This window comes from Euprymna scolopes, chromosome 27 (assembly GCF_053919585.1).
Source record: "Euprymna scolopes isolate OS-2025 chromosome 27, ASM5391958v1, whole genome shotgun sequence".
NCBI classification, from domain to species: Eukaryota; Metazoa; Mollusca; class Cephalopoda; order Sepiida; family Sepiolidae; genus Euprymna; species Euprymna scolopes.
In genome coordinates, this window is record NC_136508.1 from 105550086 (window position 1) to 105615066 (window position 64981).

General features: G+C 31.1%; 1 long non-coding RNA gene across 1 annotated transcript; it reads right to left on the bottom strand.

Annotated features, from left to right (window-relative positions):
• Positions 1 to 18382: 18382 nt before the first annotated feature.
• LOC145249039 (uncharacterized) lies at positions 18383 to 58686 on the bottom strand. Its single transcript, XR_013863451.1, has 2 exons — positions 58409 to 58686; positions 18383 to 19016 (listed from the first exon to the last, which is right to left on the bottom strand). It is a non-coding gene; the product is annotated as an uncharacterized LOC145249039 (long non-coding RNA).
• Between the last annotated feature and the right edge of the window lie 6295 nt (positions 58687 to 64981).

Here is a 64981-nt window from a genome sequence, read left to right on the forward strand (position 1 = left end):
CTTCATTCTCCCATACTCCCTGGTCTTCATTCTCCCATACTCCCTCGCCTTCATTCTCCCATACTTCTGTAAATAAACAGTACAATGAATGCGCTGTTTAAATACGTTTGCAACACGATACTAAACTTCTAAAGATCGATGCCTCAAAAATACCTATATTTATTCTTTATCGCTTGCGTATTTTTTCCTTTCTTACCACATTTTATTCTATTAATTTCATGTTGAAAATTAATTCCTGCGTATTTTTTTTCATTTCATGTTTTATTTATTCCATGTTTACATTTGTTGCTCATGTGTTTATATTTATTTATTTCCCCCTTTTAATTGTGATTTTACAATAAAGAAAAGAAAAAAGTAACTGATAAATATCTTTTGTAATTCTCTCTCTTCTCTCTGTTTCTATGGTTGTATGAACATGCAGAAATATAAATGTGATTTGAACAAACTATTGTTGCTCGTATGACCATTAATACATAATGTTTACTTAGGTGTAACAAGCCCCAGGACTGATATGCCTAATCGTCCAAAACCTAATAACTTGTTTAATCTGTCTGCTCTTTGTAGTTGTTGGCAGTTTATTTGTGTTCTTCATAAATTTGCTGTTCAGGTAATTCGCCATACTACTTTATACGGATCATTTTTAACTTATTTTATGTTTTATTTATTCCATGTTTTAATTTTTTGCTCTTGTGTTTATATGTATTATTTATTTCCCCCTTTTTATTGTGAACATGCAGAAATATAAATGTGATTTGAACAAACTATTGTTGCTTTGTTCGTATAACCATTAATACATAATGTTTACTTATGTTTCAATCTGCCTTGTTTGGGGTGAATACGAATGTTTTTTATTAAACAAATGCATAAATACTGAAAACAGCCAAACTCGCTTTTTATTAAATAAAAAAGTTACCATAAAATCTAGAGGATGTTTAGTCTATAAAAAAACATTTGAACAGTTGTAATTCTATCAAATTTGCCTAATCCACTGCTATATAAACCACACGCAAATTGTTAGCAGCAGATAAAAAAATGTCTCAATACAATGCACATGGTTTGTAAGGTATAACAAGCCTCAGGACTGATATGCCTAATCGTCCAAAACTGCTCTTTGTGGTTGTTGGCTGTTGCTGGTTGAAAGCATCAAAACTCCATCCAAACTACACACACAAGTTTATTTGTGTTCTTTATAAATTTGCTGTTCAGGTAATTCGCCATAATACGTCATTGTTAATATCAAGATTCGTGTATGTATGTATGTATGTATGTATGTATGTATGTAATTCACAATTTATTGTCAGATCATGTCATATGCTACTGGTACCATGTAATCCATTACTACCTGCCTCATAGTCGGGTCACCGGCGACTAAACTGGTTCCCCCACCAGACTTGTTTGGTGAGGAGGGTGGCTAGTCTCCCTGAAGAATTAAAAACAAGACCTTCCAAAAAGCGAATGAACCCTTTTTTGGGGTCAATGGCCAAATATCACCGTGTATATTTGTGTGTATGCATGTGTATGTTGGGGTGGAGAGGGCTCCGCTAGGCCGTGGTGAAGGTAACCTTTCTATGAGAAGCAAATCACTGATTTAAAAAACCATAAAGGGGGAGACCAGTACCCGCGTTAAGCTGGTCTGCAGTTTAACTTGTTGCTGGCAATCTTGCTCTTGCTTGTTGCTGGATCTCAACATTTTGAACCGAGAGAGAGACTTAGCTGTCGTACAAAGCTAAGACTCTGTAACATCATCTGTGTATAGATACTCCCTCAGGCATTTGTCTATAAAAATGGTCCTGTAGTGATGGAAAAGTTGTGACACGTGCAGGCTTGAAATGCTGGAAGTATGTAATAATTGATCTCAATGACTGTCTTCAGTATCATGCCTACTTGAGCGTGTGAATTCACCAGTAGGACTAAAAAAAAAAAGTCATTTTTGGGCTCATAGTGTCTGAGGGAGGGGCACTCGTCTGACAAGACGTTGCAATCATCATGTATTTCACCATAATACATCATCATCATCATCATATTTTAAGAAACTGTTGATATTTGTCTTAATTTTATTTATTCATCTATCAACAATACGTAAATGTGCATGCTCCAGGAAGGCAGAAACAAGTTCTATTATTATAACAATGGTTAATATTAAGATTTGTATGTATGTATGTATGTATGTATGTATGTATGTATGTATGTATGTATGTAGAAGTGACAAGCGTTTTAACTGCCTACAATTATTTTTTGACTATTGTATCGACTGATTCAAGTAAAAAAGTTTTGGTTATTTTTCTCATATGATTTTTATCATAAATTATCAAGAGATTATGAGTTCAATCCAATAATATTGACAAAAATAAACAAAATACAAAAAATAATCCGATGCAACAACTAAAAATATTGACTTTCATTTATTACAGATGTTCCTGTTTGAATCCTTCTAGTGAAAGTAAATGGATCAACGTTTCCTTTTAAAATTATTAGACGGAAAATCTGTGGGAAAATTTATTTTACTGGATAATCTTTAATGTTTTTAATGTAAAAAGAAATCAAACGGTGTTAAAAAATGAAAAAAAACTATTTTTACAAGACAAGAAATCATGGCAGCAAGAAATATCTTTTAGAGAATGAACACCAGATAAATGCTATCCCCCTGTGAAGTGGACGGCGTTTCTTTTTTAAATCAAATTCGTTCAACAGCTAAAAATTAAGACTCAAAAGCGAGGATAAAAATCATATTTTATAACTATGTTGATAATCTTGTTCTAAGATAAATTATATTAAAAAATGCAGGAACAGAGTGAAAAAAAGACACATTCTTGTGAAGTGTGTGGATATTCTTGTGCTCAAGAATCAACATTAGTGAGACATATTAGAACTCACACTGGGGAAAAGCCACATTCTTGTAAAGTGTGTGGATTTACCTTTTCACGAAAATCATCGTTAGTGACACATATGAGAACTCACACTGGAGAAAAGCCACATTCTTGTGAAGTGTGTGGATATTCTAGTTCTGTAAAATCAGCGTTAGTAATACATATGAGAACTCACACTGGAGAAAGGCCTTATTCTTGTGAAATGTGTGGGTATTCTTGTTATGAAAAATCTAACTTATTGAGACATAGGAGAACTCACACTAGGGAAAAGCTTTATTCTTGTGGAGTGTGTGGATATTCTTGTTTTAAAAAGTCACATTTAGTGCAACATATAAAAATTCACACTGGAAAATAGCTTCATACCTTTGATGTTTGCGGATATTCTCCATCTGAAAAATCAAAGTTAGTGAAACATATGAGCAATCACACGAGCAGAACAGGAAAAGATAACAAAATATCAGGACCTAAAAAATGATCTAAAAACAGCATGATCTCTGAAAAAAAATAAACATTAAACCAGTGGTGACAGGAGCAACTGACCTAATAAAAAAGACCTTCAGAAATACTTAGAAGCAATCCCTGGAAAACCAAGATGCAAGGAAATACAGATAGCAGCCATAAATGGAACAGTGTCTATTCTTAAAAGAGCTATTGGATATAAATTTAAACTGTAATAGAATCAAGTGTTAGCCTCATGAAGGAGCCCTTGATCTCTTCAAACTAACAAAAGTAAAATAAAAAAGGGACAACTTGAATGCCTACAATACACTATTGTCGAGTGTCTAAGATTTCTCTGTAAAAGGATTCGTTTCACTAGAAGTAAACCTTGACAAAATATTTCCAAAAAGAAGTACACTTTGACCAAATATACAAAATCAAATGGTATCACAACCCTAATAGAAGTAAACCCTAACCAAATATACCAAATCACATGATATCGAAGCCCTAATAGAAGTAAACCCTGACCAAATATACAAAATCACATGATACCGCAACTCTAATAGAAGTAAACCCTGACCAAATAGTCAAAACCACATAGTATTTGTTGCCTAAGAAAGATCTCACTATGGCTAACCCACATGAGCTTTGACGTTTTCTCAATAATAGCATAGATGAGATGAATTTTTGTCCTGGAATCCAGTAAAACCAAAAGACTAAAACGAAAGGTATAATATAACATTAAAATGGTTAATTGGTGACAGGAAAATGATGTTCTCAATTTCTTAACTAACTCAGTGTTTAGGAGATAAAGAACTTTAATGGAACATGGAAATATCTATGTATCTCATATAGAGTTCAAGTGTTTGTGGATGGGGATCCTTGATTATTGAAAACTTCCATTACTATCGATTACTATATTTTCATGTTGACTACTGTACACTCTTTAACCTTTATCCTTGAGTGGCCTCCCGGCCTTGATAAGTGGTGACGCCTATGTAAAAAAAACTTCGTCTCAAGAATAGAAAAGTAAAGTGTGTGGTTAAAATGAGAGAGGGGACATTCTTTAATAACTGAGAGTTTAGAACTTTAATGGAACATTTGAATGTCTATGTATCTCATATAGAGTTCAAGCGTTTTTCTTTTCTGTGAAATTCGTATGAACAAAATAAAACAATAAAGAAAAGTATAAAAAGTGTAATTATTCTTATTCTGAAAAATCAAGGTAATTGAGACATGTAAGAATTTGCACTAGGAAAGAAAACAAGGCTGGGACCAACATACGAGAACGTGAAAGTTTCTATAAGTTTTTAGACAAGGATGCCTCACTTCAAAACAAATCGCTAATGCAAGTTCTGTTGAACAGCGATTGAAAGTTCGAGCTACTTAATGTCTTGATGGTAAATCGTATTGACCAATGGCGTACACTGTCAACCACGGCAAAGTATGTAAACATCTGCATTGTAAAATGTGTGGAGAAATGCAAGTTGGAAGACAGTCAAATATTTAAAAGCATGAAGCATCACAGATAACATAAAACAGAAAAGTGACAGCGTTTTATGACAAAAATACATAAAAACATGTAAATTCCCTCCCTCTAAACACTGATAGTAGCAATACACATGAAAAAATTGAAAAAGCTTAAAATATTTCAATATTGGTATCTGTTGTGGTATACAAATCACCCCTATGTCAGAACTAAGTGGAATCAACCAGTCCTATGAATACCTCTGGTCTAAGAGACTAAATGGAGACATTCATACCATGTTTAACCGCATGCTACGCACACGTCCCTCTCATACCACTTCAGTGGCTCCTGCATTCTTTACAATAAATACATATTATATTTTATATACTTTACACTACAAACATAAAAACATGAAACCTGAAAAAACTGCGCTCATTATTCATGTTATCCTCCCAAATAAATGACTATGGCCTTAATAGATTTGAACGGGAAAAGATAACAACATATAATGACCTAAAGAATGATTTAAAAACGATATTGTCCCTTAAATCAATATTAGACCAGTTGTGATAGGATCAACTGGCATAATGAAAATAATCTCAAGATATACTTGGAGGCAATCGCTGGACGACCAAACAAAGATATACTTGGAGGCAATCGCTGGACGACCAAACAAAGTAATACTTGGAGGCAATCGCTGGAAACAAAACAAAACAAAGATATATTTGGATATATCTGGAAGACCAAACAAATATATAATTGGAGGTAATCGCCAGAAGACTAAACATATACGCTGGAAATAAAACAAAGATATACTTTGAGGCAATCGTTGGAAGACCAAATAAATGATATACTTTGAAGCAATCGCTGAAAGACCAAAGATATACTTTGAGGCAATCGTTGGAAGACCAAACAAAGTAATACTTGGAGGCAATCGCTTGAAGACCAAACAATGATATACTTTGAAGTAATCGCTGAAAGACCAAAGATATACTTGGAGGCAATCGCTGGAAGACTAAACAAAGATATACTTTGAGGCAATCGCTGGAAAATTAAACACTTGGTGGCAATCTCTGGAAGACCAAACAAAGAAATACTTGGAGGCAATCGCTGGAAGACCAAAGAAATATATACTTGAAGGCAATTCCTGGAAGACCAAACAAGCACAAAATACAGATAGCATCAAAAATAGCTTTAATTACCAAAATACAAATGGTAGTAGGCCACACTTGTGTCTTCTAAGATGTCTTGAATTATTCATCCGATAATCAGAAATCCTGTTTATATAAAACACTATGTAATTAAACAACACTAATTAAAAATAATCCGTCATTTTAACATCACAAAATGAATTTTCAAATAGATAGCTTATTTTCTGTATTGTTTCTCTTATCTAATAAGGGTACGTGTTGTGTGATCGTCTAAATGTTCTATTTGTGATATATTCATATGTAATTGTTCATATGCTTTCGTGTGTGTGTGTGTGTGTGTGTGTGTGGTACATGTACATATGCTTTCGTGTGTGTGTGTGTATGTGTGTGTATTTTGGACATACCTTCATGCGTAGTTGATGTTGGTCCACCTGGAATTCATATTGTGTCTTGGAGGGGAGACTGGAAACCTGTTTTGGACGAAGATTCGTTCACTCCAAGACGATGAATTGGTTTTATAGTTTTTATTCACCTTCCAGGTCGATCGCAGAAGAAGGGAAAGTGAATTCTTTGCTTGCGTGGTCAAGGTCTTATTTTTACACACGTCAGATCGCCCCACAATGAAGGGGTGGAGACGACCTGTTTAGCCGTCTACTCTTATCTACGTCCCAAATCCAACTTCCTGATTCCAGCTCACCTGATCACGTGACTCACACACAAATCCGATCAGCTGACCCTCACTTCTGGTAAAACGTGTCTACAATATAATTTACATACCTCCCACTATTTCTCGATCCATTTTCTAACATTATTTTCTGTACTATTTTTCTGCCGATATTTTTCTGCTACTAAATAAATGGAATAGTGCAAACAACTTGAGTCAAGACTGCCAACAGGATCATAAAAAGAGTCAACCACCTGCTCTCTTTAATACATAGAAGATAATGCTGTTTGTAAATACTTTAGATTAAAGGAGAATACAATGTTTAAGCAAAGGATGATGAGAGATAAAACTAAACTAAAATGATAAAAATACCAGGAAATGAAATGATTAAAAAAAACAAAGTAAACTTTTCAATAAAATGATATGATTGTTGTGATAGGCTCAACTAACCCAACATTAATAAATAAAATGATATGATTGTTGTGATAGGCTCAACTAACCCAACATTAATAAATAAAATGATATGATTGTTGTGATAGGCTCAACTAACCCAACATTAATAAATAAAATGATATGATTGTTGTGATAGGCTCAACTAACCCAACATTAATAAATAAAATGATATGATTGTTGTGATAGGCTCAACTAACCCAACATTAATAAATAAAATGATATGATTGTTGTGATAGGCTCAACTAACCCAATAAAAATATGTAAAAACAAACAGAATCTTTGCAAAACTGTAATAAAACGATTTGAAGAGTAAATTATTTATGTATTGTATCTTTATCTTTGCAGTTTATTAATTTTACTTATCCACATAACACATTGGATAAAAACGTTTTTTACAAAGGAGTCACCACTTATCAAGCCCAGAGGTCATGCGAGGATAAAGGTTTATAAGTGTACAGTGGTCAATGGTACAATGTCGTAGTAATTGTTTGTAGTGGAAATTTGGTAATTCGGATTACTTAAAAGGGTACAGCACGAACTTGTTTACATTCATCTTTAAGACAAATTATATTATAGTCAGGCGCAAAGCAGGGAAATGGAAGGAAGTTACATAGGTTGTGCAGTTCTAAGAAAGAAGCTTTGTTTATGGAATCTACGTTTAGGTTTAGGCACAAATAAGGAGTGTTTCTCGTGCAAGTTTGGCGAAGGGGAGCCATAGATTGAAGCTCAGATGAACACTTGCCATGAAAATAACGATAAAGCAAAGACAGGCTCGCAACGTCTCTTCTGTGAAAAAGAGGTTGCAGGGAATAGAAACGGGCATCCCCCACTAGGCTACGAAGTCTATTGTGAACTCTGTATAGGTAGAAAATTGTATCAACAGTGAGATATCTACTGGCTCGATAGAAGGATCCCATCATTTTCCCAGCGACCTTGGCAACAAATTTGATGTACATGTTCCATTTCAGATCAGGAGTAATGGTCAACCGAAGGAGCTTGTCAAAACATGGAGCCTTCCCAAGATGAAAGCCATTCATTTCAATTGATGCCAGATGGGGATCAGATCGTTGATGATGTAAAGACAGAAGCTTGGTTTTCGATGTATTAAAAGTAACCAGAGAATCAGACAGAACTTGGTCGTTTATGTGTGCCATTGATGGTAGTGTCATCAGCATAAATGTCTACGAATGATCTAAGGATGTGATGTGGAAGATCATTGATGTGGATTAGGAAGAGTGTGGTGCCAAGGATGGATCCCTGAGGCATTCCAGAATTAATATTAATATCAGGGAGAAATGATTTAATAACTGAGAAGACATTTCCAGCTATACTGTAACTGGATATCTTGTGGAGTAGACCTTTATATCATACCCTATCAAAGGCATTTTATATGTCAAGAGCGCTTGGCCTAGAAATGGAGCTTTCATCAAAAGATTCGCTAATCTTATGAGATATAACCGTAAGCACATCTGATGTAGATCTAGAAGAACAGAAACCATATTGCATGTCAGAAAGCAGGTTAATTTTGCTGAGGTGGTTGACTACTTCTCTATTTAACACAGATTCAAGTAACTTACTCATGACGCACAGGAGACATAGGTCGGTACTGAGAGGGAGATAACCTATCACCTGAATTCTTAAATACACGGCATACCGATGAGCTTTTCCAGGGTGTTGTGAAGTAATTCTCCTTAAGAAAATGCTTAAACAGCTTTGTAAGTATGCGAACTAGTTCTGGTTGAAGCTTTATTAGCATTATAATGGTAATGCCGTCTGGACCAGTTGCTTTACTGTGGTTTGAGTTGTCCCCCTTTGCAAATTGGCTGTTTGGAGAAATGGAAAACTAGATGGCTCTGGTTGATAGTCAATTTGCATAAGTGCAGAAATGGGCAGCATATAAACAGTACTTTTTTTAAGCAGGGGCGAAGAGCGCAGAGAGTGAAACGACGGTTGGAAGAAGTGACGGCAAATTCTTTTTGTGACGGTGAATTATTTTTGGACGTTGAAGAGCTTGACCTTTTGGAAGGAACAGCTGTGTCTTATATTTTTTTTTAATTTCTTTTTTTCTACTTCACTACAAGCTATTTCGGCGGGAACTATGGAAGCAAAGAGGATCAGCAGTGAAATGCTTGACGTTCTCTGGAGAGGGTGATGTTATAACCTGGCTGACCAAAGTTAAACTTGTCGCTAAGTTGTGGGACATCTCTGCTCTGGCCCTATATCTGGATATGCGGGAGGAGGATCGACTGTCTGTTGACGCCATTGAGGAAAAGTTGAAAGAAGCATTTACCGAAGGACCGTTTGTGGCATATGGCAAACTAAGCTGTATGGTGTGGACCGGAGAACCTGTCGATGTTTACGCCAACAATATCAGGAGGTTGACGGGACTGGCAGGATTCAATGGAGGAGGCCATCGACAGATGGTTAAGATGGCCTTTATCGATGGCTTCCCGGACCATATTTCTATAGCTCTGCAGCAACTGCCCAGTGTAAATACTATGGAGGTGGCGGATTTGATTATACAGGCTAGGGTGCTGGCCAGGAAAAAAGAGAGTGAGCAGGGAATCGCAGCTGTCGCTCAATGAAGCAAACTGCAGCAGGAAATTGTGAAGGACAAAAAGCAGAGAGGACTGTGGCAGAGAACCAGGTTCTCTGGCAGATGCTACCGATGCCAAGGCCCCCATATGGTGAGGGAGTGCAGGAAGCCAAAGCCAGAAGTCACGTGTTACCGCTGTGGGGAAGTTGGCCACATCAGCAGATTCTGCTCCCCAGGGAAACGAACAGGGGGAAGCCACTGCGCCGGTGGCTACTCCACTTATTCGATGAAGGCGCTTCAGGGTATGTCACCACAAGTAGAGGTGACCCTAAATGGACGAAGTGCAACAGCCCTTGTCGACATGGGTTATACGTCAACAATTGTCACCAAAGACATGATTGACACATGCAATGGAACCAGCAGCATTACGGCAGTTGACAGCAGTGAGGTGAAGTTCAATGGCACAAGTATCATTTGGTTGATGGTACGTGGGATGTCACTAACAATCCAGGCGATTGTTATTAACAAAATTGTCACGGGTGTCGATGTTGTGCTAGGGATGGACGCAATTACTCGACTAGGGGGCGTTACGGTATATAGGAACTCCGTGAGATTTGGAGGACATCAAGGGGCTGCAGGTGTGCAATTCGAAAAAGGTGTCACAGGAACGGCCGGGTTAGACAAAAGTTGCACGATAGAGGACCAAGATTTCTCTGCACACTTTGATGGTGAGAAATGGACAGTCAAGTGGGCATGGAAGGGAGAACCTCCCATACTGAACAACAGAGTGGAATGCTACAAGCATACGTTGCGAGGAGGCACAAGAGTTGAATTTGAGAAGGAGGTGGACCGATGGATCTCAGAGAGGATTTTAAGACCATGGACGGAGAAGGTGGAAGGTGTGCTGCGGTTAATGGCGGTTGTTCAGCCCACAAAACAAAAAGTTCGGCCAGTACTGGACTTCAGGGAGCTGAACGTACACGTTGCATGTCACACGGAGGCGATGTGATGGACGTGTGCGGAGAGACCATGCGAGAGTGGAGGCAGATTCAGAAGGCTGCGACGATTGTGGATTTAAAATCTGCATACCTACAGATCCACATTTAACAGGAATTCTGGAAATACCAGCTGGTCAGATACAAGGGCCGAAGGTACTGCCTGACTAGGTTGGGTTTTGGCCTGAATTCTGCACCAAAAATCATGGCAGCGATCCTTAAAACGGTGCTAAGCAAGGAGGACGCAGTCAGAAGAACCACCAGTTCCTAAATTGATGATATTTTGGTGGATGAGACGGTAACAACTGCGGAGAACGTAGTAAAACACCTCAACAGCTTTGGGCTAATTGCAAAACGCCCGGAATCGTTGGAGGGAGGAGTGGTGTTAGGGCTCCAACTAAGAAAGGACCGGATAGGACGGTTAGTGTTCCAGAGGGGAAATGAGATCCCGGAGGTGTCGGAAAAATTGAGCAGGCGAGAACTCTTCTCAATATGCGGAAGACTGGTGGGCCATTACCCTATTGCAGGATGGCTACGGACTGCATGTAGCTATATCAAAAGGCGAGCTAGTGCAGCGAAGTGGGAGGATGGAGTTGATAAAGAGACTGTGGACATTATGAGAGAGATTATTGAAGAGGTGAAGAGGGAGGATCCAGTGAGAGGTGTTTGGCATGTACCCAACAGTGCAGAAGGTGTTGTGTGGTGTGATGCAAGCTGTATAGCAGTGGGGGTCACCTTGGAGATAGGTGGTGTTACTGCAGAAGATGCTGCTTGGTTGCGGAAAAAGGACGACGTGGCTCACATAAATGTGGCGGAACGATGCGGTTATGAAGGGCATCAACTTAGACTTGAAATGGGGGCTACAGAATGTTGAGTTGAGGACCGACTCAGCCACTGTGTTCTCTTGGATCCAGTCCGAAGCTACAGGAGAAAGGAGGGTGAAGATGAAAGGCGCTGCCGAGATGCTAGTAAAGCGTCGATTGATGATGTTAAGGGAGCTGATTAGGGAATTTGATCTTCAACTTAGGGTCACTATCGTTCCTTCAGCGAAGAACAGAGCAGATGTGATGACGAGGGTGTGGAAGACCTGGCTAAAGGCGCCGAATGAGGCGGCTTGTTGCAATATGTTGCTTGAATGAATACACTCTGAAGAATTTGCATGACATGCACCATTTTGGAGTGGATAGAACCTTGTTCTTGGCCAGGAAGGTGGACCCGAGAATCACAAAGGAGGCCGTTAGGACAGTGGTTGAGAGATGCAGCCGGTGTCAATCAATCGACCCTGCGCCGAGTAGACACGAAACTGGTGAGGTTCAGGTGGCAGAGAACTGGAGCAGGTTGGCGATAGACGTAACGCACTATCGACAGAGGCCGTATCTGTCAATGGTCGACTGTGGACCAGGAAGAGTAGCCATTTGGAGGAAAATCAAGGCGGAAAATGCAGGTGAAATTGCAAAGGTCTTGGAAGAGGTGTTTTTGGAGAAGGGTCCAGTGATGGAAGTGCTAATGGACAATGGAACTCTCTTTCGCTCAGCTGCCATGGAGAATGTGTTGGATAAGTGGGGAGTGCGGCGCTATTTCAGGGCTGCATATAGACTAGGCGGAAACGGAATTGTGGAGCGGCATCACAGGACCATTAAGGCTATAGCTGAAAGGGGCCAGATTTTGCCGCCAGAAGCTGTCTTCTGGTATAATATGACTCCAAAGCCAGGGCAAAAAGTGGAGTCAGTGCCGCAGAAGGCAGTCTTCAAGTACGAGTGGTGGCATCCCCAAACTGCACAGGTACCCGCGGAGGAAGGCGAGAAGCGAGCGACTGTGCGAGTGGGAGAGGAAGTGTGGATCAAACCGCCTGATGCTCGCTGTACCACACGCTGGGGGAGGGGCATTGTGACAAGTGTCCAGTCCCCGAACAATGTATCTATTGATGGCTTTCCTTCGATACATCCTTGATGTGCGGCCGGTAGTGGTGTCATCAGAGGAAGACAGCAATGTTGAGCCAAGTAGCGACGTTCACGAAGAGGCTCCGCGGAGATCGCAGCGAGAGAGACGGCCGCCATGTTGGTCGAGCAACTACGTGATGGGTTGACATGTGATGATCGTGTAGATCAAGGGGGCGTGTGGTTTCAGTTGTCCCCCTTTGCAAATTGGCTGTTTGGAGAAATGGAAAACTAGATAGCTCTGTGTGGTTTGAGTTGTCCCCCTTTGCAAATTGGCTGTTTGGAGAAATGGAAAACTAGATGGCTCTGGTTGATAGTCAATTTGCATAAGTGGAGAAATGGGCAGCATATAAACGGTACTTTTTTTAAGCAGGGGAAGAGCGCAGAGAGTGAAACAACGGTTGGAAGAAGTGACGGCAAATTCTTTTTGTGACGGTGAATTATTTTTGGACGTTGAAGAGCTCGACCTTTTGGAAGGAACAGCTGTGTCTTATATATATTTTTTTTTAATTTCTTTTTTTCTACTTCACTACATTTACTGGAATCAAGGTTGGCAAAGAGTTTGGCTTTGTCTGATGCTGACAAGATTACCTCAGGTCCATCGATGATAGTTGGGATAGAGTACAGGCTTTTGTTCAAAATCCTGTTTGCTATTTGCCAAAACTGGTAAGAAGCAAGCCCCTTTTGTGGTACTAGTATGAGATAACACAAGAAAGTGCTTATGCAGAGAAATGCCGTGCTATTTTTAAAAATAGAATTTTTATTTTTTTTCCAGAATATTTGCATGAATTTTCAAAGAATGTACCGTAATAACAAGAATGAAGGAGAATGGTGCGGCATTCCATGAAAAGCAAAAAACAAAAGAAAAGGAAACAAACAAGAATAAAGGCTTCTATAGCCGAAATGGCCGAAACGAATATCGAAAATCATACTGAAATCGAAAATGTTGATATTACTAACATTTATACTGCTGATGTAGGTTTTACGAATTGGTGGAAATTAAAGTCAAAAGTATATGACAATGAAGCACATCTCATGCTCAAGTGTTTCGCAACTGCAATTATCAAGAGGTCAGACTTGCTGAAGGAAGCTGACAAAATGGAACAACATTTTATGGAGAAGGAAAGGAAGTTGACAAAGTAGAGCAACATTTTATTGAGAAGGAAACTTAGAAGTGGCAGAAAATTCAAGCTAGATTGCTGGACATGATCAGGTTTCTTGCCAAGCGGAATCTAACACCACTAGGTCACTGGGAAGACATCCATAATGATGAAAGAGATGAAGGAAACAAATTTTTTACAATTGGTAAATGTATTGGCCAAGTATTACCCTGTGCTCCGTGAACATTTGGTGAAAGTTAACCTGGGAAAGAAAATCGCTACTTCTTATCTGTCACCAGAAATTCAAAATAAATTTGTGAGCATTTTGACAAAGCAGGTAAGAAAGAAAATCATCGATCAGATCAAGGAAAGATGAGTGAAGTGTTGCGCTACGTAAAAATTGACGAAAATAAAGTGACAGTGGGGGGGGGGAGTCATTTCTCTGCTTCATCGAGACAAAAGGTAAAAGCGCTGAGGACATTTCTAAACTGATTTTGAGAGAACATGAGGAGGGTGGGATTCAGATTGGTGAGTGTCCTGGCCAGCCATTTGACAATGCTGCTATTAGGACAAACCACCGAACTGATATGCAGAAACTAATCTCCGAAATCAAACCTAAAGCTCTGTGTCATGCACTAACAATTCATTAGATCTATCTTGTGTACATTCGGTTTCTGTAGAGGTTCACCCTGTTACATTTTTTGGCTTACTAGACCGGTTATTCTCGTTCTTTTCTGCAGAAAACATACATATCAGCGGGACGTCTTGATTCAGTTGACCCGTATAAGTATCAAGCAGACTGTAAAAAATAGATGGAATAGTCGATCAGATGGTGTAAATGTTGTAAAAACATTGTTGGAAGTCGATCAGATGCTGTAAATGTTGTAAAAACATTCTTGGAAGTCGATCAGATGCTGTAAATGTTGTAAAAACATTCTTGGAAGTCATCATTGCCCTAGAACAGCTTATAGAAGAAAATGCAACAACAAAATCAGATCATCTTTAATTCTCAACTCGGGATTTTTGTTTCGTTTCTTTTATTTCTGAGTCTTTGGAAAACTATTTTGAATCTGCAACAAAGTTCTGTCAGGCTTACAGCGTTGAGAGATTACCATCTTCAGAATAGAGAAAAGATGGTGAACACTGCAATAAACGAGTCAAAAAATCCTCTGCTCTGAAATGGGGATAAACATGGAGCATTCTATCCGTAAAACGATGGTGGTGAAGGATTGACTGACGCAGCACTGGGGTTTGATACTGAGTTGAGACAGGGAATGCTGTCCGTCATAGACTCGTTGATTGAAGAAATATCTTGCAGATTTAAACAAGTCTACAATTTTGCAAGTAATACGTTTTTTAACACCGTCAAAACTGCTTGATGATAATTATGATTGTCAGCTTGGTAAAGTTGAGGAAGGTATAGAAAAAGATAAATTCTTTGCCGAAAGGAAGAGATTACAGTATTTTGTGAAAGCTTCAGGAAAAGATAAAATCAATGGATCTTTTGAACTTTATACAGAGATGTCAACTTGATAATTTCGTCCCTAATATTGTGGTCTTGTTATGCATTTTCCTTGGCAGGCCTGTTAACGTTGCCAGCTGTGAGCACTCTTTCTCGAAACTGAAGCACATAAACAACCACCTTCGATCAAAAATGAGCCAGACAAGGCTTACAGTCTTTGCAATCCTCTCCATAGAGAGAGAACTTGTCGATATAGTGAATTTTTATAGAGTTATTGATAACTTTGCTGGACAAAGCGCAAAAAGTATGTTTATAAAGTTTCAACTACTTTGTTGTTTTGCGATAGTTCTTTCAGAAAAATAAATTTATAACCTTAATTTCAATTCATAAATACATTTATTGAAAAAAAATTAAAACTATTTTTAAAAGGATTGAAACATTATTAAAACAACAAATTTCTTAAATTTCTCGGTTAAAATGAGTGATTACACACGCAGATTTCAAAAAGCAGGGATAAAAGGCGTCTTTTTTTCTCTTCAGTAGGCGCGACCTCTTAATAATAACATTATGAAGAAAAAGAAAAGAAAACTGCATCGGACTATCCTCTCCTTGATACAGCCATGTTTATTTTGTGAAAATTCGGAAATAACAACAATAAAAAGTAAATAAAAATGATTTTATCATTTCTTAACCTTTTCATATTTTCAAATGTCTTCATTTTAATTTATGATATCAAATATTCTTATTCAAATTTATAAAAAATGTTTTCTAAAATGTGTGACTTTTCATTTCTTAAATTTTGCGCTTAAACCGAGCGATTACACTCAAGGATTTAAAAAAGAAGCAACACAAGACTTTTTTCTTCAGAGGCTCGAGCTCTTAATAATAACATTATGAAGAAAAAGAAAACAAAACTACACCGGAATATCCTCTCTTGTATACAGCCATGTTATTTGGCCAAAATTCGGATTTAACAAAAAAGTAAAAAAAAATAATTTTATCATTTCATATTTTTAGGTGTCCAAAAGTTCTCATTTCAATTTATAATTATATTTGTTTGTGTCGCCAATTAATTTAATTTTTATTTTTAATTTGAATAATACATTTTTGTTTTGAAAAACATATTTGGTTTCTTTTAATATTTGGCTTGTTTTTCCAGGGATTGCTTCTAAGTATTTCTGAAGGTTTTTTTTATTAGGCCAGTTGCTACCGTCACAACTGGTATGATGTTTTTTCAATCAGAGACATGTCGTTTTTAGATCATTTTTAAGGTCCTGATGTTTTTTTAATCTTTTCCCGTTCTGCTCTATTAAGACCAAAGTCGTTTGGAACTGTGACATCGATAATGAGTGCAATCCTTTCGGGCTTGTTCCATATTACTGTATCTGGCTTGATGGCCTTGTCTTTTATGTATCTGCCCGCCTGTATGTCTTTGTTGTAGAACACTGTCACTTTTCCATTTGATGTTATCGGTGGGGGTTCATGTTCCCAGATGTCTGACGACCTGTCTAGTTGCATCTCTCCACAGATCTTCCAGTGTAAGTACTTATTACTTGGTTGCTAGTGTAATGACCACAAAGTAACAGTATAATGACCATCAATTAACAATCTAATGACAATCAATTAACAATGTAATGACCATCAAGTAACAGCATTGGTTTGATTTTTGTGAGTTCTCATATGGCTCATTAAATGTGATTTTTCAGAAAAAGAATGTCCATACACTTGAGAAAAATGCGGATTCTCCCTAGTGTGATATCTCATAAATCTGATCACTAAATCTGATCTTATAATGCAAGAATATTTTGTTTTAGTTTACTTCAGTCGAAGCTCACAGAAATAAAAGGACCCAAAACCAGTATGAGTTTCCGTAAGTTTTACTAAGTATGACTTTCAAGAAAAAAATATTCACACACTTGACAAGTATGTGGCTTTACCCTTTTTTATTTTACTTTTGTTAGTTTGAAAAGATCAAGGAGCTCCTTCCTGGGGCTAACACTTGATTCTATTACAGTTTAAATTTATATCAGAGGGCTCTTTTAAGAATAGACACTGTTCCCTTTATAGCAGCTATATCTATTTCCTTACAGCTTGGTTTTCCAGGGATTGCTTCTAAGTATTTCTGAAGGTTCCTTTTTATTGGGCCAGTTGCTACCATCTCAACTGGTATAATGCTTATTTTTTTCAGAGACTATGTTGTTTTTAGATCATTTTTAGGTCCTGATATTTACCTCAGTATGAGTTCTCATATGTCTCACTAAATTTGATTTATCAGAACAAGAATAATGACACACTTGACAAGCATGTGGCTTTTCCCCAGTGTGAGTTCTGCTATGTCTCACTAAATCTGATTTTGAAGTGGAAGAATATTTACAAACTTGACAAGCATATGGCTTTTCTCCAGTATGTCTTCTCATATGTTGCACTAAGTCTGATTTTTTAGTACAAGAATATTCACACACTTGGCAAGAATGTGGCTTTTCCCCAGTATGAGTTCTCATATGTTGCACTAAATTTGATTTATCAGAACAAGAATATTGACACACTTGACAAGTATGTGGCTTTATCCCAGTGTGAGTTCTGATATGTCTCACTAACTCTGATTTTGAAGCAGAAGAATATTTACAAACTTGACAAGCATGTGGCTTTTCCCCAGTATGTCTTCTCATATGTTCCACTAAGGCTGATTTGTGAGGAAAAGAATATCGACACACATCACAAGAATGTGGTTTTTCTCCAGTGTGAGTTTTCATATGGCACACTAATTTGGATTTTTGAGAACAAGAATATTCACATACTTGACAAGAATATGGCTTTTCTCCAGTGTGAGTTCTCATATGTGTCACTAAATTCGATTTTAGAGAGCAAGAATATCCACACACTTGACAAGAATATGGCTTTTCTCCAGTGTGAGTTCTCATATGGTTCACTAACGTTGATTTTGCAGAACAGGAATATCCACACACTTCACAAGACTGTGGCTTTTCATCAGAATGAGTTTTCATATGGTTCACTAAATTCGATTTTTGAGAGCAAGAATATTCACAAACTTGACAAGAATGTGGCATTTCCCCAGTATGAGTTCTAATATGGTTTACTAACGTTGATTTTTCAGAACAAGAATATCCACACACATCACAAGAATGTGGCTTTTTCCCAATATGAGTTCTCATATGTATCAGCAACGTTAATTTTGCAGAACAAGAATATTGACACACATCAGAAAAATGTGGCTTTTCCCCAGTGTGAGTGTTTATATGGCTCATTAAATTCGATTTTAAGAACAAAAATATTCACAAACTTGACAAGAATAAGGCTTTTCTCCAGCGTGACTGCTCATATGTCTCACTAACGTTGATTTTGCAGAACAAGAATATCCACACACAATACAAGAATGTGGGGTTTCCCCAGTGTGAGTTCTCATATGGATCACTAACGTTGAATATCCACACATTTCACAAGAATGTGACTTTCCCCAGAATGAGTTTTCATATGGCGCACTAAATTCGATTTTAGAGAGCAGGAATATTCATACACTTGACAAGAATATGGCTTTTCCCCAGTATGAGTTCTCGTATGTTTCACTAACGTTGATTTCCCCAGCGTAAGTTCTCATAATTTTAACTTAAGTTTATGATACACAAAAATATCTACACACTTTACACAAATGCGGCCTTTTTCCAGTCTGAGTTCCTATATGTTTTACTCAATCCTATGTGGCAAAATGATTATATCCACAGACACGCTTCTGAGGATGACAAACATCTACCTAGTTCTTCATATATTTCAACCACAATATTTATAAAATGCTATTGCAAAGAATTTAGCGTTAATAAGGTGTTGCTTTTCTAAAGTGTTCAAAATAAAGTAATAAACTGTTTACAGCTTAATCTTTGAAGATCATGATCCTCCATTAAAATTGAAATAGGGTTCAATCAGGAACATCTGTAAAAAATAATAAAGTTCAATATTAAAAGTATTTGAATTCACACAGCAGTATTTCGTTTGTTTATTGTTGTAAATATTATTAGATTGAACCCACAATATTTAGATTTATTTAATCGAAAAAAACCCCTTATAAGTCTCATCACAAAAATGATTTTGCACACAAAGTAACACAGACTAAGTCGATACAATTGTTACTAAAGTTATTATCTAGTTAAAATATTTATTGTTTTATGATTTTAATCATAGTGAGAAGAAATATATTTATATATACAATACTACAATATATATGCATGTACCTTAATGTAACAATAAAAGTAAATAACCATATGTCCATCCAAAAAGTATTTAGTGCATACACGTTTTTGCTTTCTTCAAGCACGTACATATAACTGATACATGAATATGCAAACTTACACATAACTGATATATAAATATGCAAACTTACATATAACTGATACATAAATATGCAAACTTACATATAACTGATATATAAATATGCAAACTTACATATATCTGATATATTAATATGCAAACTTACATAGAACTGATATATAAATATGCAAACTTACATATAACTGATACATAAACAAGCAAACTTACATATAACTGATATATAAATATGCAAACTTACATATTACTGATACATAAATATGCAAACTTACATATAACTGATATATAAATATGCAAACTTACATATAACTGATACATAAATATGCAAACTTACATATAACTGATATATGAATATGCAAACTTACATATAACTGATATATAAATATGCAAACTAACATAAATATGCAAACTTACATATAACTTATATATAAATATGCAAACTTACATAGAACTGATATATGAATATGCAAACTTACATACAACTGATATATAAATATGCAAATTACATATAACTGATATATAAATATGCAAACTTACATATAACTGATATATAAATATGCAAACTTACATATAACTGATACATAAATATGCAAACTTACATAGAACTGATATATAAATATGCAAACTTACATATAACTGATACATAAACAAGCAAACTTACATATAACTGATATATAAATATGCAAACTTACATATTACTGATACATAAATATGCAAACTTACATATAACTGATATATAAATATGCAAACTTACATATAACTGATACATAAATATGCAAACTTACATATAACTGATATATGAATATGCAAACTTACATATAACTGATATATAAATATGCAAACTAACATAAATATGCAAACTTACATATAACTTATATATAAATATGCAAACTTACATAGAACTGATATATGAATATGCAAACTTACATACAACTGATATATAAATATGCAAATTACATATAACTGATATATAAATATGCAAACTTACATATAAATGATATATAAATATGCAAACTTACATATAACTGATATATAAATATGCAAACTTACATATATCTGATATATAAATATGCAAACTTACATATAACTAATATATAAATATGCAAACTAACATATAACTGATATATAAATATGCAAACTTACATATAACTAATAAATGGATATGCAAACTTATATATAACTGATATATAAATATGCAAACTTACATATAACTGATATATAAATATGCAAACTTACACATAACTGATATATAAATATGCAAACTTATATATAACTGATATATAAATATGCAAACTTACATATAGCTGATATATAAATATGCAAACTTACATAGAACTGATATATAAATATGCAAACTTACATATAACTGATATATGAATATGCAAACTTATATATAACTGATATATAAATATGCAAACTTACATATAGCTGATATATAAATATGCAAACTTACATATAACTGATATATAAATATGCAAAAGTGCATATAACTGATATATAAATATGCAAACTTACATATAACTGATATATGAATATGCAAACTTACATATAACTGATATATAAATATGCAAACTTACATATAACTGATATATAAATATGGAAACTTACATAGAACTGATATATAAATATGCAAACTTACATATAACTGATATATAAATATGCAAACTTACATATAGCTGATATATAAATATGCAAACTTACATATAACTGATATATAAATATGCAAACTTACATATAACTGATATATGAATATGCAAACTTACATATAGCTGATATATAAATATGCCAACTTACATATAACTGATACATAAATATGTTAACTTACATATAACTGATATATGAATATGCAAACTTACATAGAACTGATATATGAATATGCTAACTTACATATAACTGATATATGAATACGCAAACTTACATATAACTGATATATAAATATGCAAACTTACATATAACTGATATATGAATATGCAAACTTACATATAACTGATATATAAATATGCAAACTTACATAGAACTGATATATGAATATGCAAACTTACATAGAACTTATATATGAATATGCAAACTTACATAGAACTTATATATGAATATGCAAACTTACATAGAACTTATATATGAATATGCAAACTTACATAGAACTTATATATGAATATGCAAACTTACATATAACTGATATATGAATATGGAAACTTACATATAACTGATATATACATATGCAAACTTACATGTAACTGTTACATAAATATGCAAACTTACATATAGCTGATACATAAATATGCAAACTTACATATAGCTGATATATAAATATGCAAACTTACTTATAGCTGATATATAAATATGGAAACTTATAACTGATATATAAATATGCAAACTTACATAGAACTGATATATGAATATGCAAACTTACATAGAACTGATATATGAATATGCAAACTTACATATAACTGATATATAAATATGCAAACTTACATGTAACTGTTACATAAATATGCAAACTTACATATAGCTGATACATAAATATGCAAACTTACATATAGCTGATATATAAATATGCAAACTTACTTATAGCTGATATATAAATATGGAAACTTATAACTGATATATAAATATGCAAACTTACATAGAACTGATATATGAATATGCAAACTTACATAGAACTGATATATGAATATGCAAACTTACATATAACTGATATATGAATATGCGAACTTACATATAACTGATATATGAATATGCAAACTTACATATAACTGATATATAAATATGCCAACTTACATATAACTGACATGAATATGCAAACTTACATATATCTGATATATTAATATGCAAACTTACATAGAACTGATATATGAGTATGCAAACTTACATATAACTGATATATGAATATGCAAACTTACATATAACTGATATATAAATATGCAAACTTACTTATAACTGATACATAAATATGAAAACTTACTTATAGCTGATATATAAATATGGAAACTTATAACTGATATATAAATATGCAAACTTACATATAACTGATATATAAATATGCAAACTTACATATAACTGATATATAAATATGCAAAAGTACATATAACTGATATATAAATATGCAAAAGTACATATAACTGATATATAAATATGCAAAATTATCGAAAATTCTTGAAACATTTTCTTAATGTTTGGTTGTTTGTACCCCAAAAGACAATAATTTGGTTGAAAAAGCTACAATGATATTCTATATATTTCTATTGTAATTCAGTCATACATCTTTTCTTATATTTGTCAATCCTAGTATTCCATCTACATGTGTTTGAGTGAATATATCCACTCACCTCTAATTCATCGTAATAAAAAATATTATTTGTAACTATAACCGTTTAACTTATAAATGTGTTAATGTTTCATCTGTCTTTAAATGTTGGTATAAACAAACTTTCAATTTACCAATTGTCAAATATATTAGCAAATAATTTCAAAACAGTAGAAAGACTTCTGGAAAAAGATGGGTTTTCCCAACCCTGCTAGAAAATTACTTTGGACTGGGATTATCCTGGACGTCTACATTAACATATGCATTGAGTATTGTTGCAACATATAGGCGGCTGCAAATACCATAGCACTCATCTTAGACAAAAGGTGTAAAATTTAATTCATGAAACCCAATGAAATTCGTTTAGATGTTAATTATCGGTTTATAGTAATTTTAACATTAATAATACGGTTAGCTTTAATATTAATTATCTATTTACCGGCTAGGTTTAATATTACTTATATGTTTATATTAATTTAAATATTTAATCATACTAATATTTAAAGATCAAACGTGATAAGCTAATTTTTTTGTTGTGTTTACTCTGACATACATACTCCAAATTAACCTGACAATCAGCAAAATCTCACACCTTCACTATTTTTGTCTCTATGTACCGGAAAGCTCAAACCGTTCTTTCACTCAGTCTGCTAGACTCTGGAATATTTTCCATCTTTCTGAGTGTACTAAAATGCAGTAGTTTAAATGTAATATGAACAAACATCTCGTTACTCTCATCTTAGTAATAATCCCAAATACTAGTCCCTTACATCCAGATGATAATACGCCTTATGTAGGATGAAAAAGAGTAGCAAAAACGTCATGAATGTTTTATCTTTAAATAACTGTTCATCCCTAATTGATATGAACAGCAAAATATTCTTAATAACATGTTTGTAACTTATCACCGTGTTGAATGTTTTATCTTTAAATATCTGTTTATCCTTAATTGATATGAACAGCAAAATATTCTTAATAACATGTTTGTAACTTATCACCGTGTTGAATGTTTTATCTTTAAATATCTGTTTATCCTTAATTGATATGAACGTCAAAATATTCTTAATAACAGGTTTGTAACTTATCACCGTGTTGAATGTTTTATCTTTAAATAACTGTTCATCCCTAATTGATATGAACGTCAAAATATTCTTAATAACAGGTTTGTAACTTATCACCGTGTTGAATGTTTTATCTTTAAATATCTGTTTATCCCTAATTGATATGAACGTCAAAATATTCTTAATAACAGGTTTGTAACTTATCACCGTGTTGAATGTTTTATCTTTAAATATCTGTTTATCCCTAATTGATATGAACGTCAAAATATTCTTAATAACAGGTTTGTAACTTATCACCATGTTGAATGTTTTATCTTAAAATATCTGTTTATCCCTAATTGATATGACCGTCAAAATATTTTTAATAACAGGTTTGTAACTTATCACCGTGTTGAATGTTTTATCTTAAAATATCTGTTTATCCCTAATTGATATGAACGTCAAAATATTTTTAATAACAGGTTTGTAACTTATCACCGTGTTGAATGTTTTATCTTAAAATATCTGTTTATCCCTAATTGATATGAACGTCAAAATATTCTTAATAACAGGTTTGTAACTTATCACCGTGTTGAATGTTTTATCTTAAAATATCTGTTTATCCCTAATTGATATGAACGTCAAAATATTTTTAATAACAGGTTTGTAACTTATCACCATGTTGAATGTTTTATCTTAAAATATCTGTTTATCCCTAATTGATATGAACGTCAAAATATTTTTAATAACAGGTTTGTAACTTATCACCGTGTTGAATGTTTTATCTTAAAATATCTGTTTATCCCTAATTGATATGAACGTCAAAATATTTTTAATAACAGGTTTGTAACTTATCACCATGTTGAATGTTTTATCTTTAAATAACTGTTTATCCCTAATTGATATGAACGTCAAAATATTTTTAATAACAGGTTTGTAACTTATCACCATGTTGAATGTTTTATCTTTAAATATCTGTTTATCCCTAATTGATATGAACGTAAAAATATTCTTAATAACATGTTTGTAACTTATCACCATGTTGAATGTTTTATCTTTAAATATCTGTTTATCCCTAATTGATATGACCGTCAAACTATTCTTAATAACATGTTTGTAACTTATCACCGTGTTGAATGTTTTATCTTTAAATATCTGTTTATCCCTAATTGATATGACCGTCAAACTATTCTTAATAACATGTTTGTAACTTATCACCATGTTGAATGTTTTATCTTTAAATATCTGTTTATCCCTAATTGATATGAACGTAAAAATATTCTTAATAACATGTTTGTAACTTATCACCATGTTGAATGTTTTATCTTTAAATATCTGTTTATCCCTAATTGATATGAACGTAAAAATATTCTTAATAACATGTTTGTAACTTATCACCATGTTGAATGTTTTATCTTTAAATATCTGTTTATCCCTAATTGATATGACCGTCAAACTATTCTTAATAACATGTTTGTAACTTATCACCGTGTTGAATGTTTTATCTTTAAATATCTGTTTATCCCTAATTGATATGACCGTCAAACTATTCTTAATAACATGTTTGTAACTTATCACCGTGTTGAATGTTTTATCTTTAAATATCTGTTTATCCCTAATTGATATGAACGTCAAAATATTCTTAATAACAGGTTTGTAACTTATCACCGTGTTGAATGTTTTATCTTTAAATATCTGTTTATCCCTAATTGATATGACCGTCAAACTATTCTTAATAACATGTTTGTAACTTATCACCATGTTGAATGTTTTATCTTTAAATATCTGTTTATCCCTAATTGATATGAACGTAAAAATATTCTTAATAACATGTTTGTAACTTATCACCATGTTGAATGTTTTATCTTTAAATATCTGTTTATCCCTAATTGATATGAACGTAAAAATATTCTTAATAACATGTTTGTAACTTATCACCATGTTGAATGTTTTATCTTTAAATATCTGTTTATCCCTAATTGATATGACCGTCAAACTATTCTTAATAACATGTTTGTAACTTATCACCGTGTTGAATGTTTTATCTTTAAATATCTGTTTATCCCTAATTGATATGACCGTCAAACTATTCTTAATAACATGTTTGTAACTTATCACCGTGTTGAATGTTTTATCTTTAAATATCTGTTTATCCCTAATTGATATGAACGTCAAAATATTCTTAATAACAGGTTTGTAACTTATCACCGTGTTGAATGTTTTATCTTTAAATATCTGTTTATCCCTAATTGATATGACCGTCAAACTATTCTTAATAACATGTTTGTAACTTATCACCGTGTTGAATGTTTTATCTTTAAATATCTGTTTATCCCTAATTGATATGACCGTCAAACTATTCTTAATAACATGTTTGTAACTTATCACCGTGTTGAATGTTTTATCTTTAAATATCTGTTTATCCCTAATTGATATGACCGTCAAACTATTCTTAATAACATGTTTGTAACTTATCACCATGTTGAATGTTTTATCTTTAAATATCTGTTTATCCCTAATTGATATGAACGTAAAAATATTCTTAATAACATGTTTGTAACTTATCACCATGTTGAATGTTTTATCTTTAAATATCTGTTTATCCCTAATTGATATGAACGTAAAAATATTCTTAATAACATGTTTGTAACTTATCACCATGTTGAATGTTTTATCTTTAAATATCTGTTTATCCCTAATTGATATGACCGTCAAACTATTCTTAATAACATGTTTGTAACTTATCACCGTGTTGAATGTTTTATCTTTAAATATCTGTTTATCCCTAATTGATATGACCGTCAAACTATTCTTAATAACATGTTTGTAACTTATCACCATGTTGAATGTTTTATCTTTAAATATCTGTTTATCCCTAATTGATATGAACGTAAAAATATTCTTAATAACATGTTTGTAACTTATCACCATGTTGAATGTTTTATCTTTAAATATCTGTTTATCCCTAATTGATATGAACGTAAAAATATTCTTAATAACATGTTTGTAACTTATCACCATGTTGAATGTTTTATCTTTAAATATCTGTTTATCCCTAATTGATATGACCGTCAAACTATTCTTAATAACATGTTTGTAACTTATCACCGTGTTGAATGTTTTATCTTTAAATATCTGTTTATCCCTAATTGATATGACCGTCAAACTATTCTTAATAACATGTTTGTAACTTATCACCGTGTTGAATGTTTTATCTTTAAATATCTGTTTATCCCTAATTGATATGAACGTCAAAATATTCTTAATAACAGGTTTGTAACTTATCACCGTGTTGAATGTTTTATCTTTAAATATCTGTTTATCCCTAATTGATATGACCGTCAAACTATTCTTAATAACATGTTTGTAACTTATCACCATGTTGAATGTTTTATCTTTAAATATCTGTTTATCCCTAATTGATATGAACGTAAAAATATTCTTAATAACATGTTTGTAACTTATCACCATGTTGAATGTTTTATCTTTAAATATCTGTTTATCCCTAATTGATATGAACGTAAAAATATTCTTAATAACATGTTTGTAACTTATCACCATGTTGAATGTTTTATCTTTAAATATCTGTTTATCCCTAATTGATATGAACGTAAAAATATTCTTAATAACATGTTTGTAACTTATCACCATGTTGAATGTTTTATCTTTAAATATCTGTTTATCCCTAATTGATATGAACGTCAAAATATTCTTAATAACATGTTTGTAACTTATCACCGTGTTGAATGTTTTATCTTTAAATATCTGTTTATCCCTAATTGATATGACCGTCAAACTATTCTTAATAACATGTTTGTAACTTATCACCGTGTTGAATGTTTTATCTTTAAATATCTGTTTATCCCTAATTGATATGACCGTCAAACTATTCTTAATAACATGTTTGTAACTTATCACCATGTTGAATGTTTTATCTTTAAATATCTGTTTATCCCTAATTGATATGAACGTAAAAATATTTTTAATAACATGTTTGTAACTTATCACCATGTTGAATGTTTTATCTTTAAATATCTGTTTATCCCTAATTGATATGACCGTCAAACTATTCTTAATAACATGTTTGTAACTTATCACCGTGTTGAATGTTTTATCTTTAAATATCTGTTTATCCCTAATTGATATGACCGTCAAACTATTCTTAATAACATGTTTGTAACTTATCACCGTGTTGAATGTTTTATCTTTAAATATCTGTTTATCCCTAATTGATATGAACGTAAAAATATTCTTAATAACATGTTTGTAACTTATCACCGTGTTGAATGTTTTATCTTTAAATATCTGTTTATCCCTAATTGATATGAACGTAAAAATATTCTTAATAACATGTTTGTAACTTATCACCGTGTTGAATGTTTTATCTTTAAATATCTGTTTATCCCTAATTGATATGAACGTAAAAATATTCTTAATAACATGTTTGTAACTTATCACCGTGTTGAATGTTTTATCTTTAAATATCTGTTTATCCCTAATTGATATGAACGTAAAAATATTCTTAATAACAGGTTTGTAACTTATCACCATGTTGAATGTTTTATCTTTAAATATCTGTTTATCCCTAATTGATATGACCGTCAAACTATTCTTAATAACATGTTTGTAACTTATCACCGTGTTGAATGTTTTATCTTTAAATATCTGTTTATCCCTAATTGATATGACCGTCAAACTATTCTTAATAACATGTTTGTAACTTATCACCGTGTTGAATGTTTTATCTTTAAATATCTGTTTATCCCTAATTGATATGACCGTCAAACTATTCTTAATAACATGTTTGTAACTTATCACCGTGTTGAATGTTTTATCTTTAAATATCTGTTTATCCCTAATTGATATGAACGTAAAAATATTCTTAATAACATGTTTGTAACTTATCACCATGTTGAATGTTTTATCTTTAAATATCTGTTTATCCCTAATTGATATGACCGTCAAACTATTCTTAATAACATGTTTGTAACTTATCACCGTGTTGAATGTTTTATCTTTAAATATCTGTTTATCCCTAATTGATATGAACGTCAAAATATTCTTAATAACATGTTTGTAACTTATCACCGTGTTGAATGTTTTATCTTTAAATATCTGTTTATCCCTAATTGATATGACCGTCAAAATATTCTTAATAACATGTTTGTAACTTATCACCGTGTTGAATGTTTTATCTTTAAATATCTGTTTATCCCTAATTGATATGACCGTCAAACTATTCTTAATAACATGTTTGTAACTTATCACCGTGTTGAATGTTTTATCTTTAAATATCTGTTTATCCCTAATTGATATGAACGTCAAAATATTCTTAATAACATGTTTGTAACTTATCACCGTGTTGAATGTTTTATCTTTAAATATCTGTTTATCCCTAATTGATATGACCGTCAAAATATTCTTAATAACATGTTTGTAACTTATCACCGTGTTGAATGTTTTATCTTTAAATATCTGTTTATCCCTAATTGATATGACCGTCAAACTATTCTTAATAACATGTTTGTAACTTATCACCGTGTTGAATGTTTTATCTTTAAATATCTGTTTATCCCTAATTGATATGACCGTCAAACTATTCTTAATAACATGTTTGTAACTTATCACCGTGTTGAATGTTTTATCTTTAAATATCTGTTTATCCCTAATTGATATGACCGTCAAACTATTCTTAATAACATGTTTGTAACTTATCACCGTGTTGAATGTTTTATCTTTAAATATCTGTTTATCCCTAATTGATATGAACGTAAAAATATTCTTAATAACATGTTTGTAACTTATCACCGTGTTGAATGTTTTATCTTTAAATATCTGTTTATCCCTAATTGATATGAACGTAAAAATATTCTTAATAACATGTTTGTAACTTATCACCGTGTTGAATGTTTTATCTTTAAATATCTGTTTATCCCTAATTGATATGAACGTAAAAATATTCTTAATAACATGTTTGTAACTTATCACCGTGTTGAATGTTTTATCTTTAAATATCTGTTTATCCCTAATTGATATGAACGTAAAAATATTCTTAATAACAGGTTTGTAACTTATCACCATGTTGAATGTTTTATCTTTAAATATCTGTTTATCCCTAATTGATATGACCGTCAAACTATTCTTAATAACATGTTTGTAACTTATCACCGTGTTGAATGTTTTATCTTTAAATATCTGTTTATCCCTAATTGATATGACCGTCAAACTATTCTTAATAACATGTTTGTAACTTATCACCGTGTTGAATGTTTTATCTTTAAATATCTGTTTATCCCTAATTGATATGACCGTCAAACTATTCTTAATAACATGTTTGTAACTTATCACCGTGTTGAATGTTTTATCTTTAAATATCTGTTTATCCCTAATTGATATGAACGTCAAAATATTCTTAATAACATGTTTGTAACTTATCACCGTGTTGAATGTTTTATCTTTAAATATCTGTTTATCCCTAATTGATATGACCGTCAAAATATTCTTAATAACATGTTTGTAACTTATCACCGTGTTGAATGTTTTATCTTTAAATATCTGTTTATCCCTAATTGATATGACCGTCAAACTATTCTTAATAACATGTTTGTAACTTATCACCATGTTGAATGTTTTATCTTTAAATATCTGTTTATCCCTAATTGATATGACCGTCAAAATATTCTTAATAACATGTTTGTAACTTATCACCGTGTTGAATGTTTTATCTTTAAATATCTGTTTATCCCTAATTGATATGACCGTCAAACTATTCTTAATAACATGTTTGTAACTTATCACCGTGTTGAATGTTTTATCTTTAAATATCTGTTTATCCCTAATTGATATGACCGTCAAACTATTCTTAATAACATGTTTGTAACTTATCACCGTGTTGAATGTTTTATCTTTAAATATCTGTTTATCCCTAATTGATATGACCGTCAAACTATTCTTAATAACATGTTTGTAACTTATCACCGTGTTGAATGTTTTATCTTTAAATATCTGTTTATCCCTAATTGATATGAACGTCAAAATATTCTTAATAACATGTTTGTAACTTATCACCGTGTTGAATGTTTTATCTTTAAATATCTGTTTATCCCTAATTGATATGACCGTCAAACTATTCTTAATAACATGTTTGTAACTTATCACCGTGTTGAATGTTTTATCTTTAAATATCTGTTTATCCCTAATTGATATGACCGTCAAACTATTCTTAATAACATGTTTGTAACTTATCACCGTGTTGAATGTTTTATCTTTAAATATCTGTTTATCCCTAATTGATATGACCGTCAAACTATTCTTAATAACATGTTTGTAACTTATCACCGTGTTGAATGTTTTATCTTTAAATATCTGTTTATCCCTAATTGATATGACCGTCAAACTATTCTTAATAACATGTTTGTAACTTATCACCGTGTTGAATGTTTTATCTTTAAATATCTGTTTATCCCTAATTGATATGACCGTCAAAATATTCTTAATAACATGTTTGTAACTTATCACCGTGTTGAATGTTTTATCTTTAAATATCTGTTTATCCCTAATTGATATGACCGTCAAACTATTCTTAATAACATGTTTGTAACTTATCACCGTGTTGAATGTTTTATCTTTAAATATCTGTTTATCCCTAATTGATATGACCGTCAAACTATTCTTAATAACATGTTTGTAACTTATCACCGTGTTGAATGTTTTATCTTTAAATATCTGTTTATCCCTAATTGATATGACCGTCAAACTATTCTTAATAACATGTTTGTAACTTATCACCGTGTTGAATGTTTTATCTTTAAATATCTGTTTATCCCTAATTGATATGAACGTCAAAATATTCTTAATAACATGTTTGTAACTTATCACCGTGTTGAATGTTTTATCTTTAAATATCTGTTTATCCCTAATTGATATGACCGTCAAACTATTCTTAATAACATGTTTGTAACTTATCACCGTGTTGAATGTTTTATCTTTAAATATCTGTTTATCCCTAATTGATATGACCGTCAAACTATTCTTAATAACATGTTTGTAACTTATCACCGTGTTGAATGTTTTATCTTTAAATATCTGTTTATCCCTAATTGATATGACCGTCAAACTATTCTTAATAACATGTTTGTAACTTATCACCGTGTTGAATGTTTTATCTTTAAATATCTGTTTATCCCTAATTGATATGACCGTCAAACTATTCTTAATAACATGTTTGTAACTTATCACCGTGTTGAATGTTTTATCTTTAAATATCTGTTTATCCCTAATTGATATGAACGTCAAAATATTCTTAATAACATGTTTGTAACTTATCACCGTGTTGAATGTTTTATCTTTAAATATCTGTTTATCCCTAATTGATATGACCGTCAAACTATTCTTAATAACATGTTTGTAACTTATCACCGTGTTGAATGTTTTATCTTTAAATATCTGTTTATCCCTAATTGATATGACCGTCAAACTATTCTTAATAACATGTTTGTAACTTATCACCGTGTTGAATGTTTTATCTTTAAATATCTGTTTATCCCTAATTGATATGACCGTCAAACTATTCTTAATAACATGTTTGTAACTTATCACCGTGTTGAATGTTTTATCTTTAAATATCTGTTTATCCCTAATTGATATGACCGTCAAACTATTCTTAATAACATGTTTGTAACTTATCACCGTGTTGAATGTTTTATCTTTAAATATCTGTTTATCCCTAATTGATATGACCGTCAAACTATTCTTAATAACATGTTTGTAACTTATCACCATGTTGAATGTTTTATCTTTAAATATCTGTTTATCCCTAATTGATATGACCGTCAAACTATTCTTAATAACATGTTTGTAACTTATCACCGTGTTGAATGTTTTATCTTTAAATATCTGTTTATCCCTAATTGATATGACCGTCAAACTATTCTTAATAACATGTTTGTAACTTATCACCGTGTTGAATGTTTTATCTTTAAATATCTGTTTATCCCTAATTGATATGACCGTCAAACTATTCTTAATAACATGTTTGTAACTTATCACCGTGTTGAATGTTTTATCTTTAAATATCTGTTTATCCCTAATTGATATGAACGTAAAAATATTCTTAATAACATGTTTGTAACTTATCACCGTGTTGAATGTTTTATCTTTAAATATCTGTTTATCCCTAATTGATATGAACGTCAAACTATTCTTAATAACATGTTTGTAACTTATCACCGTGTTGAATGTTTTATCTTTAAATATCTGTTTATCCCTAATTGATATGAACGTAAAAATATTTTTAATAACATGTTTGTAACTTATCACCGTGTTGAATGTTTTATCTTTAAATATCTGTTTATCCCTAATTGATATGACCGTCAAACTATTCTTAATAACATGTTTGTAACTTATCACCGTGTTGAATGTTTTATCTTTAAATATCTGTTTATCCCTAATTGATATGAACGTAAAAATATTCTTAATAACATGTTTGTAACTTATCACCGTGTTGAATGTTTTATCTTTAAATATCTGTTTATCCCTAATTGATATGACCGTCAAACTATTCTTAATAACATGTTTGTAACTTATCACCGTGTTGAATGTTTTATCTTTAAATATCTGTTTATCCCTAATTGATATGACCGTCAAACTATTCTTAATAACATGTTTGTAACTTATCACCGTGTTGAATGTTTTATCTTTAAATATCTGTTTATCCCTAATTGATATGACCGTCAAACTATTCTTAATAACATGTTTGTAACTTATCACCGTGTTGAATGTTTTATCTTTAAATATCTGTTTATCCCTAATTGATATGACCGTCAAACTATTCTTAATAACATGTTTGTAACTTATCACCGTGTTGAATGTTTTATCTTTAAATATCTGTTTATCCCTAATTGATATGACCGTCAAACTATTCTTAATAACATGTTTGTAACTTATCACCGTGTTGAATGTTTTATCTTTAAATATCTGTTTATCCCTAATTGATATGAACGTCAAAATATTCTTAATAACATGTTTGTAACTTATCACCGTGTTGAATGTTTTATCTTTAAATATCTGTTTATCCCTAATTGATATGAACGTAAAAATATTTTTAATAACAGGTTTGTAACTTATCACCGTGTTGAATGTTTTATCTTTAAATATCTGTTTATCCCTAATTGATATGAACGTCAAAATATTCTTAATAACATGTTTGTAACTTATCACCGTGTTGAATGTTTTATCTTTAAATATCTGTTTATCCCTAATTGATATGAACGTAAAAATATTCTTAATAACATGTTTGTAACTTATCACCGTGTTGAATGTTTTATCTTTAAATATCTGTTTATCCCTAATTGATATGAACGTCAAAATATTTTTAATAACAGGTTTGTAACTTATCACCGTGTTGAATGTTTTATCTTTAAATATCTGTTTATCCCTAATTGATATGAACGTCAAAATATTTTTAATAACAGGTTTGTAACTTATCACCGTGTTGAATGTTTTATCTTTAAATATCTGTTTATCCCTAATTGATATGAACGTAAAAATATTCTTAATAACATGTTTGTAACTTATCACCGTGTTGAATGTTTTATCTTTAAATATCTGTTTATCCCTAATTGATATGAACGTAAAAATATTCTTAATAACATGTTTGTAACTTATCACCGTGTTGAATGTTTTATCTTTAAATATCTGTTTATCCCTAATTGATATGAACGTCAAAATATTTTTAATAACAGGTTTGTAACTTATCACCATGTTGAATGTTTTATCTTTAAATATCTGTTTATCCCTAATTGATATGAACGTCAAAATATTTTTAATAACATGTTTGTAACTTATCACCGTGTTGAATGTTTTATCTTTAAATATCTGTTTATCCCTAATTGATATGAACGTAAAAATATTTTTAATAACATGTTTGTAACTTATCACCGTGTTGAATGTTTTATCTTTAAATATCTGTTTATCCCTAATTGATATGAACGTAAAAATATTCTTAATAACATGTTTGTAACTTATCACCGTGTTGAATGTTTTATCTTTAAATATCTGTTTATCCCTAATTGATATGAACGTAAAAATATTTTTAATAACATGTTTGTAACTTATCACCGTGTTGAATGTTTTATCTTTAAATATCTGTTTATCCCTAATTGATATGAACGTAAAAATATTTTTAATAACAGGTTTGTAACTTATCACCGTGTTGAATGTTTTATCTTTAAATATCTGTTTATCCCTAATTGATATGAACGTAAAAATATTTTTAATAACATGTTTGTAACTTATCACCATGTTGAATGTTTTATCTTTAAATATCTGTTTATCCCTAATTGATATGACCGTCAAACTATTCTTAATAACATGTTTGTAACTTATCACCGTGTTGAATGTTTTATCTTTAAATATCTGTTTATCCCTAATTGATATGAACGTAAAAATATTCTTAATAACATGTTTGTAACTTATCACCGTGTTGAATGTTTTATCTTTAAATATCTGTTTATCCCTAATTGATATGAACGTAAAAATATTTTTAATAACATGTTTGTAACTTATCACCGTGTTGAATGTTTTATCTTTAAATATCTGTTTATCCCTAATTGATATGAACGTCAAAATATTTTTAATAACAGGTTTGTAACTTATCACCGTGTTGAATGTTTTATCTTTAAATATCTGTTTATCCCTAATTGATATGAACGTAAAAATATTCTTAATAACATGTTTGTAACTTATCACCATGTTGAATGTTTTATCTTTAAATATCTGTTTATCCCTAATTGATATGACCGTCAAACTATTCTTAATAACATGTTTGTAACTTATCACCGTGTTGAATGTTTTATCTTTAAATATCTGTTTATCCCTAATTGATATGAACGTAAAAATATTCTTAATAACATGTTTGTAACTTATCACCATGTTGAATGTTTTATCTTTAAATATCTGTTTATCCCTAATTGATATGACCGTCAAACTATTCTTAATAACATGTTTGTAACTTATCACCGTGTTGAATGTTTTATCTTTAAATATCTGTTTATCCCTAATTGATATGACCGTCAAACTATTCTTAATAACATGTTTGTAACTTATCACCATGTTGAATGTTTTATCTTTAAATATCTGTTTATCCCTAATTGATATGAACGTAAAAATATTCTTAATAACATGTTTGTAACTTATCACCATGTTGAATGTTTTATCTTTAAATATCTGTTTATCCCTAATTGATATGACCGTCAAACTATTCTTAATAACATGTTTGTAACTTATCACCGTGTTGAATGTTTTATCTTTAAATATCTGTTTATCCCTAATTGATATGACCGTCAAACTATTCTTAATAACATGTTTGTAACTTATCACCATGTTGAATGTTTTATCTTTAAATATCTGTTTATCCCTAATTGATATGAACGTCAAACTATTCTTAATAACATGTTTGTAACTTATCACCGTGTTGAATGTTTTATCTTTAAATATCTGTTTATCCCTAATTGATATGACCGTCAAACTATTCTTAATAACATGTTTGTAACTTATCACCGTGTTGAATGTTTTATCTTTAAATATCTGTTTATCCCTAATTGATATGACCGTCAAACTATTCTTAATAACATGTTTGTAACTTATCACCATGTTGAATGTTTTATCTTTAAATATCTGTTTATCCCTAATTGATATGACCGTCAAACTATTCTTAATAACATGTTTGTAACTTATCACCATGTTGAATGTTTTATCTTTAAATATCTGTTTATCCCTAATTGATATGACCGTCAAACTATTCTTAATAACATGTTTGTAACTTATCACCGTGTTGAATGTTTTATCTTTAAATATCTGTTTATCCCTAATTGATATGACCGTCAAACTATTCTTAATAACATGTTTGTAACTTATCACCGTGTTGAATGTTTTATCTTTAAATATCTGTTTATCCCTAATTGATATGACCGTCAAACTATTCTTAATAACATGTTTGTAACTTATCACCGTGTTGAATGTTTTATCTTTAAATATCTGTTTATCCCTAATTGATATGACCGTCAAACTATTCTTAATAACATGTTTGTAACTTATCACCATGTTGAATGTTTTATCTTTAAATATCTGTTTATCCCTAATTGATATGAACGTCAAAATATTCTTAATAACAGGTTTGTAACTTATCACCGTGTTGAATGTTTTATCTTTAAATATCTGTTTATCCCTAATTGATATGACCGTCAAACTATTCTTAATAACATGTTTGTAACTTATCACCGTGTTGAATGTTTTATCTTTAAATATCTGTTTATCCCTAATTGATATGAACGTAAAAATATTCTTAATAACATGTTTGTAACTTATCACCGTGTTGAATGTTTTATCTTTAAATATCTGTTTATCCCTAATTGATATGACCGTCAAACTATTCTTAATAACATGTTTGTAACTTATCACCATGTTGAATGTTTTATCTTTAAATATCTGTTTATCCCTAATTGATATGAACGTCAAAATATTCTTAATAACAGGTTTGTAACTTATCACCGTGTTGAATGTTTTATCTTTAAATATCTGTTTATCCCTAATTGATATGACCGTCAAACTATTCTTAATAACATGTTTGTAACTTATCACCGTGTTGAATGTTTTATCTTTAAATATCTGTTTATCCCTAATTGATATGACCGTCAAACTATTCTTAATAACATGTTTGTAACTTATCACCGTGTTGAATGTTTTATCTTTAAATATCTGTTTATCCCTAATTGATATGACCGTCAAACTATTCTTAATAACATGTTTGTAACTTATCACCGTGTTGAATGTTTTATCTTTAAATATCTGTTTATCCCTAATTGATATGACCGTCAAACTATTCTTAATAACATGTTTGTAACTTATCACCGTGTTGAATGTTTTATCTTTAAATATCTGTTTATCCCTAATTGATATGACCGTCAAACTATTCTTAATAACATGTTTGTAACTTATCACCGTGTTGAATGTTTTATCTTTAAATATCTGTTTATCCCTAATTGATATGACCGTCAAACTATTCTTAATAACATGTTTGTAACTTATCACCATGTTGAATGTTTTATCTTTAAATATCTGTTTATCCCTAATTGATATGAACGTCAAAATATTCTTAATAACATGTTTGTAACTTATCACCATGTTGAATGTTTTATCTTTAAATATCTGTTTATCCTTAATTGATATGAACGTCAAAATATTCTTAATAACATGTTTGTAACTTATCACCGTGTTGAATGTTTTATCTTTAAATATCTGTTTATCCTTAATTGATATGAACGTCAAAATATTCTTAATAACATGTTTGTAACTTATCACCATGTTGAATGTTTTATCTTTAAATATCTGTTTATCCTTAATTGATATGAACGTCAAAATATTCTTAATAACATGTTTGTAACTTATCACCATGTTGAATGTTTTATCTTTAAATATCTGTTTATCCTTAATTGATATGAACGTCAAAATATTCTTAATAACATGTTTGTAACTTATCACCATGTTGAATGTTTTATCTTTAAATATCTGTTTATCCTTAATTGATATGAACGTAAAAATATTCTTAATAACATGTTTGTAACTTATCACCGTGTTGAATGTTTTATCTTTAAATATCTGTTTATCCTTAATTGATATGAACGTCAAAATATTCTTAATAACATGTTTGTAACTTATCACCATGTTGAATGTTTTATCTTTAAATATCTGTTTATCCCTAATTGATATGACCGTCAAACTATTCTTAATAACATGTTTGTAACTTATCACCATGTTGAATGTTTTATCTTTAAATATCTGTTTATCCCTAATTGATATGAACGTCAAAATATTCTTAATAACATGTTTGTAACTTATCACCGTGTTGAATGTTTTATCTTTAAATATCTGTTTATCCCTAATTTATATGAACGTCAAAATATTCTTAATAACAGGTTTGTAACTTATCACCATGTTGAATGTTTTATCTTTAAATATCTGTTTATCCCTAATTGATATGAACGTCAAAATATTCTTAATAACATGTTTGTAACTTATCACCGTGTTGAATGTTTTATCTTTAAATATCTGTTTATCCCTAATTTATATGAACGTCAAAATATTCTTAATAACAGGTTTGTAACTTATCACCATGTTGAATGTTTTATCTTTAAATATCTGTTTATCCCTAATTGATATGACCGTCAAACTATTTTTAATAACATGTTTGTAACTTATCACCGTGTTGAATGTTTTATCTTTAAATATCTGTTTATCCTTAATTGATATGACCGTCAAACTATTCTTAATAACAGGTTTGTAACTTATCACCGTGTTGAATGTTTTATCTTTAAATATCTGTTTATCCCTAATTGATATGACCGTCAAACTATTCTTAATAACATGTTTGTAACTTATCACCGTGTTGAATGTTTTATCTTTAAATATCTGTTTATCCCTAATTGATATGACCGTCAAACTATTCTTAATAACATGTTTGTAACTTATCACCATGTTGAATGTTTTATCTTTAAATATCTGTTTATCCCTAATTGATATGAACGTCAAAATATTCTTAATAACATGTTTGTAACTTATCACCGTGTTGAATGTTTTATCTTTAAATATCTGTTTATCCCTAATTGATATGAACGTCAAAATATTCTTAATAACAGGTTTGTAACTTATCACCGTGTTGAATGTTTTATCTTTAAATATCTGTTTATCCCTAATTGATATGAACGTCAAAATATTCTTAATAACAGGTTTGTAACTTATCACCATGTTGAATGTTTTATCTTTAAATATCTGTTTATCCCTAATTGATATGAACGTCAAAATATTCTTAATAACAGGTTTGTAACTTATCACCGTGTTGAATGTTTTATCTTTAAATATCTGTTTATCCCTAATTGATATGAACGTAAAAATATTCTTAATAACAGGTTTGTAACTTATCACCATGTTGAATGTTTTATCTTTAAATATCTGTTTATCCCTAATTGATATGAACGTCAAAATATTTTTAATAACATGTTTGTAACTTATCACCGTGTTGAATGTTTTATCTTTAAATATCTGTTTATCCCTAATTGATATGAACGTCAAAATATTCTTAATAACAGGTTTGTAACTTATCACCATGTTGAATGTTTTATCTTTAAATATCTGTTTATCCCTAATTGATATGAACGTCAAAATATTCTTAATAACATGTTTGTAACTTATCACCGTGTTGAATGTTTTATCTTTAAATATCTGTTTATCCCTAATTGATATGAACGTCAAAATATTCTTAATAACAGGTTTGTAACTTATCACCATGTTGAATGTTTTATCTTTAAATATCTGTTTATCCCTAATTGATATGAACGTAAAAATATTCTTAATAACAGGTTTGTAACTTATCACCGTGTTGAATGTTTTATCTTTAAATATCTGTTTATCCCTAATTGATATGAACGTCAAAATATTCTTAATAACATGTTTGTAACTTATCACCATGTTGAATGTTTTATCTTTAAATATCTGTTTATCCCTAATTGATATGAACGTCAAAATATTTTTAATAACAGGTTTGTAACTTATCACCGTGTTGAATGTTTTATCTTTAAATATCTGTTTATCCCTAATTGATATGAACGTCAAAATATTCTTAATAACATGTTTGTAACTTATCACCGTGTTGAATGTTTTATCTTTAAATATCTGTTTATCCCTAATTGATATGAACGTCAAAATATTCTTAATAACAGGTTTGTAACTTATCACCATGTTGAATGTTTTATCTTTAAATATCTGTTTATCCCTAATTGATATGAACGTAAAAATATTCTTAATAACATGTTTGTAACTTATCACCGTGTTGAATGTTTTATCTTTAAATATCTGTTTATCCCTAATTGATATGAACGTCAAAATATTCTTAATAACATGTTTGTAACTTATCACCATGTTGAATGTTTTATCTTTAAATATCTGTTTATCCCTAATTGATATGAACGTCAAAATATTTTTAATAACAGGTTTGTAACTTATCACCGTGTTGAATGTTTTATCTTTAAATATCTGTTTATCCCTAATTGATATGAACGTAAAAATATTCTTAATAACAGGTTTGTAACTTATCACCATGTTGAATGTTTTATCTTTAAATATCTGTTTATCCCTAAGTGATATGAACGTAAAAATATTCTTAATAACAGGTTTGTAACTTATCACCGTGTTGAATGTTTTATCTTTAAATATCTGTTTATCCCTAATTGATATGAACGTCAAAATATTCTTAATAACATGTTTGTAACTTATCACCATGTTGAATGTTTTATCTTTAAATATCTGTTTATCCCTAATTGATATGAACGTCAAAATATTTTTAATAACAGGTTTGTAACTTATCACCGTGTTGAATGTTTTATCTTTAAATATCTGTTTATCCCTAATTGATATGAACGTCAAAATATTCTTAATAACATGTTTGTAACTTATCACCGTGTTGAATGTTTTATCTTTAAATATCTGTTTATCCCTAATTGATATGAACGTCAAAATATTCTTAATAACAGGTTTGTAACTTATCACCGTGTTGAATGTTTTATCTTTAAATATCTGTTTATCCCTAATTGATATGAACGTCAAAATATTTTTAATAACAGGTTTGTAACTTATCACCGTGTTGAATGTTTTATCTTTAAATATCTGTTTATCCCTAATTGATATGAACGTCAAAATATTCTTAATAACATGTTTGTAACTTATCACCGTGTTGAATGTTTTATCTTTAAATATCTGTTTATCCCTAATTGATATGACCGTCAAACTATTCTTAATAACATGTTTGTAACTTATCACCATGTTGAATGTTTTATCTTTAAATATCTGTTTATCCCTAATTGATATGAACGTAAAAATATTCTTAATAACAGGTTTGTAACTTATCACCATGTTGAATGTTTTATCTTTAAATATCTGTTTATCCCTAATTGATATGACCGTCAAACTATTCTTAATAACATGTTTGTAACTTATCACCGTGTTGAATGTTTTATCTTTAAATATCTGTTTATCCCTAATTGATATGAACGTCAAAATATTCTTAATAACAGGTTTGTAACTTATCACCATGTTGAATGTTTTATCTTTAAATATCTGTTTATCCCTAATTGATATGACCGTCAAACTATTCTTAATAACATGTTTGTAACTTATCACCGTGTTGAATGTTTTATCTTTAAATATCTGTTTATCCCTAATTGATATGAACGTCAAAATATTCTTAATAACATGTTTGTAACTTATCACCATGTTGAATGTTTTATCTTTAAATATCTGTTTATCCCTAATTGATATGAACGTAAAAATATTCTTAATAACAGGTTTGTAACTTATCACCGTGTTGAATGTTTTATCTTTAAATATCTGTTTATCCCTAATTGATATGACCGTCAAAATATTCTTAATAACATGTTTGTAACTTATCACCGTGTTGAATGTTTTATCTTTAAATATCTGTTTATCCCTAATTGATATGAACGTAAAAATATTCTTAATAACAGGTTTGTAACTTATCACCGTGTTGAATGTTTTATCTTTAAATATCTGTTTATCCCTAATTGATATGAACGTCAAAATATTCTTAATAACATGTTTGTAACTTATCACCGTGTTGAATGTTTTATCTTTAAATATCTGTTTATCCCTAATTGATATGAACGTCAAAATATTCTTAATAACAGGTTTGTAACTTATCACCGTGTTGAATGTTTTATCTTTAAATATCTGTTTATCCCTAATTGATATGAACGTAAAAATATTCTTAATAACATGTTTGTAACTTATCACCGTGTTGAATGTTTTATCTTTAAATATCTGTTTATCCCTAATTGATATGAACGTAAAAATATTCTTAATAACATGTTTGTAACTTATCACCGTGTTGAATGTTTTATCTTTAAATATCTGTTCATCTCTAATTGATATGAACGTCAAAATATTCTTAATAACAGGTTTGTAACTTATCACCATGTTGAATGTTTTATCTTTAAATATCTGTTTATCCCTAATTGATATGAACGTAAAAATATTCTTAATAACAGGTTTGTAACTTATCACCGTGTTGAATGTTTTATCTTTAAATATCTGTTTATCTCTAATTGATATGAACGTCAAAATATTCTTAATAAATGGTTTGTAACTTATCACCGTGTTGAATGTTTTATCTTTAAATATCTGTTTATCCCTAATTGATATGAACGTAAAAATATTCTTAATAACATGTTTGTAACTTATCACCGTGTTGAATGTTTTATCTTTAAATATCTGTTTATCCCTAATTGATATGAACGTAAAAATATTCTTAATAACATGTTTGTAACTTATCACCGTGTTGAATGTTTTATCTTTAAATATCTGTTTATCCCTAATTGATATGAACGTCAAAATATTCTTAATAACAGGTTTGTAACTTATCACCGTGTTGAATGTTTTATCTTTAAATATCTGTTTATCCCTAATTGATATGAACGTAAAAATATTCTTAATAACATGTTTGTAACTTATCACCGTGTTGAATGTTTTATCTTTAAATATCTGTTTATCCCTAATTGATATGAACGTCAAAATATTCTTAATAACAGGTTTGTAACTTATCACCGTGTTGAATGTTTTATCTTTAAATATCTGTTTATCCCTAATTGATATGAACGTCAAAATATTCTTAATAACATGTTTGTAACTTATCACCGTGTTGAATGTTTTATCTTTAAATATCTGTTTATCCCTAATTGATATGAACGTCAAAATATTCTTAATAACAGGTTTGTAACTTATCACCGTGTTGAATGTTTTATCTTTAAATATCTGTTTATCCCTAATTGATATGAACGTAAAAATATTCTTAATAACATGTTTGTAACTTATCACCGTGTTGAATGTTTTATCTTTAAATATCTGTTTATCCCTAATTGATATGAACGTAAAAATATTCTTAATAACAGGTTTGTAACTTATCACCGTGTTGAATGTTTTATCTTTAAATATCTGTTTATCCCTAATTGATATGAACGTCAAAATATTCTTAATAACATGTTTTTAACTTATCACCGTGTTGAATGTTTTATCTTTAAATATCTGTTTATCCCTAATTGATATGAACGTCAAAATATTCTTAATAACAGGTTTGTAACTTATCACCATGTTGAATGTTTTATCTTTAAATATCTGTTTATCCCTAATTGATATGAACGTAAAAATATTCTTAATAACAGGTTTGTAACTTATCACCGTGTTGAATGTTTTATCTTTAAATATCTGTTTATCCCTAATTGATATGACCGTCAAAATATTCTTAATAACAGGTTTGTAACTTATCACCGTGTTGAATGTTTTATCTTTAAATATCTGTTTATCCCTAATTGATATGAACGTAAAAATATTCTTAATAACAGGTTTGTAACTTATCACCATGTTGAATGTTTTATCTTTAAATATCTGTTTATCCCTAATTGATATGAACGTCAAAATATTCTTAATAACATGTTTGTAACTTATCACCGTGTTGAATGTTTTATCTTTAAATATCTGTTTATCCCTAATTGATATGAACGTCAAAATATTCTTAATAACAGGTTTGTAACTTATCACCGTGTTGAATGTTTTATCTTTAAATATCTGTTTATCCCTAATTGATATGAACGTCAAAATATTCTTAATAACAGGTTTGTAACTTATCACCGTGTTGAATGTTTTATCTTTAAATATCTGTTTATCCCTAATTGATATGAACGTAAAAATATTCTTAATAACATGTTTGTAACTTATCACCGTGTTGAATGTTTTATCTTTAAATATCTGTTTATCCCTAATTGATATGAACGTCAAAATATTCTTAATAACAGGTTTGTAACTTATCACCGTGTTGAATGTTTTATCTTTAAATATCTGTTTATCCCTAATTGATATGAACGTAAAAATATTCTTAATAACATGTTTGTAACTTATCACCGTGTTGAATGTTTTATCTTTAAATATCTGTTTATCCCTAATTGATATGAACGTCAAACTATTCTTAATAACAGGTTTGTAACTTATCACCGTGTTGAATGTTTTATCTTTAAATATCTGTTTATCCCTAATTGATATGAACGTCAAAATATTCTTAATAACAGGTTTGTAACTTATCACCGTGTTGAATGTTTTATCTTTAAATATCTGTTTATCCCTAATTGATATGAACGTAAAAATATTCTTAATAACATGTTTGTAACTTATCACCATGTTGAATGTTTTATCTTTAAATATCTGTTTATCCCTAATTGATATGACCGTCCAAATATTCTTAATAACATGTTTGTAACTTATCACCATGTTGAATGTTTTATCTTTAAATATCTGTTTATCCCTAATTGATATGAACGTAAAAATATTCTTAATAACAGGTTTGTAACTTATCACCATGTTGAATGTTTTATCTTTAAATATCTGTTTATCCCTAATTGATATGAACGTCAAAATATTCTTAATAACAGGTTTGTAACTTATCACCATGTTGAATGTTTTATCTTTAAATATCTGTTTATCCCTAATTGATATGAACGTCAAAATATTCTTAATAACAGGTTTGTAACTTATCACCGTGTTGAATGTTTTATCTTTAAATATCTGTTTATCCCTAATTGATATGACCGTCAAACTATTCTTAATAACATGTTTGTAACTTATCACCGTGTTGAATGTTTTATCTTTAAATATCTGTTTATCCCTAATTGATATGACCGTCAAACTATTCTTAATAACATGTTTGTAACTTATCACCGTGTTGAATGTTTTATCTTTAAATATTTGTTCATCCCTAATTGATATGAACGTCAAAATGTTCTTAATAACAGGTTTGTAACTTATCACCGTGTTGAATGTTTTATCTTTAAATATCTGTTTATCCCTAATTGATATGAACGTCAAAATATTTTTAATAACAGGTTTGTAACTTATCACCGTGTTGAATGTTTTATCTTTAAATATCTGTTTATCCCTAATTGATATGAACGTCAAAATATTTTTAATAACAGGTTTGTAACTTATCACCATGTTGAATGTTTTATCTTTAAATATCTGTTTATCCCTAATTGATATGACCGTCAAACTATTCTTAATAACATGTTTGTAACTTATCACCGTGTTGAATGTTTTATCTTTAAATATCTGTTTATCCCTAATTGATATGAACGTCAAAATATTTTTAATAACAGGTTTGTAACTTATCACCGTGTTGAATGTTTTATCTTTAAATATCTGTTTATCCCTAATTGATATGAACGTCAAAATATTTTTAATAACAGGTTTGTAACTTATCACCGTGTTGAATGTTTTATCTTTAAATATCTGTTTATCCCTAATTGATATGACCGTCAAAATATTTTTAATAACAGGTTTGTAACTTATCACCGTGTTGAATGTTTTATCTTTAAATATCTGTTTATCCCTAATTGATATGAACGTCAAAATATTTTTAATAACAGGTTTGTAACTTATCACCGTGTTGAATGTTTTATCTTTAAATATCTGTTTATCCCTAATTGATATGAACGTCAAAATATTTTTAATAACAGGTTTGTAACTTATCACCGTGTTGAATGTTTTATCTTTAAATATTAGTATGACTAAATATTTAAATTATTTTAAACAGATAATTTTTAGCCTATTATCATATGATATGCCTGTAGTTTTAGTTCCATATGGAAGTTCCTTTGTTCTAAGTTGCATTGTGACTTGTTTGAGATAAAAAACAACAAAAAAATTAGCTTATCACGTTTGATCTTTAAATATTAGTATGATTAAATATTTAAATTAATATAAACATATAATTAATATTAAACCTAGCCGGTAAACAGATAATTAATATTAAAGCTAACCGTATTATTAATGTTAAAATTACTATAAACCGATAATTAACATCTAATCGAATTTCATTGGGTTTCATGAATTAAATTTTTCCTTCTTCGTTTCAATTTTTATTAGTATGATTAAATATTTAGATTACTGTAAACAGATAATTAATATTCAAACCTAACCATATTATCATACGGTATTCTTGTAATCTTCCTCCTATATAGTAACTAATAGTAACCACATTGGTCCGAATTTCATTATGACTTATTGTTTGGAGTAAAAAATATATAAAATAAAAAAAGTTCCATCCATCCTTATTTAATGTGAACGTAAAAATTATTTCCAACCACATGAGTTTTATTTAAAAACGTTTTAACGTTTTATGTTTAATTTTTAGTAAAACTAAATATCTAAATTACTATAAACAGATAAGAAACACTTAATCTTTACGTATTATTGGGGTTTTAGTCAAACATTTTATGCCAATGAAACAAACGACATTTTATTTGCTTGGTATAACTACATTTTCTATTTATTGTCATATATTTTTCAATTTGTCAATCCTATTTTAACAACTTAATAGTTTTTGAAAAGAAATATCCGTTTACTTCAAATCTCCCTTAATGTTAAATTATTTGTAACCAGATGCGTTAAACTTAGTATTTAAAATTTTTATTTTTAAATATTGATTATTATAAACGTCTAAATTACTATAAATGTTTTAATGTTTTATCTTTAATCTTTAGTAAAACTAAATATCTAAATTACTATAAACAGATAATCAACACTTAATCTTAACGTATTATTTAGGTTTTTGTAAAACATTTTATAACGATGCAACAAACACATGTAGATTATTGTTAAATTATTTGTAACTCGATGCGTTAAACTTAACTTATTAAATTAAAATATTGAATATTATTAATGTTTAAATTACTATAAACCAATAATAAACATCTAAGCGAATTTCATTGGGTTTCATGAATTAAATTTTTCCTTCTTCGTTTTGAAAACAAATATCCATTTGCATCCAATGTAGCTTAATATTAAATTATTTAAAACTAGATGCATTAAACTTAGCGTTTTAAATTTTATTTTTTAAAAGATTTTACATCTTCTTCCAGTATTTCATTTTCGATTTGTTTTTTCGCGTTTTATGTAAAACAAATTCACCATTCACTGTATGCACTGAACCTCCATTTGAAAATATAACGAAACATTTTATGACAATATGATTAACACATTCATATTTTTTCAAACTATTAAACTTACATAAATGATAAAACTATTATATTATACTTACATAAATGATAAAACTGTGATTTAAAAAATAATTATTTCCTTTCTATTCTTTAAAGAATACAATTATTTGTTATATATTTCTAAGTTGATTGTAATAATGTATTTTCTTCAATCAAGATATATTATTGCGTTTTTAAAATCCGCTTCAATAGCATTGATTGATGAAATAGTCAATTGTTTATATAGTAGTCACTATAGACTATGTACAAAGCTACTTTATATAAGAATTATTAACAAGAACTAAATATGGTAGTATATTAGGGCAGCATATAACTATTTACTTTAATTTTTTCTTCATAAAAATATGAAGTGTGCATTAGATTAGACATTAAAAATGCTCTCAATATATCTGTTCTAAATCATGTTCCCTATGAACGTTAAGCCAAGGAGTTTGAACAAATTATTTTCAGGTTATGTCTCATTAACATAGCTATTGGTGGTTGAGAAGTTTTCTTGTAGGTATTAAAAGAAAGGAGATTAGTCTTCGATTATCAATATTTCTTCCTCAAGCTGTAAAGCTTTTTATTATATTGTACGTAACTTCCTAGCATGGTAGAGAGAGCCCACCTTCCTTACAGCCGCCTGGGAAATGCTCTTTCAGGTAATGTATCTTAAGCCATAGTTATTGGTGGTTGAGAAGGTTTCTAGTAATTATTAAAGGAAAGAAGTTTAAGGATAAATTAAATCACTAGACATAAGAAAGCCATCTATACTAATAGTTTCTTCTCTAGAAATGCTAGAGTTTGGAACTCTCTTCCAAGTTCCTGCTTTCCCAACTGTACTGACATGCAGAAATTCAAGTGTAATGTGAACGAGCATCTCGCTGCTAAACTCCCTATATTGTACCCATGCAACGATAGTAGACCCCTACATTAAAGTGGCATTATGCCTTGTTTGGAGTTAGAATGGAATAAAAAAAACAAAAAAACATATCAGATATGAATAAAAAGAATACAAACCATATGAGATATGAAAGAGCTTTAAAAGAAAACAATATTGAGAGATGTGGGAAAACGGAAAATTACACATAATCAAAATGATATTAGATTGATTGTATGTATAATTGATTTTATGTATAATTGATTGTATATATAATTGATTGTATATAAAATTGATTGTATATATAATCGATTTTATATATAATTGATTGTATATATAATTGATTGTATAAATAATAGATTGTATATATAATTGATTGTATATATAATTGATTGTATGTATAATGTATTGTATGTATAATTGATTGTATGTATAATTGATTGTATGTATAATTGATTCTATGTATAATTGATTGTATATATAATTGATTGTATATATGATTTTATATATAATCGATTTTGTATATAATCGATTTTATATATAATTGATTGTATTTATAATTGATTTTATATATAATTGATTGTATATATAATTGATTGTGTATATAATTTATTGTATATATAATTGATTGTATGTATAATTTATTGTATATATAATTGATTGTATGTATAATTGATTGCATATATAATTGATTTTATATATAATTGATTGTCTATATAATTGATTTTATATATAATTGATTGTATATATAATTGATTGTATGTATAATTGAATGTATATATAATTGATTGTATCTATAATTATTGTATATATAATTGATCGTATATATAAGTGATTGTATGTATAATTGATTGTATATATAATTGATTGTATATATAATTGAGTGTCTATATAATTGAGTGTATATATAATTGTCCATCACAAAAACAGTGTATATATAATGTCCATCACAAAAACTGGCTTGGATTCTCTACTTATACAGATGCAGCAGGCAGCGCAACTCATAGCTTCTCTGTATCTCACTCCCTATCGCAAATTGTTACTTTTCCAACCCGCTTCCCTGATCAGGAAGAACAACACGCATCACTATTAGATCTGTTTTTGACCACAATTCCTGATGATTGTGTAACGAAATCCGACAGCCCACTTGGGAACGCTGATCATGCGGTAATAATGGTTGAAATCGCCCTAAACTCTAGACCCAAAACTGATGAGCCAGTGCTCAAAACAACCAGATATTATAAAAAGGCTGACTGGGAAGCTATCAGAGATCTTATCAGAGACGCCCCATGGGGAAATATTTTTTCTCTTCCTGCTGAACAGTGTGCAACTGAGACCACTGAATGGTTCAAAACTGCAATCGAAGCGCATGTTCCCATGCGGAAATTCTATAGCAAGCCCCACTCTCCCCAATGGTTTACTTCGACTTGCGCAACTGCCATTGCTCAAAGGCAGCATGCATTCCGAAGGTTTAACCGACATAAGTCCAGTTCAAACAGACAAAAGTACATAGAAGCTAGAAGTAACGTTAAGAAAGAAATAGCGACAGCTAAGAGGGAATTTACGGAAACCACTAAAAAACGCATCGAAGCACAAAAATTAGGAACTCGTGACTTCTGGAAAATCTACAACAGTGTAGTAAATAATGGGCAATCAACGATTCCCCCACTAACCAACAATCACGAGGTTCTTTGCTCAGCAACCGAGAAGGCTAACATGCTTGCCAGTCGGTTTGCCTCCAACTCTACACTGGACCCTTTAAACCACCCCCTACCTGACTTTCCTATGCGGACAGACGCCAAGCTAGACGATCTGGAAATCACCCCTGCTCAGGTGCATGCTATCATAAAAAACCTTGACACTTCCAAAGCATGTGGACCCGACCTCATCCCTGCTGTGCTATTAAAAAAGTGCTCAGCCGAAGTAGCTCCAGTTCTCTCCAAACTCTACAACAAATGCCTTAATGAATCTTGCTTTCCGAGCTGCTGGAAAACTGCTTCTGTGGTACCAGTATTCAAGAATTCTGGCGAAAGAACTGACCCATTAAATTATCACCCTATTAGCCTCCTCCCACTTTTTGCCAAAATATTTGAGATCTTAATTAACCATGCTCTAGTCCAGCACCTTACAGATGCTAAACTTCTGACCGACCATCAATATGGATTTAGACAAGCCCGTTCCACGGCAGACATCCTCACTGTAATCTCTGAACGCATATACCATTCACTGGACAAAGCGGGAGAGGGCAGAGCGGTAGCTCTAGATATATCTAAGGCTTTTGACAGGGTATGGCATGAGGGTCTCCTCAGGAAGATTAGATCTTACGGTATCACTGGTAGAATACTTAACATAATTAAATCCTTCTTAGATAAGAGAAAAATCCAGGTTGTCCTCGACGGTCGTACGTCTAAACAATATAATATAAATGCCGGAGTGCCCCAGGGATCTATCCTTGGTCCTCTGCTGTTCCTGATATTCATAAATGACCTCCCCGATAAAATTGCCTCTGAGATGGGTATATATGCTGATGACACCACACTCTATAGCAGGCACGACAGGAAAACAAATGAACATATATCTAAAGTAATGGCAGAAACACTAGAGGATGACCTCAAATCAGTAGTGGAATGGGGACAAAAATGGATGGTAACGTTCAATGCCACCAAGACAAAACTGGTTTCATTCAATAATTACAGGAAACCTTCTCTACCACCTATAGCAATGGCCAACAACTCTTTAGCTGAGAGTACGTCTTTCAAGCTCCTTGGCCTAACGTTCACAGGAAACATGAGCTGGAACAATTACATCGAGGGCATTGCCAGGGCCGCTGCGAGGAAGGTGGGCTCTCTCTACCGTGCTAGAAAACTTCTAACACCCGAAAGTATCCTGTACCTCTATAAGGCCACTATTCGCCCATGTATGGAGTATTGCTGTCATATTTGGGCCGGTGCATCGGCTACTAGTCTCTCTCTCCTTGACAGGGTTCAAAAGAGAGTCGCAAATCTGATAGGCCCTAAACTGGCATCAAAACTTCAGCCTCTGTCCCATCGTCGAAACGTTGCATCCCTCTGCCTGTTCTACAAGTATTATAATGGTGAATGCTCTGAAGAACTGCAAGCACTTGTGCCCCCACGACGTGAACACCCTCGACAGACCCGACAAGCTGCAAAATCCCACCCCCACACTGTAGAGATCCCTAGATGTAAAAGATCGTTCTACTCCAGTAGTTTCTTCCCCAGAACTGCTAGACTTTGGAATTCCATTCCAGGTCACTGCTTCCCCAACTGTACTGACATGCATAAGTTCAAGTGCAACGTGAACCAACATCTCGCTGCCCTAATCCCTACATAGTGCCCCAGTAGATGTTTCCCCTGATAGTAGCCCCCTACACCAAAGTGGCAATGTGCCTTGTTTGGGGTGAAAATATAATAAAAAAAAAAAAAAAAAAAAAAAAAAATTGATTGTATATATATATGTGGGGAAAAGGAAATTTACACCAAATCAAAATGACATTAGATTGATTTTATATATAATTAGATTTTCTATATAATTGATTGTATATATAATTCATTTTATATTAAATTGATTGTATATATAATTGAGTGTATATATAATTGATTGTATATAATTGATTGTACGTATAATTGATTGTATATATAATTGATTGTATGTATAATTGATTGTATATATAATTGATTGTATATATAATTTATTGTATATATAACTGATTGTATGCATAATTGATTGTATATATAATTGATTGTATGCATAATTGATTGTATGTATAATTGATTGTATATATAATTGATTGTATATATAATTTATTGTATATATAACTGATTGTATGCATAATTGATTGTATATATAATTGATTGTATATATCAATGATTTATTATATAATTGATTGTATGTATAATTGATTGTATGTATAATTGATTGTATGCATAATTGATTGTATGCATAATTGATTGTATATATAATTGATTGTATATATCAATGATTTTTTATATAATTGATTGTATGTATAATTGATTGTATGTATAATTGATTGTATGCATAATTGATTGTATATATAATTAATTGTATGTATAATTGATTTTATATATAATTGATTGTTTGTATAATTGATTGTATATATAATTGATTGTATGTATAATTGATTGTATATATAATTAATTGTATGTATAATTGATTGTATATATAATTGAATGTATATATAATTGATTGTATGTATAATTGATTGTATGTATAATTGATTGTATATATAATTGATTGTATGTATAATTGATTGTATTTATAACATAGTGTATATATAATTGTATGTATAAAAGATGGGTAGTTCTTGATATATGATAAAGAGTGTACTGAGAACATGTTTGTGGAGGGGGTACAGTGCGACAAAAGGGCATTCCAAGAAGTTATTCAAGCATTAATCAAAACTCAACAAGAGGAAATACTCCTTCCTGTGCCGAGTGATCGACACGTGGAATGTATTTCCTGAATCAATTATAAAAAGTGAAACAGTACTTGAGTTTAAAAACAGGTTGGATAAATTATAAAAAAGCAATGATTAGAAATATAATCATAAGGCACGCATCCACCCAATCATCAACATCGTCAACAGTCAAAGTAAAGATTACGGTGATGATGGTGTTGAGCTGAAGTCACAGGCTAAGCCTTTTCTGGGACGTCATCTGTAAGCATCTGAGTCTTAGGTTAGAATTAGAATTAGAAAAATATGGTTGATATAAAAGTCATCTTGGAAGTCCCGAAAATCATTGAAAAATCGATAATCAAGTAAAACCCTGATAGAAAACCACAAAATAAATGTCACAGTGACATTTTTTTATAAAGATTTTTATGGTATCTTTGGTTCATTAAATTGTAAATTGGAAGTACAGAATAGTTAACAACACATAGGATATAATCCCCATACAAGAATGTAAGAAAGCAAAACCTGAATGGACCCTCTCTCTTCCTCCTCCCCCATCAAAGATTTACAGATACTATTGACTGCTAAATGGTCATGAAGTGGGTGCTCATTTTACATTAAATTTATATAGGAAAGTGATTTTCCACTCTAAAATACTTTATTTTTATTTTATTAATTTTACGGAGATTTTAAAGCTGAAATGAATTCGCCAAAGTAAAGTCATTTTTAAATTATTATTATTTAAGGAGTAAACTACACTGTGTACGATTGTAACGTTTTACAACTATTTTTTCAATATAAAGTTACTTCTTATTGGTAATAGACAATAAATAAGTGTTCATTTCATGTAAACTTTATAAAAGAAAGTGGTAATCTCCAAAAATACCGTTAGGGCTTACAACATGGCCGCCAGAAGAATCATGTGATCCGGTTGATCCAAAACATGAATCATGCAAATGGAAAACGCAGCCTTGAAGGCAAACTTTGACAAACAATCACAATTTGTTTGTATTTAATTTTTTGTTGATATAATGTTGTTATAAAAATAGGTAAGCTTTGAGAAACAATCTTAGGTTGTTTTTAGTTAAAACAGTGTTTATAAAAAGTATTTTATTCAGAACAAACAAGTGGTACTGCGTTTTCCGGTTTCGTAATATGGCGATTCATGTTTTGGATCAACCGGATCACGTGACTCTTCTGGCGGCCATGTTGTAAGCCTTAACGGTATTTTTGGAGATTACCAAGAAAGTGATCTCAATTCAAAAATTTTAAATATTGGGCAAAACATTAAAAAATCAACGGAATTCTTTAGGGACATAAAAGGTAATGTGGACAGCAAAAATATTCTTGACAAAAATCTAAATATCAGATCAAACAATATAATTTTAGGAGATTTTTTTGTGTTTAAGAAAGAGTCGAGAGATCGATTCTAAAAAAATATTTTGTTTTAAGCAAAAGCATTATTACGTAAATTACGAAATTTCATTGAGTGAAAATTTATTTATAGGTAAAAGTAACTTTTTCGGAAAATTGGGTAAAATTGCATTTTTTCTAAGATGTCATAGAATAGACAATGAATATTTAACACACTCGGAACATAAAGTTTAGATTAAACAAACATTTGTAGTCTATTGTAGACACCGCCAAAAATGGCCGAAAAATCAAGTTGTCGTTTTTTAAAATGAAATTACATTTATTAAAATTCATTATTTCTGAGTAACTTTTTTTCCAGAAAGATAAAACCCTGAATTTTATCATATAGAAAGCAGAATAATGTAAAACTTTTTCTATTTTTAATTAAATTTTAAATGTTAAATTTTCCCCAAAAGTTAACAATTGCCATTTTTGGTCTTGCACAAAAAACGTTCATAAATAGTTAAAAAAAAAAAAAAAAAAAGGCTTTTGAAATAATTAATTAATTTATTTCTTGTCTAACTAAGATTTAGGGTGATTTTCTATGAGAATATGCAAAAATATTATAATATAAGTACCTGGATTTCAAATAATTCCACTTATTCATATAGGCAACCAGTTACTTCGTGTCGATCTAGACACGTTTGTACTTGATAAAAAGCAAACTATGGAAGACCAAACAGGCCAAAAAAAACTTATTTTTCAGTGACGAAAATTTCAATGTATTATTAACGCTGAGACTGCCCAGTATCAGATGGGTGACCATTTGTATGAGTTTGGTTTTTAATGTGTATGTGTGTGGGGGCCAGGCTCCTCAAAATGGGGGGGGGGGCAATTGAAAGCAGAATAAAAAAAAATTATTTCAGCACGTTTGCTCCACCATAGTCGAAAGGCGACAAACGTTTTTCAACGGAATCGAAACAATGATGCTATTTTAAACACAAAGGGCACAATATTTATCGAATTTTTTTTGTATCGATTCTTCAAAGCATGCCCTGTTAAATAATGGTCATGCATTATTCGGCTCGCTAAAAAAAAATGTTAATTTATTTATCAAAGATAAATTTATCAAATGGCTTTTTTTCGTATAAATATTAATTTTTTTTTTGTTTGTTTTGCTTAACTTAGATTAATTATTTTACTTAACATATTCACCGAATTTCACACTTCAAAACTCAAAAGCGGGATAATTAAACACAATCGAAGTTCTAATATTCAGACGTCAAAATAAGGTATGCAAACAATTTTTTTTTTTAAATCTATAATTCTGTCCCTTACAACACAATGTTTTGTTCAGTTTCAGATGATTATTTTAAGCAAATTTGGAACCCCCTCAAAACAAGGGGGTGTTGTAAGCAAATATATATGTATATATATATATATATATATAAATATCGTTTATTAAAAATAAGTACACTGTTATAAAGTTCATTCTTCTCTTAATAATCGCTGAAAATTTCGTATTGATTGGATAATTACCTGATTTTTGGTAGATTTTTAAAAAGACGGTCCGTCAAAAAGTACTTACCTGCCCCCCCCCCAGTTTTGGCGGTTCCTAGTCTATTGTGACAGATTTTAAAAAAAAAATTTTACTAAAAAAAACATAGCAATTGTTAGATTATAAAAAAAAATATTTACTAAAAATAAAATACAAAAACTATATCCGATGGTGAGGCCCCACCTTGCGGGCCTTAGGGAGTGCGGAGTCACCCTTTGTCATTGCTCCCAGGTCCACTCTGACCCGGAGTGGTAGTACCTGTTAGGGTCCCATCTATGGGTTAAATAAAATCCTACTCCAAAAAAATATACTCCATTAGAAATCGTTCCTCAAAATAACTAGATTCGGCATTAAATAACCTGAAAAGGTTGATATGCCGTAAAACAAAAACAACCAACCAACTAAAAATAAAATAGCATTGTTCAACTCGGTGAGTTTTCGTAATCTTTTAATATGTTAATATTTTCGACATACTTATAACGACATATCTTTAAAAAAATCGATTTTTTTTTTAATCGGATTCATGTCTATCATAAAGCATTGCAAAATCTGGCAGGATTGCAGTTTACAGGGAAATCAAGGGACGCAACTCCTGCCAAACTAAAAAGGACGCAAACAGAATCACCGGGGGGCACCTGCTCCAATTTTTCTTTTTCTTGTTAATTTAAATGAACTGTTTGAATAAGTTATTTTTTTAACAAAGGAAGAACATAGAACTTTATAAAACAGTTATAAATTATTTTAAGAAAGAATTATTTTAATAACATAGAATTATTTGAAGAACATAGAATTTTATTAAACAGTTAATTTTTAAAACGAAAAACAGTTATGAATTATTTTAAGAAAGAATTATTTGAAGAACATAGAATTATTTTAAGAACATAGAACTTTATTAAACAGTTAATTTTTAAAACGAATACTGTTCGCGGATGCATCTGATGATTCGTGGAAAACATTCACCCTTCTCTCTTTTTCGCCATAAAAATTCCATCAGATGCAAGCCGAACATATTTTGTCGATTCCCGAACTTTCGTATATGTTTTTTGGCGTGTGACCATAGTCCTTCAATAGTCTGTGTGTGCACTGAAGGGTCCAACGGATCAACGAAGTTGTCTTCGTGGACAACAGTGTCGTGCTCATAAATTCCTTGAGCGAGTCGATCAAGTCCTTGGTAAGCCGCCCAACCGTCAGAAATAATTCTTGTTCCTGGCAGGCACCATGAATTTATTGATTGGAAACAGGGTATCTCGATCCCTATTTTCCACTATTGCGAAATTGCACAAATTCGAGCCTCTTTCCACTGCGCCAAAAAGCCAAACGCCCTTCCTCACACGTCCCCTATTATACTTTCGTCGGAAAAAATATGACTCATCCACCTCCACTTCTTTAGGTGTCGAATGTTCGTCTCTCCCACCTAACATGATGGGATGGTCCAGCATGTCCTGTTCACAGACTTCTCTTATGAATGACATCCAATCTACGATTGTATGGTTACTCACACTTGCTTCCTGTTTAATTTTAATCTGCGGCATCTCCATGCTCCAACTGAGCAAAATAACTAAAATCTGCTTTATTGTCAGATGACTTCTCTGTAAGAAGGAACCCATCCTTGGCAAACCACCTTTCTTACAGACAGGACACTTCCACGCAAAACCATCCCCTTTGGCTCCGTTTTTATAGAGAATTCGATCTCTTTCACACGAGCTGCAGAAACTCCTATTCGGTATGAGTCACAATGAGGCCGCTGTTTGTAACTGTACCTCGTTATTTGGTGGCAGCAAATTATACAAATGCTCATAGGTCCACTTCTGCTCTTCCACTTCAGTCGTAGACATAACGTGGTCAACGATAGTAGTTCTCATTTTGGTAAAAAAAATAAAAACGTAAAGAATAAAAGTATAATAAAAGATTGTAAAAACAAAAAGTTAAAGAAGAAAATAATTTAGAAGTAAAACGAATAAAAAACAAAGGAATTAGAAAGAAATGAACTATTCAAAAGAAATCTTAAAACTTGTTATATTATTCCACGTGTAGTAGGTTCGGTTAAAATTCGTAATTTAAAAATTGAAACAGGTGCCCCCCGGTGATTCTGTTTGCGTCCTTTTTAGTTTGGCAGGAGTTGCGTCCCTTGATTTCCCTGTAAACTGCAATCCTGCCGCAAAATCAATATATTTTATTATATTGCAATAAAAAATACATGTTTTTAATGTTTAAAATTATTTTAAAAGTTATTGACTTTTTAAATTGTTAAAAAGTAAAAAAAAAACAAAAAAAAACAAACAAACTTACCTTTCATTCCTTCATATCGGGATGAATTCGTTTTTTTTTTTCTTTTGTGTTCAAAACAGAAAATCTGTTTTTTTTTTTTTTTTTTTTTGTCAGGATTTCTTTATTAAATTGATACAACTTTTGTTGTGTGTGTCCAATTAATTAAGAAATAAAATATATGAAAATATGAAAGAATCAAAATTAAAAGATGAAAAACGCGATTTAAACATGAAATTATTTAAAAAGAAAATCAACTGCTAAAGAAGAATAGATTTCGGTCATCATAAAACGGTGTAATCATTATTTTGTTCCTCGTGTAAAAATCTCCGTTCATTACTTAAATGTGACGAATTGTTTTCCTATTGCGTTTAGATTTTTTTTTTGTCAATGATTAAGGCTTGTTTGGATTTCTTTAGTAAATCTATATGTTGCGTATATCATTATTCAAAAATAAGATGAATGGAAATTAGATTTATTTATGAAGATATAAAAATTATGTTTATTTATGAAGATATAAAAATTATGTTTATTTATGAAGATATAAAAATTATGTTTATTTATGAATATATAAAAATTATGTTTATTTATGAAGATATAAAAATTATGTTTATTTATGAAGATATAAAAATTATGTTTATTTATGAATATAGAAAAATCATGTTTATTTATGAAGATATAAAAATTATGTTTATTTATGAAGATATAAAATTATTTTTATTTATGAAGATATAAAAATTAGATTTAATTATGAATATATAAAAATTATGTTTATTTATGAAAATATAAAAATTAGATTTATTTATGAAAATATAAAAATTATGTTTATTTATGAAAATATAAAAATGATGTTTATTTATGAAAATATAAAAATTATGTTTATTTATGAAGATATAAAAATCAAGTTTATTTATCTCTATATAAATAAAATGAACTCATTTTTTCCCGTCTGATTTTGACATTAATAGGATTAAAAATCAAGATATTTCATCTCTATATAAATAAAATGAACTCATTTTTTCCCGTCTGATTTTGACATTAATAGGATTAAAAATCAAGACATTTCATGCAAATAAAATATGCACAAACGGCAGAACAATATCTGAGGTGTATTATAGGCTTATTCTTTCTCAAATTCCTCGATAATCTTAGATTTCTATACTTTTTCTGCTGAGAAGTCACGGCCAAAATCGGTTAAGATCAATGGAAGTGGTAAAATTTTTTCTCTCTAATAAATTCCTCCTCCCCCTGCCACCACTTAACACCGTTTGGGGATCGTTCACAAGGAACAGTTGAGAAGAGAACACCGGTTTGGCTTCGTAGTTCTTAAACTAAGCTGCAGTGCTCTGTGGCGTAGTGGTTAGCGTGCTGGACAATTCACATTATATTTTCACGTTCGCGCCGACCTACCGTAGTCGTTTTTTTTTTTTTTTCCTAAACAACTGGAATGGACTTTTCTTGGTGGCCGAACTGTTAACGTTGCAGATGGGTTTTTTTTTTCACACTTTATTTTCCTACTTTTACTCATGACTCCGGGTTTGATCCTTCCTACTTACCTACCATAACATTTTTTAAAACTCCCCCCCCGTCCCGGAAACAAACACTCGGGCAACGCCGGGTACCCCCGCTAGTGCGGATACCCCCGCTAGTGAAGATATAAAAATCATGTTTATTTATGAAGATATAAAAATCAAGTTTATTTATGAAGATATAAAAATCATGTTTATTTATGAAGATATAAAAATTATGTTTATTTCTGAAGATATAAAAATCATGTTTATTTATGAAGATATAAAAATCAAGTTTATTTCTGAAGATATAAAAATCAAGTTTATTTATGAAGATATAAAAATCATGTTTATTTATGAAGATATAAAAATCATTTTTTTAGATTGAACAATGAACATTTCATTATTATTTTTATTGGTCGAACTAATGTTAACATCGTAATTCAGAATAATTCACATAATCTTCACATAAAAATTTGCAAAACTGAACATTTCACATAAACAATGCAAATAAAAGGAAGGAATTACACATGTACTCACATACGCACACATGGACAACGTCACTTCCCCTTTCAAAGGAAATTCACACATGCGCAAAAGACCACCGGAAACAAGTATAAAAACAAGTGCAATAAGCAGCATCTTCCTTTTTTAGGACCAGCTTTCAAGCTGGGCCGTCTACGCACTGACCGGTCGCCGCCGTTTCGGCAAGCGTGCCTCACGCCACTTGCTATTATGTGGGACAAAGAGGTAACAGACAGTACTACATCTTATACGCTTTCTCTCTCAATGAACGCTTTCTCTCTCAATGAACAGGATTGAGTTTCTCTCTTTCTATCTAAAACTGGTGCCAGAGAATACCTTCGCATAGCTGACTGTTAACATGGTGAACAGCTTTAACTGATGTCAACCCTCTATACTTTTCTTTGTCTACACGCTGGACTATCATTCCAATTTTCACTACATTACTCACTTCTCTTTCCACGCGCGAACAAATGATAGTGATCCGAATGTGAGATGAACACGCATTTCCTTTTTCCTTCTAACTACCAGTCCCGCAACAAACGATGGTTACACCCGCGCGGACATGAACACGTGTTATATCTAAAACATTCATTCTTTCAGCAGTAAATAAACGACACGTTTATTCTATCGAGCAATTGAGTTTTGTTTCCTTCTTTCCATTCGTTTCATTATTTTTCTTGTAGCGAGTTAGGGTATTTATATCCTGGCCCTCTACAGGTATACAAAAACATAACCACCAAACATATTTTTATATTTTCGTTCTTTTTGGGGGGTGGGGATATTCAATTATAGGACTTGTATAGTTTAACAGGTGCTTCTACAGTTTAATTAACCATTTTTCTGTAAGTGACATGCCGACATTTACCATTTCACCAAAGTTCTGTTTACGTTGGGAGCGGGGGGGGGGGGGTAGTAATGCTGGGGTGATTCCTACGCAATTTAATAAGACACTTACTTCACTATACCCGTTCGCACGTGAACGTATCGTGTAAGAAAAACATTACCGAAGGCGGTGGTGGAATGGCACAAAATAGTCCCAACGTCCAGAGGCTCATACTATGCAAACGATAAATTTTTTGGCGGGTTTGATTATCAGATTCGTTGTCAGCGAGCGACCTCGAATAACCGTAAAAACACAAATTAGATGGTCGGTGTTCTGTTGTAGCGTAAGGTAACATTTACCAAAAATATTTAATTAATATTTAATAAAAAATACTTAAAAAAAATTATTTTAATATTTTTATTTTTATTTTCTTTTATTACGTACAGCCAAGTTTCACGGTTTAAAAAAATATTTTAATATTTTTTTTTATTATTTAATTTGGGGGTAAAACCGTTAAATCACGATATTACGAATTATTAAAGTTTTATCACGATATTACGAATTATTAAAGTTTTATCACGATATTATGAATTATTAAAGTTTTATCACGATATTACGAATTATTAAAGTTTTATCACGATATTACGAATTATTAAAGTTTTATCACGATATTATGAATTATTAAAGTTTTATCACGATATTATGAATTATTAAAGTTTTATCACGATATTACGAATTATTAAAGTTTTATCACGATATTACGAATTATTAAAGTTTTATCACGATATTATGAATTATTAAAGTTTTATCACGATAGTATGAATTATTAAAGTTTTATCACGATATTACGAATTATTAAAGTTTTATCACGATATTACGAATTATTAATGTTTTATTACGATATTACGTATTATTAATGTTTTCAAATATTTTTGAAATATTTTTTAAAATATTTTATTTAATAAATACGCATGATTATTAATGTTTTCAAATATTTACAAACTATTTCAAAAAACTATTTTATTTAATAAATAACACATAATTTGACGGTGTAAATACTGATGAGACACATCTAGAGTTGTCGAACTTACTTTCGACTTTCCCGGGCTTAACTGCAAGACTGCCGAAATTAAGCTATAATCACATGATTATATTATGAAACTTGCAACTTATTGTTATCAAACAACATTCAGTTCAACTTCCCTTATGATTTCTAGACACCTCCAAAATTCACCACAGAATTACCCCCCCCATGTAAAACGATTTAACTTTATTATAAGTTAATATTATCGATATAATTTTCGTAACATTTAAAAGAAGAAAGGCAAAATAAACTAGTAATAATTAAAAAAAAATTAAATTGCGAGACGAAATTCGTGTTTACATAATTAATGCTTTAAAATAACATTCCCGTGTAGTAGGCATTCCAAACGTGAAAACATACCCATGTTTAATAAATCTAGCAAAAATCAACTAATGGTCAGATTTTCGTTAAATGTTTGATACTTATTCATTTTAGAATGAGATTACATATAAAATGCTGTTTCCGCAAAATATATGAATTGTAGCAGAATTAGCAGTAACCAAAATGAGAAATAGAGAGCTTACCTCGGATACGTCTGTTTTTTTTTTTTTTTACATAGGCATCACCACATTATCAAGGCCAAGAGGCCACTCAAGGATAAGGGTTAAAGAGTGTACAGTAGAAATTGGACAATATAATAATCATTAGTAATGAAAATTTGGTAAATTTGATAACTTATATGGAACGGCTCATCAAGAACTTATTTCCGTTAGACTTGAACACAACCATATTGTAGTCAGTCTGTTTTCGGCTGAGCGGAAGAGAGAGTTCCAAGATGGCATCCATGGGCTTTTATTAGCGTTTACCCAATGTAATTATCGTTGAATCACGTCTGCTCTCGCGCAATTATGCAAATACGTCGTTCCCGGCCGCTATAAAGGCAGGACACTGGAAAGGAGAGCGGGCGTTCTGCAGATTGTGTGTAGGTGATTCTGGCGAGTAGATTGTGCTTGTTACGACCCACGTGTCTGCGAGAAGCGAGTTTTTGTTCCATCTGTTTTTAGCTGTATTTTTTTTGTTGTTTGTTTTGCCTACTACATTTTTGTTTCAAGCTATTTCGGCACGACTATGGCGAAGGTGCGGATAAGCAGCGATATTATCAAGCTGTTCTCTGGTGAGGGAGATGTTGTAGCGTGGCTGAAAAAAGTGAGACTTGTCGCACAACTTCAGCTGGTGGATGATGTAGCGAGTCTGCTACCTTTATATCTGGAAGGTGATTCACTGGCCCTCTACCTGGAAATGGAGGAGGATGATCAAAGAGAAATAGACCAGATTGAAGCCCGATTAAAGGAGGCATTTACCGACGACGCGTTTGCAGCATACAGATAAATAACTATGGTTAGATGGGCTGGTGAAGGTGTGGATGTTCATGCCAACAAAATCAGGCAGTTGGTTGGATTGGCCGGATTCGCAGGAGATGGCTTAGAGAGACTCACAAAATTGACTTTCGTCACTGGGTTCCCTGACGCTATCTCAATTGCTCTTCAACAGGTGCCGAACATCAAAGTCCTGACCATGGGGGAACTAATGTCGAGAGCAAGAATTTTGACGATGACTGGGGAACACAATCAGGACGTGGTTGCGACCACACGCTCACCCAACAACCACAGGGCCCAGAATATTCCTGTTAGTGTGACCTGTTTCAAGTGCAATACGAAAGGCCACTTTGCAAAGAACTGTCGAAAACGTGGAACACGGTGTTACTGTTGCGGTGAGAGTGGACACTGGGCTCAGAATTGCTTGGGAAACGAGCACGGGGAGGATGCATAAGCGCCAGTCTCCTTCCCCACCAAGATGCGAACACGACACTCCCAGTGATAAGCATCCATGTTGACGGGGTGCGATGTTTGGCGCTTATTGATACAGGATGCTCTAGGACTATTTTACATGCAGACCGGTGTCGGTCTTGGAGAAAAACGAACATAAATATCAAAACGATTGGTGGAATGTCCCATGTGTGCTGTGGTGTTGGAGCGGTCTCTGTGTCCACTGATGAAGGTGTGTCTGCCAGAATCGATGTGTTGGTGGTGCGTGCCAAACCGCTGGGGTTTGACTTACTTCTAGGGAGCATAAAAGCACTGGGCGGTGTCGTTGTCAACCCTACAGGATCAGTGCGGCTGGGCAACAGGGAAAATATTAAATGCGCAGCCATTTCTATTAATGAACCGGATTTCACCACAACGTTTGATCATCAAAACCAAACATGGACCGCATCATGGAAGTGGTCTGAGGACCACTCCCCTGAAAGACTACACAATCGAGTGTCAGAATACCCAGTGCCGGCAGAAATCCGTGAAGAATACACGCAGGAGCTCCGCACATGGATAGATAATGGTTGGCTCGTGCCGTACCCAGAGGATAAATTGGGACCTCCCAAAGGCCTAATTCCCCTGATGGCTGTGATACAGCAGAACAAAGCCAAAGTGCGCCCGGTAATGGACTACCGGGAGCTAAATCATTACGTAGACGCGTTTACGGCCAACACAGATGTTAATGCGGCTAAGCTGCGCGAATGGAGACAAAAAGATGCTAACGTGTCTCTACTGGACCTCAGGAGAGCATACCTACAAGTCCGGGTCCATGAGACACTGTGGCCATACCAGACTGTGAAAATCGACGGGAAACAATATTGCCTGACCCGTCTGGGGTTCGGTTTG